The 72,089-nt window shown below is 40.8% G+C and overlaps 2 long non-coding RNA genes across 2 annotated transcripts; both read left to right on the forward strand.

Moving 5' to 3' along the window:
- Nucleotides 1-18,795: 18,795 nt before the first annotated feature.
- LOC107076112 (uncharacterized) lies at nt 18,796-29,483 on the forward strand. The gene is made up of 4 exons (XR_001477511.2): nt 18,796-18,906; nt 27,840-27,940; nt 28,614-28,748; nt 29,375-29,483. It is a non-coding gene; the product is annotated as an uncharacterized lncRNA (long non-coding RNA).
- A 2,237-nt stretch (nt 29,484-31,720) lies between these two features.
- Nucleotides 31,721-34,256, forward strand: LOC138223297 (uncharacterized). Its single transcript, XR_011181719.1, has 2 exons — nt 31,721-31,804; nt 31,993-34,256. It is a non-coding gene; the product is annotated as an uncharacterized lncRNA (long non-coding RNA).
- The last annotated feature ends 37,833 nt before the right edge of the window (nt 34,257-72,089 follow it).

Consider the following 72,089-nt stretch of genomic DNA (forward strand, 5'->3'; position numbering starts at 1 on the left):
ATCACTGGAGCTAACATAATGAAAATTGAGATTACACACCACTGTCAACAAGTATAACATGTTAGAGAGAAATGACAAAGAACACCTACAGTAGTAGAAGATTACATTCATAAGCTCTGAAAAAGAAGTAAATGTCCACACAGAGAAATATTTGAAATACAAATCCTACATTCTTTCTGAAATCTGTTTTCTCCCTTATAAGTTTTGAGATGGGGCGTGCATCACAGTGTGGTGTGATCACTTCAGCCATGCCCACGGCAGCTTGCTTGGGTGACACTTTCCTTTCTTCTTTGTGCTGCCATTCTTTACATTCTGTGGTTCCTGCTTTCCCCTGCTGTATTTGCATGCCGTTGCTGTCATCTGGTGATTTTTCACTTGTTTCAATATTTCTATTGCTAACTTTTTTTCCTGTTCTCTCATTTTTTTGGGGATTGGAATTTTCTGTGGTGCGCTGTAGAATTTATTTTTTGTTTCTTTGCCTACACCTGGTGCTCTCTTTGCCCATTGTTCCTGTGCATGTTCATGAAGTGTCTTAGTGGTGATCAATGGTGCCGTCAAAACTGTTATGGGGAGAGCATTTTGGATTATATGTTCTCTGTACCGGCCTTGGAGGGATTTTCTCATTATCGGAATAAACTCTGCTGGCCTCAGATTCCTCCTGTGCTGAAGTATTGAATGCTTGACAATGCCAAACCAGGTCTCAACATGACAGTGATCACTGTCATGTGGCTCTTGTTTGTGCTACCTCTGACATTGATATGTCTTTTTTGCTGTCTGAAGCATATCTTGCCAGGTCCCCCAACAAAATTCCACTCCACAGTAGAAATAATGCCATGTATCTTTGCAACAGAAATCTAATTATGTCTTCACAGAAATAGGGGTTCACATTGTGTTTTGTCCCATAGTCATCATGTCCTTGAGCTGATATGCTGTCTTCATAAATACCTTTGAACTCCACAGCGAAAAGAGAGCAGCCCAGGCTGCCTCTCATTTTTGGGTACAGTACCTCATCTGTGTCTTTGACTTCTGCTTGCTTTTCCATCTGGTCTGGTATTGTTGTTTGAGAAATGTAAGCATTAAGAAGGCAGACACTAGATTGGACTTCAGTTGTGAACCTCCTGCTTGAGAGTACAATGCACATGTGTTTGAAAACATTTCTGGCGACACTCAAAGTTGTGCTGTTTTGCTGGATGGCAAAGGAATATGTTGCAAAGTCTTGCAGTCCTTTATCTGTTGTTTTTTTACTAATTGCTTGAGAGACAGTCTTTATGACATGGGCAGAGCAAAGGTGCAGAACAGTGAACATCTGAAGTTCTGTGTACTTAAGTTTGCCTTGGCAGACTTTCATTGCACGATTTAAGTATGCATGGATGGTGAAGGTTAAAGGAGCACTGTGAATCAGGGCCCAGCTGTAGTCAGTTTTGACATGCTGCACTCTCTTGGTAGTGTTGAGATGTTGAGATGTCAAACACGAATTTCCGGAGCCAACGTTCTATATTGACAACGGTGTGGTCATTTGCCAACAGTTCAGACACTGGTAATGGAGGCTTTCTTTTTCCACCTCCAGGTAACGTAAGACTGTAGTACAGAATTATTTTGTTCTCCGATGGAATTTTCTGACTACCCCTCCTGTCGCATCCAGGTAAAGGCTGACTTTCTCCTTCATCTTTAGATGGGCAATAAGAATTTGCATACTCTGTTCTGTCTAAAGATAGGCAGAAAATGTGTCTAACTGCAAAATCTGTACATATCCTGGAAAATGGACAGTTTCAAAGTCGCATGCTTCATTACTGTTTGTGTCATATGTAATTCAATCACTGGATCATAGTGAAGGTGTTTACTGTTCCTGAACTCTGATGAGATGACTTTCAGGATATTCCGTGTTAGTGGCTTAGATAAATTGCCTGCTGCAATTTCAGCAGGCGGAGTTCTGCTCAGCTGCCTGTAGTACACATTGCTGATTCCTTTTGTGAGGGCACGGGCAATCTTTCGACGGTAAGGCTGACGTGCTTGTCGAAATTTAGTTTCCCTTTCACTTTGCTGTATTTTCCCTACTCGTACAACATAAATTGTGATGTCATCATTGCCCATCAGTTTGTTTCTTGTTGTCATAATGTATTTTACATTACAGGAACTGAAGGTACAGACTGCTTTTATCATCAGAAAGTTTTTTTTTCTGTTGTTCTCTTTCCTGATGTATTGGTATTTGAAGGCTATTTGGCAGCAAGGATTTAACTTCCTGAACTCACTATATAAGATCTGGGTCCATGGACATCTTAGTTTAGATGTACCTTTTAGAGGTCCTATTTTTCTCCATTGGCAGCAAGCCTTTAGACATACTTGGAACGTTTTAGGCACAGACATAATCTTTCTTAATCCCCTTTTATCTTGAGGTGATATCCCAGACAAGCTCTTAAGGCTTTTTTTCTGATTCTACACAGATTTTTTCTCCCTCAAACATGTCACCACTGTCTGTGCTGCCGTGTGCTACCCATGCATCTTCTGTATCTTCTGATGAACTTCTGAGCTCTGTGTTGCCTTCCAAACTATGTCCCTCCATTGACTTGAAATATTGACTATAGATTGTGTACTGTCATCTGGTTTGGAATCCTTACCAATACTCTCCTCCTTCTGCGCCCTAAGCACTTGTTCTTACTTTTTTTCTATCTTCATGCCAAATCACTGATAACCATTTCTTGTTGCTGGGGCAATCCTCTCCAAGGACTCTGTTTGACAGTGTTGACCACATATTGTCATGCCACCAAATTTTTTTTTCGAGCTTAGAAAACTTCAGAAATTCTTCGATCACATTCGCTACTCCACCAGCCCTTGACCACAGGTCTGGCCTCCTACTCCTCTGTCCTCCTTTAACATGTGGCATTGCCAACAATCTGAAAAATAGAAAACACATCTGAATGAATTGGAAACATAATTGAAATTCAACTCCCAATGGATGTTAATAGTGTAGGAGTGCAACAGATGTACAAGTCCATTAAATGTTTTTATTTCTGTGTTTAATTTTACAGGCCCTATATTTTGATATAGCATCAATCACAAAACAGCATTCTGTCACTGTCACGACCACCAGCTAGCGGGGATCAACTCACAAAATAACTAACCAGTACCAGCAGCGGGTTAATAATAACAAGCGCCACCGCACGTTTATCCATCAGCACACGCTCTACTGTGCGGCAAGCAGCACTATTTTAACCCTCCAAACCTGCTTCCCGCTACTCGGTATTGTGTCTTCTCTTTGAGAGCTCTACCTCACGTCTACTCTGAATCTCGCTTACTGGTTACTGAACTTTCTTTTGCCTCTCGACATTGGACCTCACCTGACATTATGGATTGTTAGTCTGTCTCAATAATTACTTGCACCTGCGTCTGCACAGGATCTGCATACCTTTTCACTGAGGATTCCTGAGAGTCACCACATAAAAAAACTAGAAAAAAGAAGTATGTGTTTCTTAAAAAAAATACCCCCAACTTGTTTTTTAAAAAGTCAACATATCTGGGTTGTGTTTGCAAGATTTTAAAAAATTGCAAAGTTTGTGTGGGTATGATTGTAAAAAATCAAATCATAACTGAAGAAGACTCCATGGTCAAAACATTGTGTTTTCTTTCTTCTCTTTTCAGCATGGAATAAACCTATTACTTGTTCCTGGGCGATTACCATGTGCCGATAAGATATGATTACTGTATTGACCATATACATTTTCTTGCATTACAAATTCATATTTTGCATACCCCAGCTTGCTCTCCATGAGACACACAGACAGGGAGAGAAGTTTGGGGTCAGAGCGCAGGGTCAGCTATTATAGAGCACCCCTGGAGCACTTGGGGTTAGGGGCCTTGCTCAGGGGCTCAACAGAGTAGGATTCCTCTGCCAACCATGGGATGTGAACCAGCAACCTTCCAGCCACCAGTGCAGATCCTGAGCCACAGAGCCACCCCTCCACCTACTGTGGCAATTCTTTAAAATTAGTCCAAAATCATGCATTTTTTTAAAATAACTGTTGTAAATAACATCAGTGGCTAATGAAAAGTACATAGAAAAACAGATACAAGTTAATAAACTTGGAATGACTACTTACAGCTCTGGAAAGACCGAAGATAGTGTTTCTGGTTGTTGTCCTTTAATTGATCCGCCACCAAAACATTAATCCTCAACAGTCAAACAAGTCCATGTGATGAAAACCCTTATGCTCTTTAATGGTTTTTTATGGATTGTGCATCTGTACTAAATTTTTTTCCACTCATCAGCTTTTGGATGAGAGATTCTGACCACTGTATAAGATCAGAAGCAGTAGAAGAAACAGGCTTCTTTTCTGCTTATTTAACACACTCATAATGCAAACAACACATTACCAATACAGTGGAAAGGTTGCACCCAATGGGACCAATCAACTTAAAACATATGTTCAGGGGACAGGAAAGTTGTTATAGAGATGAATGGTATGAAACAAATAATGTTGCAAAAAACTTTGCCAAAAGTCACAATCCGTTTAACATTTTTCAGACAGGTTGAATCAGTTGGATATCTCTTAGGCTTAAAATGCACTCCAACGGCTGTATGATGCAAGCTCAAGAGTCAAAAGAACAGTAGTGAACTACAGTTCTTACAATAATAACAAGCAGCTGTGTGCTCCTGTGAATGATCTACATAATACACACTTACAGACTTGGAAGTTTGCACAGCTTGTAGTCTTTCTAATCCAAAATTTGTTAAGTGTAAAATAGACAAAATGGTTTAAGTAACCAGACAAAACAAACATTCCTTACCTTGGTCTCACATGGCGCAGTTTGTTTATTTCAGGCTTTACTTTTTACTTTTAAATCCCTTCTAAACACAACATGTCCCATAACTCCCTATGTACCGGGTGAGGCCTATTTATCATTTAACTTAATCTTTAAGTTGTTAATTACATACAGGTGCAAGCAGCTTGGAGCATGTGCTCTCAGCACTCCACCTGCCACACAGAGAAAGGAAAACTTTTTAATGTTGTACATTACAGCTATATGAGTTTAGCTTTTGAAGGCTGATTTGTAGAATGGTAAAAATAAATTGAACTTGTTCATGACAGATTGAAAGTTCAAGAGAAAAATGTTGTATTAAACTGTCTCTCAGATATCAGAGTATGCCAGCTTTAGTGCTGTAAAGGTATTAAAAAAATAACAATACCTCTTGGTTATATTATATTGCGAAAACCCAGTGTAACTAATATTTAACGGGTAATAGTTTAATTCCATGCTGGAAAGAAAACACATCGTTTTGGCCGTGGAGCCTTCTTCAGCTGCAACCCTTGAAGAAGGCTCCACAGCCAAAATGTTTTCTTTCTTCTCTTTTCAGCATGGAATTAAACTATTACTTGATCCTTCACAGCCTATACATGTTGATGCAGCTACCCATCTGAACTAATATTCAACAGGTTCCACTCACATAGAGATTCAAAATGCTTTATTACCATGACTGTTAAATCACAGAGTTGCCAAGGCCTATACAACATCCCAAAACATTCACAAAGCAAATAGAACATAAGCAGATATTCTGCTACAGATTGTCTATGTGGCATTCTAGTTTGTGTTGTGTTTGTGTACCCCTGTGGTTTTAGAAGTGATTTTTCTTGTTTTTTTTTTTTTCTGTGATTTGGTACATTTAGAATTGTGTTCTTTTTATTGTGCTATACTTCCTCCTCTGTATGCAATTGCATTCGACCTCAAGTACAGGCAGAAAAGCTATTATCAATCTTTGGTTTTGATCTTAATGTCATCAGAGGGGTTTCTGATTTCCTAACAGACAGAGTGTGAGAGTCAACAATGTATTATCCAACAACAAGTATTTTTTTACTGGTTCCCCCAAGGATGCATATTGTCTCCCTTACTCTTTGTCCTATAAGCAAACACCCTCAAGAGCTCTCACTACTCCAGACACTTAATAAAAGTTGCAGATGACTGTTTGTCTGCTGCAAGTAAATAAGTGTAGCTATGGACATGTCAGATGAGTATGATAGGAGATGTGAAGAAAACTTCCCGAAGACAAGTGTGCACAACATCAAAGAAATGATAACAGGTTTCTGGAAAAACCCCATACCACCACCCTAACCTAAATGAGGGGAGATTCAGCTTAGGTGGTAGAAAAAAAAATAGTACTTGTGAAATGTTCTGAACCCTAAGTGAAAATTCAAAACAACTTAAAAAAACAAGTTTTTTTCTGGTCTATTTTTTATATACATGTTATTGGTCATTTATGTATGTTATTGTTATCGTAGACAGTAGTTAGTACACCACATTCAAAGACTTTAAAAAACAACCTTAGGCCTTCAAGGCTTGAATATATAGAGCTCTAAAATATTGGAATTATTTGAAGACAGTATCAGGAGTGCAAGTGGCAGGAAAGAGATGAGCACAACGTATTCTAATAGTATTTAGTATGTTGTTTAAGAATAAAATAAACTATGTGGGAAGAGTGCAATAACAGCAATAGTACAACAAAAAAGGAAAATAACAATGGAAAAAATAACAGGATTACTAAAAAATAAGGAACTTAAAATGCAATCCAACATCAGACAATGCTTATAACAGGGAAGAAAGTGCAAGAGACTCAACAGCTGAGGAGAAGGGCAAAATATCACATTGAGCTAAATAAAGCTAAAAAAAAACGGTGACAGGAAAAAATTAAATCAAAGAGCAAAAGCCAGCAGAAATTCTAGCACCAGCACAAAAACAAAGGTACAAAACAGAAAGAATACAAAACTGAACAAAGGAACAAGACATGGAAGAAAAAAAAGCCCATGCATTCCTGAACCTACACCAAAGAAAAGAAGATAAAAAAATCTTATCTCCACAAAGAGTTAAAACCCACCGTAACCGTAAATACTGTAGGAAAAAAAAAAGTCCCTTGAAAGGCTGTGTTCTGTTTTCTCTGGTTATCTCACCTTTTGGAAAGGGTGATTGTATGCAAAACATTAATGCTAAAACCTGTTAACATATACTGTATCTACCTTCCTGCCTGGGCAGACGGCAGATCCACCACCATTCACTTCTGTCAGACCTCCCCTTGTAATTCAGTACCATGAAGAACTCAAATCAGCCCAGGTCTGGAAACAATGCAAAAGGAGACATACTGTATGGAGAGAGGACCAAGAATCCCCCCTATAGTAGACTGTTACTGGGCAAGGGGACAAAACAACCTATTCCTTTTTTAAAAAAAAAAACCTAGTAGCAGGCACACAGGCGAGCTCAATTTCTAACATACATAAGCAAAAGAGGCATCTATAAGGGCAGGTGACTGGAGATCTCAATAAGAGTCAACACAAACCCAAATGATACAAAAACCAACACCGTCTTCCTAAAATGATTTATGTAAGTATTTTCAAACCATTTGTACTTTCCGAGTACACTAAAAAAATTCAGTTGTGGACTGTACCTCTTACCCCACTTTGAAAGTTTGTATATTTATCATTTGTTCAAAATAGAGCCTATTGATTTTTAGAAATCAAAGACACAGGTCACTATTTTTCTGTTTTTTAAAAGTGTGTGTTGAGTGCATATGTGGTCAGATATGTGCAGCATGAAGTCGATCTAACTTGGTAAGGTGCCAGTAATAGGGTATTGAAGATACTGGTGAATAGCTAGTCCAGGTTACTGTTCACACAAATGCCCTGGCAGTTGTTAGGGTCAGGTGTGTCTGTACCCTTATAGATGGATGTGATCAGTCCTGGATGCCAGGCCAAAGGGAAATATCCTTACTTTAGGATGGGGTTGAGTAATTTAAACTGGGCTTGTCACACCTCCGAGATGCTTTGTCACATGATACTAGTTCAGGTGGGTAGCTGCGTCAGCATGCGTAGGCTGCAAAGGAACAAGTAATAGGTTTATTCCATGCTGAAAAAAAGAAGAAAGAGAACACGTTTTGGCCTTGGATCCTTCTTCAGGTGTTGGACAGAAGGTCAGGAGGCCTGCCTTATCAGGTGTGTTATCAAGTGCACAACACTTGATAGTCAAACAATCATAAAAAAGTTCCACAACCCAAAGCAAGGTTGTATAAGGTTAGGGGGGCTGTCTGGTGTGTAAAACACCTGGTTGCAGCATTGTGGCTGTTGTACTTGAAAAGCTATTGAGTCAAGAAGAAGACCCCCTATCTCAGTGTATTACCTGTAATGTTATCTTCACAAAATCATAAAAAAATAAGGAAAAGTTCCACAACCACAAAACAAAGCTGGGGAAGGTCAGAGGCCCTGCTTAGTGTGTAAAACACTAAGCATTGTGGGTGCTGTGGTTTAAATGCTATTGGTTTGTGCACAACATACCCCTATCCCAGTGCATTGTGCCACATTAAATAAAAGCACGAATAAAAGAGATTCAGAACGCAAAGCCGTGTCAGTGTTCTGTGTAAAAAAATCGGTTTGAACATCATGGTAGCTGTTTTTAATAAGCTGCTGAGTAAAGAATATTTTAATCTTCCTGTTGTCAGTAGTATTGTGAATATAGTTGACCCTAGTTGACCTGAATGAAAACAGGACGTAAAGGAAAGGATTCAGAAATCAAACAAAGCTTTATTCCCGTGCTTACAGTCTTTGTGTCTGTACAGTCTTAAAGACTGCGCTGTTCTACTTCCTATGGTCAGTTACGGGTTTTTCGCACGAAGCCGTATACAATAGTATTTCTTGAGTTGTGAATATCTGTCCCCGGGTTCCAGTTAGTGTGTAATTATGCATTGATGAAAAACTGAAGGTTTAAAAAAAAATTAATGAACACACTGATAGTTGTAGAGGCTGTGGAAATTTCCACAAGTCGTGGTCTTTAAAATGCATTTGGTTTTATAGGCGTTCTGTGCTTCCATTGCGAAGATATGGACAAAAGAATATTAGTGCTTGGTCAAAAAAATGTGAAGGCTGAGAAAGCATTCATAATGTATTTTATACACAAAGGTACATAAGGTACATAAATTTCGTGTAAACGCTACAGGTGTGCCAAAATAGTTTTTGAACTTCAAGCTAACTTTACCCCGGTGGTGCAAAAGGTTGCCAAAACGTGTTTGTTTGAGCTGAAAACGACGTTTTGACAAAATCTCAACACTGCTGATAAGAGCTGACTCAAAATGCACTTCTGGTCACAAGAGTTACAGTAGGATGCCCAAAGTTGTCAAAACGCGTTTGTTTGAGCTGAAAACAACGTTTTGACAAAATCTCAACACTGCTGTTAAGAGCTGACTCTGTATGCACTTCTGGCAAAAGCAGTAACAGTGGGATGCCCAAATTTACCAAAATGTGTTTGTTTGAGCTGAAAACAACGTTTTGACAAAATCTCAACACTGCTGTTAAGAGCTGACTCAAAATGCACTTCTGGCCACAGCAATTAAAGTGGGATGCCAAAGGTAGCCAAACGCATTTGTAACCTGCTATTAACATCGACAAATTTAGCCAATTTCCGCCTGGAATTTCCTCTCCCTTAAACATTTGTTATATCTCTGCAGCAGAACATTGCAGGAGCCTAGTTCAGGTCTTAAATTGAAGCTAACTCCCTTGGCTTTGAGTGTGAACAGTCAAATTTCTTATATTTCTTAAAGTTTCTACTCAGCAGACAAACATATGAAAAAAACCCTAAAAAACAGCAGGCAAAAATGTTTTTTTGGTCTTCAGAGGTCAGTTTTTTCAACAATATGCATGTTAAGGGCCTGAGATGATTTGAAAACCTTGTTCTAGGTGACTACTATCTTGGATACAAATCTGGGACAAATTGATCAATTAGAAAAAATTCTACCTCATGTTTTGTGAAGACTGAACCTTTAATGAAATTTCACGCCTATAATAAAAAATCATACAAATATTGAAAATTAGAATAATAACCATTTCAATTGCTATACAAACCTTTAGACACTGCTAGAGATCCTTTATCTGCTGTTATGCAATTAAAAAAAAACCTCAGAGTTGCCTTCTGGTGTGAAAAAAAGAGCACTGATAAGAAACTGATAAAATTGATTTTTCTGATTGATTACTCCTTCTGAGTCAATTATTGACAGCTAAAAGGCAGGTGGAATGCAGCATGAGGCTTCTAGAGGAAGTCTTACCCCCTAAGGGCTCTGAATGGCTGAAAATACAATGAATGACAGCGGTTTTTACCAATCAGATCGCCTTATTTCTAGCGGTCGTTCTTCAAACATTTACTATGAAGTCAATAACGTTCAATTCACCAGGTCTGGAGATAATATTAGTCTGGTTTATTTTGGATATATATCATGCTTCAGAATAAGGTAAAAACATGGGATATATATATATATTTGCTGGTTTTTGCTTTTGCGGTTTTGTTGGTAAAAATGTATGATATTGACATGCTGTGCTGGCCGGGTGGCCGGGTGTTTTTATTGGGATTCGGCTAGTTCATTTATGTATTGGTTTATTGCATAATAGTGTCATATCTGTGGAAACAAACTTTATGGTTTTGTTGTGATGATATTGGAGAATACGTGCATGTGAGAAAATTTGTGCCGCGGTTTAAAAAAAATGTTGTTTATCTTGCGTTTATCTTAAAAATAAAAATTATCATCTGGGGTCACCCGTGACCACGATCCGGGCAAACAGGTGAAAACAACGTTTTGACAAAATCTCAACACTCCTGTTAAAAGCTGAATCAAAATTCACATTTATAGTCACCTGTATATAAATATATTTTTATACTTCTAAATATTGTAGTTTGTTTGAAAATGTTTTGTCACAGTTCAATGGATCAAATATCAGCCTTCTAAACAATGTCTGTGATGTTGTCATGTGTCATCCTATCGTGTTTCTAATCTAAAGTTCCATTTGAATGGGTTAGATAATCCACCATGAGTGTCTTCTGTGCATCACTTAGCATATCTGTGGTCCTGTCCAATGCCCTCCTGGCACTCTGGCTGGTGATGAATGGGAGATGGTATCTGTAAAACAATAATACAAGCATGTATACATATGATAGGTTTCATGCCACAAAGAATCAATGCACATATTAGCACAAATATAGAATTTGGCCTACTTCTCATGCAGTCTTCGCAAGTCATTGGAAGGGTTGTGAATTGGTTCTCCCATTGATGAAATGAAAAAGGTTTCTGTCTTCATTCCTGAAGTGTTGTCACTGGGCTCACTGCGTATCTTGGTGTGGTACAGATGAAACATCTAAAAGAGATAGTTTTATGTGGAGGCTGTGAACATTTTCACATGCCGTGGTCTTTAAAATGCATTTGGTTTGAAGGCTTTCTGTGTTTCCCTTCCAAAGTTATGGACAGAAGAATTTTCGAGCATGGTAAAAAAAAATGGTTTAAAAACAACATAGTGAATGCTGTGAAAACAGCCACATGTACTTTGTACACACAGCAGGTGTTTTCATAACTCTAGGAGGTTTCGTGAAAAAGCTACAGACGTGCCAATTGTAATCATTTTTATTTTTAAATACATTTTAGAAAAGTGTCATCTTAATATATTAATAGAGATAAGCTCTCTATTAAAGCTCAGATCAAAGATCAAGCACAGATCAAACAACAAGATCTCACACACTGGGACTGATCTGTGATCTGTGATGTGGTTAAGTGTGAATTGTGGTGCTCTAGCAGGGCTGGCTGTGCTGAAAAAATGGTTTAACAACTCTTAAGCATACTGTAGTTTTTGTTAACACAAGTTTATCAGTGAAAAGACCACAGACATTTTTCCTCCCCCCTACATTCTCAGAGTAGAATAGAATTTATTATTCGCACAATTTATTACAGTGTTAAATTTAATATTATTGATTACTAATAGTTTATGCTAACACTTAACTTTCTTAATTAGATTATTTAAAACAATGCACTAAGTGTAACATAGCATTCAGAAATACAATCAAGAATAGTTTTGTGGTGTACGTATAGATGAAACTTTGTTAAATTGTATAACAAAATTAAAGACGATTAAAATCTGTAATCTTTCCAAATGTAATGTCATTAGAAAGTACAATAAGTTCCTGCTTTGCCTAACAATGGTATAAAAAAATAGTCTGAGTGCTGAGAAACCTCTGCTTAATGATAATCAAGGGACTTAGGAGTCAAAGAAAATGTTCTTGTCACGGACGTCCAAAGGGACTAACCGTGGGGAGCAGGAGAGCAGTGACAGTACCCCCCCCTTCATGGGCGGCTCCCGAAGCCCATACAAATAAATAAGCTGCACAGCACTGGGGGGAGGAAAAACCTCATTTAACTGAAAGGAAACCTCCGGGAATCCACGGCTGAGAGCTACCCCTTCCTCCGGGGTATAAACCTTTATTGGGTGGAGGAAGGGGGGGTAGAGAAGAGCTCCGGAGACTAAAAACAAAAAAGTACACAAGCACAAACCCAACAGACAAAAACCTGGGAAAGACCAGGAAGACAAACCACACAAGACAGGTAGGAACCAAAGTTCCGAAACACAGAGAGCAGGGGGGACCAAAAAGGAGGGGAAACCAGGAAGAAAAAAATCAAAACAAAAGGCAAAAAACAAGAAAAATAAACACAAAACCCCGGGGAAAAATACCGCAGACTGGGCAAATGGCACGTTCACATTCTAACGCTGATATCGGAGTGGACAACCTGAGGAAAGCCAGACCGAAGTCCGCTCACAGACACAGATGCCCGGAGTGATATCCAGCGAAAAGAATGGAGGAACGGCAAATGGGCACGTTCACATTCTAACGCTGATATCGGAGTGGACAACCTGAGGAGAGCAAGTCCGCTCACAGACACAGATGCCCAGAGTGATATCCAGCGAAAAGAATGGAGGAACGGCAGAAAGCTTACCATTCTATCACTGATATCGGAGAGAGCAAGACCAGGAAGAGCCAGGCACGAGAACCTGCTCCAGACACAGAAGCTTGGAGTGATATCCAGTAATAAGAATAGGCAAGCCAGTTCAACATTCAATCACTGATATCGGAGTGATCTACCCGAGGAAAGCCAGGTACAGGACCCGCTCACAGGCACGGAAGATCGGAGTGATATTCAGTGATTAGAATAGAGGAACTGAAAAAAAAAACAGCCCAGAGAACAAGAAAAAAAAACTGCGGCAAGACAAAAAAAAAAGGCGCCGCTCGCGGGGTCAGTAGGTGGCTCAGCATTCTGTCACTGACGTCCAAAGGGACTAACCGTGGGGAGCAGGAGAGCAGAAAAAGACCCATATGCGTAGCGGCGAGACGGGAAAAAGGCCCGGGCTCATTAGTGCAAAGAGTTCAGGAATGCCGTATAGAAACCTATGCCCTCAGGGAGCGGACGTTGGGCGCCCTGGTGCTAGGTGGGTCTCAGGACATCCGAACCTCAATGCTGAGCGAGGACAGAGTGCAAGACCCGGAAATATATAGCCCAAGGGAAAGAGAGGGACAGGAAGGACAGCAGACCGGAAACTAGGGACAGGACAGAGAAGGAGCGCCCTCTGGCTGCAGAGGGCGTGACAGTTCTATGTTGTTTAATTTTAAACACTAAGATATGAATGCAGACGTAATTGGTGCTTTACGGCCACTGTGCAATACTGAGCTCAGTGCTCCCTCCCTCTCTCTGTGCCGCCTCCCCCTCTGATGCAGCGCAGTGGGCGGCACGCTGTTTTCAGAGCCTGTGATTGAGGAAAAAAACGGAATATGATTTTTTCTATTCAAAATTTGTATTTTAAACATTTAATTAAGAAGTAAAAGCTTTACAGCATACACAGAGATTCTAAGCTGATCAGGAGGAAGAAAAATGACCTGTTTTTCAAGCATAAAAGGTGGTTATTAACTATCGAAACCTGTTTTTAGAGCTTTTAAAGTTGTGCAATGTCTAAGCAGGAACACATCATTATATCTTGTTTTTGCTTTAATTTTTAAGAATTAAAAAAACAACCTTATTTTAAAGACCTCTACTTGAGAAAGCTTTCGCAGCCTGTACATAAAACTATATACACAATACTGCTGACAGCAGGAAAATTCCTATCCTTTACTCAGCAGCTTATTAAAAACAGCAGCCATGGTGTTCTTCACATCACGAAGAGTGACACAGCTTCGTGATGTGAATCTGTTTTTCGGTGATTACAAAGAAAGTGGAATACAGTAATACTACCTGCTATATAGATACATATATTTAGATATTTAAATCCGTAAATTAATACCATTATTAATTTCATTAGAAATTGAGGATTCTTGTGATATTTTGAGCTCTCGTTGAATGATAAATGTTGCATAGTGTAAATCATTTTCATTCTTAGAAATTATGAAATGCTCAGTTAAAAGCAAGGGAGATTATGTCTGTTATAGTGGACATAAAAAGGAGAGTTCGCTGTGGCGTTATAGGCAACCCAATTTTAACAACAAATCGCTGGCGTTATATCCTAGAAGGTACTGAGACCAGGACCAGTAGGAGCGCTCCCACAGCGAAAAAGAAAATGTCTGACAAACTACGGATTGGACAGTTTTTCAGTGCTTGTACGATCGATGGAAATGTTCAAATAAATGTGCTAAAGAAATAAACAAAAAACAAGTCATTTAGTCCTTTAGCATATTGGCTAGCTAATGTCCTGTCCTTGTTAGTTACTTGTGGCTGTGTTTCTGAGTTGCGTAGCAACGAGGGACTATATTCTCAGGTGGAGGAACGTAAACAGCTTAATTTTTGTGTTAAATACATTTTTTTAATTAAAATTCATTTTATACAGCTATCACATATTTGGGGACCATTTTATAGAAGCAATAAGGCACTCGAGGCCTGTGCTAAATCATCGATATAGTCACAGTTAAAAGGGTTTCCGGCCCTCTGCATAGTGTCGGGCCTAACAACACCTTTAACTGTAAATATATCCACGATATACAGCAGCACAGCCTCTCGTGCCATATTGCTTAAATAATTATGCTTTTAACATAATCTAATTTGCATATGGTGAATTGCGGTATACTGCGAAACGCCCACCGTGTTGTACCGCAGCATACTCCACTTGTTTTGAATGGCTGCATCTGTATACATATGATAGGTTTCATGTCACAAAGAATCAATGCATATATTGGCACAAATATAGAATTTGGCCAACTTCTCTTGCAGTCTTCGCAAGTCAATGAAGTGAAGATCACATAGCATTTTATTCCACTTCTGGTGTGCCTAAAAACAAATTTTCTCCATAAACATCATAAAGAGCCTTTCTAGATCTGCCCGTAGTCAATGCAATATTAAAAATAATAAATTAATGTTTTCATTACTGATGGAGCCTGCTAGCAGAATCTGTGTGTTACTCTTTACCCATATAGTGGTAGCAGCTGTGAACTCCTGCTGAATTCACATGCTGAACTCTGACCGTCACACCTGTTTAAGCACAGATGCTCCCCCCCCCCGTACTAAACCCCAAATGGTGAATGTTTACACTAAACACCTGATGAGAAAGGATGTTTAAGTGCTTTTGAGTCCCAGAGTGTCGTGAGAAAGCAACCTCAAATACAGGAGGGGGAGGGTGTAGAGAAATGTATATATAAGTTGTGTAGAGCCATATCCACTTTGAGCTACGATAGATACTAAAACTATTATGGTCCTTATTGTGGTCCCTTGTATGCATACAATAAAGCCTGGTTGGATGAACGAACACTTCAGGCTCGAATCCCTTGGTTTCTACAATTACTTTCATATTATTTATTTTACATTTTTGGAAGGCAAAGAACACCATTCCAGATCCTGGCTTTATATGCAGGTTTTTTAAAAATATATATAAATCAATCAATTTTATTCAATAAGTCAATAAAATCAATTTTATTCAAAAATAGACATATTAGAGAAGACCCGAAAAGAGAAATGTATGTCCTTGGTGTGCTACAACTTGAGAAATTATCTTTTGAACAAAGAATATAATGAACAATGAACATAAAATGCATGTGTTGTTTTTTTCCTGTTTTTTTTTCAGGTTATTTATTTCTTATGTGTGTACTGAATAATACATATAAACAATCAGAAGGTTCAGACTTGATGTCCAAGGACCTCCCAACATAATTCAGGTTTATTACAAGATTAGTAAAGGCTTCAACCATTCCAGGGGGACATTTACTTTGGGTTCCATGTGAGGGCTGGGTTAAAAAGGTTTGCCTCATCATCTGTTACAACAGTGTCCCCATACTTTAATATTTGTTTTGGAAACTGAGGTGCTGAGTGAATACTGCCATCTACTGGAAGACCAAACCTGGTTTACTTTAGACATTTCCTATTCCAAGGTTGACCAAACCCAGAATTGCTAACCTCTAAAATCTAACATGACCGGGTTACAATGTATCTGTACTGCTATCAATATTCTGCTGAATCTGAGGTTAGAGCCATTAGTAGAGTTGTTATTGTTTTTAGAAAATAACCATCTACCATCTGAATGAAGATTGATTTTATAATGTATACATTGAATATCTTTTATTAATTTATTTAACTAACAAATTTAATAAATGGCAGCTGTCAGCAGTTTGCATTAGGTTTCAGTAAAGTTGAACAACAGCTAGGAAGGATGCTGGGACTGCTTTCCTTACTGCCTGCATAGCCTGAAGGCTCACAGAATTAATAATCTTGTTATTACAGATGATGAAGAAGGTCTGTGTGTTTTAATCCATTTTGCTAACAGTTTAACAAGTTAAATATTCTCTATTACTATAAATAAGAATGATTAACCAAACTTGGTGAACACCTTATGATGAAGTCATTTCTCTCGCTAGAGCACAAGGTTCTTTTTTAAAAAATGAACAAATAAGAAGAGTTGTCAGATTATAAGATTCTGTAAGAGGAAATATCATCTTCAACTAATTTTCTAAAAAAAAGGGAAAGATCTTTGGCCAAAAAGAAAAATCTGGATATCCTCTATTGGCTATTTCTCAGTGTATTTTATGAACTGCAGCTCATAAGTGGAAAATAGACTTTCCTAAGTCATTGGCCCTTACTGCATTGTTGCCATTTCTGTTCTGTCTTGAAATGTTCTCTAGACCGACATTATTAATATACATTTTGGTTATTATCTATTAGATCTACTATATAATCCACTGTCAGTGGACTGAGTTTTGAAATTATTTGAGCCTTTAAAAAATGAATATAAAACATACTGCTGGAAATCTGAAATATTTAAATAAAAATTATCCTAGATTGAGGAAATCCATTCTTTTCATGGCATAGTTCTGGGATGTGATATAGAGAGATATTATGTGATCTTCAAAAAACATTGGTGCCAGCCACTGGATTTTTTTTTTGGCCATGTTACATCTATCCCATTAGAGGAAGCAGTGTGATTTCCTACAAACATGAAGCAAGACTCTGGGTTTCCCCATGTACCAGCCTGGCACATGTTGCAATTACAGTAGATATACCTGCACAGTTTTCACATTTTGATGCTTTAATGTTCAGCAGCCATAACACTTTGAAGTTGTGATTAATATTTGTTTAACCTCATCCACACATTTAAAACAAAAAAAAGAAAAGGAAGAAACAGATAATGTGAAAGAAAAAATGTAAATATTATGATTGCCGTGGAAGACCTACATTAAATTAGGTGTACAAAAATACCTTAATGAGCCACAAAGTTATCTGAGTGGCCTCCGCCTGTTTTGATTCATAGTGGTTCACATGATTTTAAAATAAATACACCAACCTCTATATGGTCCCTTAGACAGTTATTGAATTTCAAGGAAAGATGCAACCATGAAGAATAAGGATCTTTCAAAACAACTCAGATATTAAGTTATATAAAGGCACAAATAAGGAGAAAGGTAAAAAAAGCATTTCAAACGTCATTAGTATGTCTTTGAGCATGGTGAAGTTCATCATAAAGAAGCGGAGGGCACCCAGACAGTCCTTAGATCAGGCAGTCTCTCCAAACTGAGCAAGAAGCAAACTGGTTAGGGAAGCTATTGTCAATAGTGACTTTGTGTTCAGAATTAAATGGCCTAGATGGAGAAAATGTCCATGAGTCACCAAAATCCCAGTCACTTCACAAAGCTAGACTTTATGGCAGAGTGAAACTCATCTAAATTTCAACAAAGAGATTCCAGCAATGTATACAAGTGGTACTGCAAACCATGCTGTCAAGCATGGCATTGGCAGCATAATGCTATACAGCAGCAAGGACTGGACAGCTGTCATGATGGGAACACATCCATCCATTTTCTAACCGCTTCATCCAACTCAGGGTCATACAGGAGGCAGGGACTATTCACAGCAAGCAATGGACACATCCAACACAGGGCAGAGATATAGACACAAACACACACACACTCACACCAGGGCCAATCTGCCTTGAAGCCAATTAGTTTACCACTACGTCCTTGGACTGTGGGAGGAAACCAGAGCATCTGGAGGGAATACATGATCATGGGGAGAACATACAAACTCCACACCGAAAGCACCTTATGTCTGGAATTGAAACCAGGGCCAACAACTGCGGCATCATAGTTTCATGATGGGAAAACAGATGAAGAAAAATACTGGGAAATCTTTGAGGCAGGCCTGCTTCGAACCTTAAAGTAGGATAGGGATTGAAAATACATGAACAAAGCACAATGAAGTCCTAGCTTAAATTGTATTGAGAATGGCATCAAGGCAGTGTGAAAAAAAAGGTAGAGAATTATTCAAAAATACTTGCATTGTAATTGCTTCCAAAGGTACTTCAAGGATAGAGTGTTTTCATGAGTCTGAATACTTCAGAACAAATAAATTCAACATATTTGTGAAGTGTTTTTTTCAGGGCCTTCAATGACATTATGTGAATGCCCTGCACAGACTCTCCCTCAGTTACCTAACACTAGTAACATTCAGTCCCCTGCACACCAACATCATACTACACTTCCCCTCCATTCAGCCCTGTTCACACTAACCTCACACTCCACTCTTGTTCTTCTAGAAAACTGGCAACATGAAGTGTTTGTTATCTGCTCTGCTGTGCATTTTACTCACTCTCAGTGTGGTGACAGGTAAGGCACCTGTGGTGACACTCGTTCACTGATATTCCCACCTGAGTAAAAAAGTAATTTAGAACAAATTTCTTTCATCTAAGTTTCTTGCCCTTCACAATTATTGCTTTGTGAAATACAGATGCAGCCATTCAAAATTTTTGAAAACTTTGTATTTCGCGGTATACCCCAGTGGGCATGTCGCATCAAAACGCAGTATCACGCAGTGTATAGCATCATTTGACATCATGCTGGAAAGTATGCGGAATCACCTTGTAAAACCGCCAGGAGGAGCCAATAAAGCTTAACCTCTCATGTACAGCATTTGAGCTTTTAAATTTAAACTGTATTACAGCATGTTAATCATCAGTCATTAAAAAGTTGGTATATTTTATGAAAGCAAGATTGCTCAGTTGGACAAAAGTACACAACCTACCTTTATCAGAAATATTTATGCATCAAAGCCTTTACCGAAGATATTACTAATAGTATTAATACTGAATGACTTTGGACAAGCTGTAAACTCAAAGTATTACGCTGGTCCACATTCTTTCTAACCGTCATTTTAAACGAAAATACTTTTGGTTTTTTCTTTGACAAACACCACAGCATTTCGTGGATCTAACTAACGAGGACAGGACATTAGCTAGCCAATACGATAAAGCAATGACTTTTTTTGTTCATTTCTTTAGCACATTTGTACAAGCACTTGGAATCTGTCCAAGCCCTACTTTGTCAGGCATTTTCTTTTACTGCAAAGGACATAAAAACTCACTTGCTTTTAACAGAGCGTTTCATAATTTCTAACTACGAAAATTATTTAAACTTATCATTCAACCAGAGCTCAAAATATCACAAGGATCCTCAAGAGCACATCAAAGACTGTATTAAAAGACACTTGTATCACATACATGAGAATCCAGGCTTTTTTATCAATGCTTTCTTTTCCATATACCAGATGTTATGGAACCACTTCAGAAGGGTGTCAGCCAGTCAGATTCCAGGAATCGGTACTTCGGTAAAAAATACACACCGGTATTCCATTTCTCCCTAAACATTTTAAGCATCGAAGTCTTTAACTAACATGTGAAATAGCGTGTAAAAAAGTGATAGTTTTAAGCTTTTCTGCTAATATAATATGGAATCTAAAGAAATTAATAACGATATGATTATATTGGTGAACTGCGACAGGGCTGTGTAGGGCTGTTTCGTCTCACAATCAGACAAATGCAACATAAATTGGGCTGTGTAGTCTTCTAAGTATCTTAATAAACTTTCAGCATACAGATGCAGCCATTCAAAATGCGCGGGCGATACCGCATTATTTTGCGGTGCGCTTTACGTGGTCTACCGCGAGTTAACGTATATTCTCCTATAATACCGCAATTAAAATAATAGTATCCGGAATTTCCGCAAGGTGGAGCTAATAAAGCTCAACCTCTCATGTTTGAGCTGTCATCATCAAAGTCTTTAACAAAGATATTACTAGTAGCATTGTAGCGTTTACAGGTTCTTTTCAGAACAAAGGACGAGTGGAGACACGATTAACAAACAAGCATTAGCTTTATTTGTTAACAACCACACAAAAACCAAACACAGGATCTACACGCACATGAGGAGACTGACGGAACACGTACACATCTTTAGGGTGGTAATTACCTAACAACACGCTATACTTTTACAAGACACACAGGGCAATCGAACTACTAGGACATTATTTACACAGGTAGGGTCAGCCGCTGGTCATCGTGTTGACCCTCAGACTCTCCCCGGCTACCACTCCCAGCATGCCCAGTGGTACTACGAGCACCTAGGGGCGCTTCCTCCTTACCACCAGGCGAGGGTGTTACAGTATTAATAATGAATGACCTTGGACAAGCTGTTAACAAAGTATTGCCTTTGTCCACGTTCTTTTTTTCATTGACCGTCTTTGTAAAAGTAACACCACAGCATTTTGCAATCACTCATTTGTTTCCAATCATGCAAAGTACAGTAATTTTTTAGAATTGATTCACCATGCCTTTCACATGCTCATAAAAGACATTGATTTAGGAACATAAACATATTACCGTATGCAAACTGTACTGTATACAGTATGTATATGTATATTTAATGTCTTAACTGTGCCCATTTATAAGTATTGAATATTTATATGGAATTTTACCACTGAAGGGAAATCTTAGTACCTGAGCATAAAAAGAATAGGAGCATACTGTAACGCGTGTGAAGGCCATAAACGATATTAATTTTGAAACTTAAACATACAGTATATGGCTGGTCTCGGTACTTTAAAGAAAACATACACACCAGTATTCCAATTCTTCCTAAACATTAAGCATCGAAGTCTTTAACTAACGTGATACTTGAGTCAACAAGCATACTTTTAGAATTTGATTAAAAGGGAATATAATATGGAATCGTGTATCTAAAGAAATTAATAATGATATAATTATATTCATGTACTGCAACACAAGAATAGTACACGCTGTACATTGTCTGTTGATAATGTTTCTGTAGTGCTTTTTCAGCACTCTGCGTATGGCCTTGCTGGTGGGGCTATGGGTTAGGTTCCTGACTCCCACCTCACATGGTCTGTGATCAAATCCCACTGGATTTTTTTTTAACAAACATTTCTTTGAAAAAATGAAATGTTTCCTGAGTCAGAGATTAATTAAAACCTCACTCGCACCAAACAAATTTATATTTCTAAATATCACAACATGATCGAATTTAAGTCATTTTAATAACAATGAATAGTCACCTAGGCGTTACAATATAAACATTTATATTGATTTAAATCGCGTTTAAATCGCCTTTATTTAAAACCCATAAATAAAGCTGATACTGTTTAGACTTTTAATTATTTAAAACTGTATTACAGCAGCACAATGCACAATGCAACGTAAATCGCTATCTTTGTCTTCTGTGTAATAATGTTCACCTCTCTGTCCAGCAAATTAACAATAGTAATAATAATTAACTTTATTGTATATGGCGCCTTTAAAGGTGGCTCCTCAAAGCGCTTTACAGGTTAAAAACAATAACAACAATACCGTTAGGCTGGGCAAACGATTTTTTTTTAAGAAATACAAAATGAGATATAATGATGTGTTCCAGCTTAGACATTAACGAAGAGCATAACACGTGGGCGGCGTAGAGGTCGGCTCTGGCTTTCCCATCTACTGTATACACTGCAAGTACAACCCCCCTCTCTGCAGGAGTGCTGGCTGTGACGAATTAAACCGGTTTCACAGGTATTTTCAAAGTAGAAGGAGGCGAGATTTCTAGCGAAAGACACCTCCCCCCCCTCAAAAACCCAGTAGGTACAGTACTTACTAGTTAAGAAAGGCTAGGCTCCTCAATGAAATTGCTTTAACATGCTAATGTGTTGGTGTAACAGTCCGGGCGTGGCAAACTTCTAATGTCAACCCGACTACGGCGAAAGGAACCCTTCTTTCATTAGAAGACAATGAACACATTTTAGCCCTGAATGAATTAATAGCAAACATGGTTTACATAAAAGACATTTTTCCAAGAAAGTTTAGCCTTTGTCACTAATGAAACCACTAAATAAAGACAAAAATTTAAAAATCTTTAGATTTTTAAAATACATGACTTTGCTAAAATTTATTTGAAAATAAAAACGATTACAAACGCCAGGGGAGAGAGAGAACAGGGGAGGGGTGTTGGTTTTGCATAAGGGGCGGGGCTATGGAAATAAGGTCTGTTTGGGAATGTTCTGGCTATTTGTGAATTATCTTTGTTAAGTATAGAGTGTTGAGGTATTGATTTTGTGTAATGCTTTATGTTGAAAATTGAGGTGGATTTTGTTTATGATAAAGAGGATAAACTGGGATGGGAGGAGGGTTTGGTTTTGCATAAGGGGTGGGATTATGATAATTGGAGGAATTTGCGAGAGTATAATGGTTTGATATATTTGATTTTGTATTGTGGATGTTATCTATGTTTTTGGTTGGTATTATATTTATATGGTTGTTTTTGTTGGTTGTTATTATGGTTATTAATAATACGATCTATAGTTGAAATCTGAGCCTAAATAAAAAGAAAAAGCAAGTGATTAGGTTTATGAGCAATCTAATTACTTATTCGTTTAAAACGCTATATAAAATAAAGTTTATTATTAATTTGCTGGACAGAGCGGTGAACATTATTATGCATAAGACAAAGATAACGATCCTGATCAGTTTAGAAATCTGTGTACGCTGTAAGGTTTTTACTTCTTAAACTTTTAAAATACACATTTCGAATAGAAAGAAATCCTCTTCCTGGTACAGTACTGTATGTATAGCAAACCAGCACGTCTTTTTTCTCCAATCAGAGGGGTGTCAGATGGTGTCAGCCAATCACCATTCTGAAGCCCTACCATAATCTCTGGTATGGGGAGACCCCAGAATTCTGTCCCATAGTTTAGACAGATGATAGATACTTTTATTGATCCTGTGAGGGAAATAAAGTAAATCATTTTCATTTTAGGAAATTATTAAACACTCGGGTAAAAGCAAAGGAGATTGTCTGTTATAGTGGACATAAAAACAAGAGTTTGCTGGCATTATATCCTAGAAGACAGAGACTGGTGCCAGACCGGGAAAATGCCTGATGAACTAGGGATTGGACAGTTTCCAAGTGCTTGTACAATCGATGGAAATGTTCAAATAAATGTGCAAAAGAAATAAACAAAATAATCATTTATTTCTTTATCATATTGGCTAACTAATGTCCTCTCTTTGCTAGGTAGTGGCTGTGTTTCTGCGTTGGGTAGCAACGGGTGACTGTTCTCAGGCGGAAGATGTAAACAGCTTAATTTTCGTGTTAAATAATTTTTTTAAATTAAAATTCATTCTATACAGCAATCGCATATTTGGGTACCATTTCATAAAACTTTCATGCTTAAAATGTTTAGGGAGAAATGGAAGACTGGTGTGTATTTTTTCTTTAAACTATCAAGACCAGCCATACACAGTACAGTTTATGTACATACAGTAATGTTTATGTTCCTAAATTAATATCGTTTATGACCTTCAGATGCGTTATGCTCCTCTTCTTTTTATGCTCAGCTACTAAAATTTCCCTTTAGTGGTAAAATTCCATAAAAATATTCAAAACTAAGCGGATTAAAATGTGCACAGTAAAGACATTAAATGATTCAATCTTTTCACTACCAACCAATACGAGTGCCCCTGTCGGTCATTTTGGCCAGCCAATCACCGGTGCCCTGCGGTGGCTTGAGGGTAGGTTACTGTACCGCGGGTTTTTACCACAAATTTTGAATGGCTGCATCTGTAGCTTTCTCACCGTTTAGATTTATTTTTCTTGGGATTTTGGGATCAAACATGGAAAGATTAGATTTTAATCGTTTTTTATTTTTTAAATACACTTTAGAAAAGTTTAATCTATACTAAAAAGCTGTACACCACCTGCTATAAAGATACATATTGTAATACTTTCGGGCTCGGATAGGATGGACTCAAGAACTCAGACTTGCGGAGTTAAAGCAAGTTAAAGCCTTGATTTTATATATCACCTTTAGAAGTGGCATCTCAAAGCAATACAGATTACAAAGTAAATACCCAACACTGATTGTACCCATCTACCATGCTAATAAAGCACCTTGAATTGAATTGAATTGGGAGGAGAGGGTATCCAGTCTCTCGAAATCAAATTATTTTTCAAGCAATGCAACTAACGTCGGGCAACGTGTTTTTTTTAATCCAACATTGACAGCCACATCTTAAATCTTGTCAGTCAGCTCTTTTTTCTCTATTGAAAAAAAATCAAACAACTTGGGATAACAAGTGGTCTCAAAGTCACCGAGCTCACAGAGCTTCAACATCAGATGACAATTTCCTTAGTCCTTCCTTAGTCTTCCTGAAATTGTCAGATTATGAGTGAATAAAAGCATTTTATTAAAAACACGTTTGCGTTTGTTTGGGAGAAGCTTGAAGCTAGAATCTTGCCACGCCCGGACTCTTACACCAACACATTAGCATGTTAAAGCGATTTCATTGAGGAGCCTAGCTTTCTTATCTAGTAAGTACTGTACTTACTGGGTTTTGGAGGGGGGGAGGTGTCTTTCGCTGGAAATCTCGCCCCCTTCTACTTTGAAAATACCTGTGAAACTGGTTTAATTCGTCACAGCCAGCACTCCCGCAGAGAGGGGGGTTGTACTTGCAGTGCATCGGTATAGATGGGAAAGCCAGAGCCGAGTCAAGTCTAGCCATGTGTGAGTCTAGTCTCACAGAGCTTCAACAGCAGATGACAACTTGTGAATTCGATTAAGAATGAATAAAAGCATTTCATTAACGCGTTTGCGTTTGTCTGGGTGCTGACAAAGTAAAAAACAATTACTTTTTGACGATGAAGAACTGTGTGTGTATCTCTCTCTCTGCTGGCGTTTGTAATCGTTTTTATTTTTAAATACATTTTAGCAAAGTAATGTACCATAAAAGTATTGTGAGACATATTTGGGTTAACATGTTCAGTGTTCAGTGTGGTAATTTGTTTGGTGCGAGTGAAGTTTTATTTAAAATCTGACCCAGGGAAAAGTGTGGTGTGGACGGCTGAGGAGAGAATGCAGGCTCGCGCTGTGTCCGTTATTCTTTTTATCTTTTTGTCTTTTTGAGCCAGTGAAAGCTCTGTTGTCCTTCACATGAATGCCTGAATCATTGTACCGAACCCAGGATTTTACAGTATTTTTTCTTTAAAATACCAATAACAGCAACATACAGTTTACATAATATGTTGATGTTCCAAAATTAATATCGTTTATGACCTTTATGACCTTCGTTATGCTCTTCATTAATGTCTAAGCCGGAACACATCATTATATCTCATTTTGTATTTATTTATTTAAAAAAAAATGTGTTTGCCCAGCCTAACAGTATTGTTGTTATTGTTTTTATCCTGTAAAGCGCTTTGAGGAGCCATCTTTAAAAGCGCCATAAACAATAAAGTTCATTATTATTACTATTGTTAATTTGCTGGACAGAGAGGTGAACATTATTACGCAGAAGACAAAGATAGTGATTTACGTTTCATTGTGCATTGTGCTGCTGTAATACAGTTTTAAATAATTAAAAGTCTAAACAGTATCAGCTTTATTTTTGGGTTTTAAATAAAGGCGATTTAAACGTGATTTAAATCAATATAAATGTTTATATTGTAACGCATAGGTGACTATTCATTGTTATTAAAATGACTTTAATTCGATCATGTTGTGATATTTAGAAATATAAATTTGTTTGGTACGAGTGAGGTTTTATTTAATCTCTGACTCAGGAAACCTTTCATTTTTTCAAAGAAATGTTTGTTAAAAAAAAGTCATAGCTTCAATTGGATTCGAACACACAACATGTGATGTAGGAATCAGGAACCTAACCCACAATGCCACCAGCAAGGTCGCAGGAGGAGTGTTGAAAAAGCCCTACAAACATTATCAACAGACATCGTACAGCGTGTACTATTCTTTTGTTGCGGTACATGAATATAATTATATCGTTATTAATTTCTTTAGATACGCGATTCCATATTATATTCCCTTTTAATCAAATTCTAAAAGTATGCTTGTTGACTCTGGTATCACGTTAGTTAAAGACTTCGATGCTTAAAATGTTTAGGGAGAAATGGAATACTGGTGTGTATGTTTTCTTTAAAGTACAGAGTTAATGACCTTCACATGTGTTACAGTATGCTCCTATTCTTTTTATGCTCAGCTACTAAGATTTCCCTTCAGTGGTAAAATTCCATATAAATATTCAATACTAAAACGGGCACAGAAAAGACATTTAAATCTTTCTATGACCAAGCAACGGACCACGAGTGCCCCTGTCGGTCAACCAATCACGTACCGCGGTATTTTGCGCGAGGCCGTAGCCAATTACCTCCGCGTCTGTACCACGTGTCTGTACCGCGCACTTTGAATGGCTCCATCTGTATGTGTCTCAGTCTCTCTTCAATTTTATTGGGTAATGAAAAGTTGTTTTACAGTGTGAGGTCACATCTACTATGGCCTTTTATTCTAATGTATTTAAAAATGTATCCAATAGCAAAGTTAAAGCAAAAGTAAACTTATTTTTAATTCAAGTAATAGGTTTATTCCAAGGCTCCACAGCTGAAACGCTGTGTTTTCTTTCTTCTCTTTTCAGCGTGGAATAAACCAATTACTTGTTCCTTTGCAGCTTACGCATGCTGACGCAGCTACCCAGCTGAACTACTTATTTTTCATTCAGTTTGATTGGTAGGATAGGTACTTTACTCCAGTTTCTGTATGGCATGGCTGTCTCGTACATTTTTACAAGCAATAAATGGACTGCTGTTGGACTTCTGTACCTGTTTGTGTCACGATTGTAGTCCCTCCTCCTTAAGGGCGCTCCGGCTCTTCCTTGTTTGTCTTATTCCCCACACCTGCCCCTTGTTCCAGTCTCCTTCGTGTCCCTTTAAAAGCCAGACACAGTTGCTAATCGTGGCTCTGCATCTGATTTCCACATCGTGCGAGCCTGGGACCTGGTTGTGCCTGGCTCCGTTATGGTTTTAGCTTCCTGCTCCTGTTCCTGTTCCCCCCACCGGTCCCAACCCGGCACCTGTTTTTAGTCCCTTGTTTTTGATGGATTACCGGGCCATGGACTCTTGCTTGTTTTTTGGATTCTCCCCTGGACTTAATTGTTGGATTGTTAGCTTCGGCCACACCTTCACCAGCACTGCATGGACACGCCCCCCTTCTTTTCATCCTCGTATTCCTGCATTACTTTTTCCCCAGTGTTTCCTCACTATTTCGGATTGTGTCATCCGCATAGGGTCCGGAAAGAACTGTTTGTTACAGTTTGTACATAAGAAACTGATATTTAAATGCAAAATGATTACATCCACACAGAAAGTGGTCTTGTTGGTTGGATGCTTCACCTGAAAGATGATATCAGCTGACAAGTCTACCGTTTCAGGAACCTATGACTGCCAGTGCACGTGTCCAACAGGCTGGATGAAGTTTAATGGCTTCTGCTACAAGTTCTTTACAGAAAGAATGACATGGGCTGATGCAAGAGTAAATATTGTCCAAGTTCCAGGCATTTTCAGATTTTGTTTTTGTTTACTGTGATTATTCATGTAGACTACTGATAGGTGTCTAGAGCTGATTTGTAATGGAGTCAATCACAGTGATCTGCGAAAAGACTATAAGGCTACAGATTACCTGCTGGGGCTGAAACGTTATGGGTGCATTATAGGTTATTAGAACTGAGTTGTGAATTAAAGAAACATATAAAATAAAGGATTATCTGAGATGTCTTATTTTAGAAAAATTTCTTAATTTACATTCCCTAAACAAATGTGTTGTTAAAAATGTTTAGACTTATTTGAAGAAGATATTCAGTAGGTATACAGTCAGTTCATAGGCCTAGCTCTATTCACAGGCACTGATGCGCAGATGACATTAGCAAGTTAAAGATCAGAGTTCGGTTTAGTAATAACCACCAACAGCAGTTATGGTCAGGCGGCCATTATTAAACATATGCCATCCAGACAACTCATTGTCTCACAGCAGTCCTTGCAAAAACAGTAAATATAAGTCTGGCCATATAATTTGTAATACTGTGTGTGGATATACTAGTGTGTCATAATAAACTACAAGCTATACTAAACACAAAATAAGTGTCTTATGTTTATCCACTCTCAGTACTTCTGATGGTATAACTGTGTCTTTGTTTCTGTCCTCTAAGCACCACTGCCATCAGCTGAGGTCACTTCTGCCCTCAGTGCCTGATGAGCATGTTAACACCTTCCTGTTGAACCTGATCAGAAGTGAGGACAACAGGGAGCACTCAGTCTGGCTGGGAGGCACGGACTGCAGAAAGGTTCAGAAGTACTCAAGGTTATCTCTTAGGCCCAGTGTTTTTCCTGCTTTAAGTACATTGTCTGGATTCTGTTATAGGAAATATAATAGATCCATCCAATATACACATGATACAAAAATGCAAACACAATGTGGATTTGGCAGGCATGAAAAATAAAATGTAACGTTGTCAAGTATAAAGTGATATCTATGGGTGATAGGAACATATACTGCTCACATTTCATTGGGTGATATCGAGCTGCAGACAGCTACACAAGAAAGGGATTTTGGTTTAGGTTCAATTCAGGACACTCTTTCTCACTGTGTAGAAAAAGCAGGACACAGGGTCATAGTTTGGACAGAAAAAAGGAAACATTCTTTAATGCAAATAGCTGTAGTTATCTGAAACAGAGAAGTGGATGAGGTTCAAACTCACTAATATGAAAAGACTGGATGAAATTTAAGTTTTACTTTGATACCTTTAAATGAGCAAGATCTATCAATCCATCCATCCATTCACTGAACTTTGAAAAAGTATTCACCTTTATTTTATAGTGTATCTATATATTGTTAACGTTAATATTTTTAATTGAAACTTGAATGTTAAAAGTCATCAGTTTTAATTGTGTCTCACATCTTGTTCAATAGGAAGGGATGTGGACCTGGGCTGATGGGACCCCATGGAACTATACACTCTGGGCCACTGGAGAGCCCAAGAACTACCAACAGGAACACTGCCTGCAACTCAACTGGAAAGGTAACAAACCAGCATGTAATATTTTACATTGTTTTTGTTAGATACATATTTAGCTTGTTTCTGCTTCAATTACAAATAAATATTCCAAACTATAATCAAAGATTCCTGCAGGGTGTCTGTAGCTACAAAGCACAATTTTTTATGGGCAACTTACTTTTGTCCTGCAGTTAAGATATAGGATTCCTGAAGGATATCCATAGACAGAAAACCAGAACCCTAACCCTCAATTTTCAGGACAGATATTTCAGACAATGAAGAGAAGCATTAATTTCACATTATTGTGTGTGTAATACAGAGAACAGTTGATACCTGATAGAATCTGCTGAAACAATATTAATAATACACCTTCAAGTAATGGTGATCAAATTGCCTTTTCATTTAGTCTGTATATGATTTTTGAACTATCATGCTGGTAAAAACTCTGTGATGCTGTAACCAGAAAACCATTGATCATTGATTTTTGTGAATACTTTCTCAAATGCTTCAGTGAGCAAAACTTTATTTAACTCTGTCCCCCTGTTTCACGTATTGCCAGTGAGAGCGTCTCTCTACCACACTTAACATTCTGGTACACTGTTTCATACTCTTACACATTACCACACTGCTACTCACAATCTCACACAAACACACAGAGCGGATGGCCTGGAGAGCCCTGATCACTCACAAATAGGACACCATTCCTTTAAATCTTTCTTTCCTTCCACAATTCCCTGTGGAACTGTCATTCTCACCCTTCCCTTCGGAGACATCTAATGTTATGCTATTCCTTTCCAATCTCCTCCAAGACTGTCATTCTTATTTTATTCCCTTATCTGGATATTCATAGCTGCATCTCTAGTTTCATCTCTCTATCTGTCTCTCATAACGCAGCTGTCCTCTTTACACGCTCACACGAGCAGCATCTCACACCCACTGCTAATGTGCAGATAAGTAGTGATGTGTTTTCTCATTCTGTGCTTTGACTCCGCATAAATCAAGCTGATTTGTTAGTCTATAAACTCCACATGACTGTGCCAGATCTTCCTTTCTTTGACAGGAGACCTAATCTTTTGTCCACAGTGTTCTGTTACTAGAAAAAGATACAGTATGGGAATTGGATGAACCAGTTAGAAAATGGATGAATGGATAAACACATACAGTACACTCTGATCTTTGACTGGAGTAAAAACAGAAACAGGCATTACAATTCACCTAACACTATCATGGATCTAATCTCATATAATTGTCTGTGACAGGATTTGTGTACAGGAAAACGTGCCTCACTGCTCCAAACAATATCAATAAGAGCTGCTCTGCTTTATCAAGATCTGCAGAGAGACACAGAGTACAAAGTGTCACGGGGGTCTGTATGTATCCAGACCTTTAACATACAAGATAATGTAATATCTTGCAAATGATAATGTTGCTGATATCTTTTCTTATCACTTAAATTTGTGAGATTTAACCCAGAAAAAACATAAAGTGTTAAAAAGGATGATGCATCAAAATTGCAATGATTAATATTTTCATCCAAATTTCTGTAAAACATGTGTATTAATGAGACCCCAATCACCTGCTGTAAAACACAGAACTAAGAGCTCAGAGCCTTTCTTTCATTGAAGGAGTCTGCAGTGCTCACAGGAGGCCCTCAGCTCATGTGAAAAGAGAGATGAGACTTACAGAATCACTGCAGTTCTGCGATCATACATCTATGTCTCATCTTTGGCTGAGGGTGTCCCAGCCTTCCTCCCCCCTACCCACATTTCTATCAGTATAATTTCCCCATATACCCCCTCTCACAAGATGGGGCCCTGAGAAGACACCTCATCACATCACCGATGTACACTGTGTCCCCACTCTTAACACTGAGGGGCCTCATCACCTGGATACTATAGTATGTCATATTTGAAACAAAATAAGCATTTATGGAAAATTGACCTTTAGTTCCATGCACATCTAAAAACTGTGGTGTTAAAAGTGTACAGTGTAATTACATGCAGTTCATGAACTTATATTGTCAATATATATTTTTTTCAACATAAAAGTATTCAAATTTATAAGTACAAAGTTGTTATTTTTAGCAGATTAAACAGCACTAATACACAGTGTGATAAAAACAGAATAAATTCTAACTGATGCAGCCCATAGTGTTTAAAGCTCATCATCTGTGACATGTTTTGTATACAGGAAAGTGCTTTGCATACCTGTGCCACCTCACTGCCCCGAATTCTTTAAGACTCAGTGTTGATCAGTCATGAGTAGGACGTTCAGAGCCACTGACACACACAGCACAATGATGCCCCTGATTCTACTGCTGGGAACACTGGTGCTCTTTGCTCAAGGTAAGAGGATTTTTATTATTGTTTCTAAGGTCATATTTTAATTTTACAAATGTGAAAGAAGATACATTTACAGTCCAAATATCTTAGTACATTATGGAAAATTGTACACTATTCTACAGCATATTAATATAAACATAACTTCAAACCAAGTCTTACATCAAATATTCTTTTTTATACTTGTTTTTCAGACTCCATTGGGCAGATCAATGTGACTCAGTCTCCTAAAGCTGTGTCTGCTCTCCCAGGACAGACTGCCACTATCAACTGTAAAACTAGTGAATCTGTTACTGATAGTGATGGAGATGACCTAATTTACTGGTTTCAACAGAAACCTGGAGAAGCTCCTAAACACCTCATCTACTGGGCAAATCGTCGTCAGTCTGGAATCCCCGAACGTTTCAGTGGCAGTGGATCTGGGACTGACTTTACTTTGACTGTCAGTGGAGTCCTGGCTGAAGATGCAGGAGACTATTATTGTCTCGGTTATAAAAGCAATCAGTTCACACAGTGATACAGATCTGTACAAAAACCCCCCTCAGCTCTATAGGTGTCCCTCTGGTTTATAAACAGGAACCACTGGGGACTGAAGCTGAGAACATTTGTTTTGACAGTGGAACAGAGAACTGATGAACATGAAAATGTAAATTTGCTCAAATAGTGCTGTTTTCCCAGTGAATTTTTTTGGAACATGGTGTGATAGGCTGGGTACATAATTGTCTAAAAAACATTCAAGGCATTATGGAATGCACAGAAAACTGACTAAGTGTGGCCTTTTTCTTGCAGTCACATAAGCTTTGAATTAAGGCCTTTTTAAACGTGACCTGATCAGGATTTGTTCCACCTGGACCTCGTTGGGTAAAAGTGCAACAAACAAACTTTAGTGTAATAGGCAAGTTGCAATGCCTCACTGCACAAGTTGTATTGCTGGTTAGAGGGCTTAAAACAAATTGACAACTTTTTGTGAAAGTATATAAGCTATAACTATAGTATTCTCATTCCAGAAAATGTTGTATTTCTTTTTTCCATCAGTATATATATATACTATGACATTCTTGCTTGTAAGGCATGTTTTAGTTATATCAATAAATTGTATATTTTGTATTAAGAATCCATTTATGCTACTGTAAATTATGATGTTGAATCGTTCCTAAAAGTTGTCAAACATTCTCACAATTTACTGTTAAACTTCCTGATTAATACAGCAAATTAAAACCCCAAACCTCCTACACCTGATAATGGATTGAATATATACTTTTTGCAATTTTAACATAATTTGTAACAATTGTAGCGGCAATGCTTGTTAATAAGACAGAATTAAGTGTTGTGGTGCTTTCCCAAATGAGGCCCCATCTCTCTCTTCATCTCTGTGGTGCAGCCACAGAGAAGCTATTCATGCAGGCTGATTTAAAGATGTTTAAAAGGGACAGCTCCCAAATTGGGATGCACTTAGCTAAGCCTGGCTATCATGATCAATGGTCATCCATTGGCGCCTATCTGTCTAGGGAGTGCCAGATGGACATCTGGACTGCATTCCTAAGTGTCAGGAGTAAGTGACTCATATCTCACCTTGATCAACCAATCAGGGACTGGTAGGGCTGAGTAACCCACGTGGGACTCTGATGCCCATGGAACTTTCAGCCAACGAACGAGCTAAAAACAGGCAACACAGAGGGCCTGGGAGACTATTCTGTGGACTTTTCTAAAGGGAATTCAAAGGAGAATTCCAGGGCAGGACAGCCCAGGAGCAGAAGGCAGGACATTCTCGCAGAGTGCCTCCTGACCATCCTGAGACTCAGCCCGGACAACCACGGAACGGCCAGTGTGTCCAAGTGCCAGAACTTTCCTTTGTTCTAAGAGTGTAGAGCGGAGGTTGCCAGAGAGTAACCAGAGGATCCACCCGAGGTTAGCATCAGCAGCAAGCCTCGTGAACAGGTCAGAACTGTGGACAGCTGAATCACTATTCAGAACTAGCTCTTCATCAGGAACGAACCGGTCTTCTTCCTGACTTGCTGGGACCCACAGTCATCTTTTCTCCTGTGCACAAACTTTGCTAGTTAAAGCCAACACTAACTAGCCGGCCAGTGAGCATCAGCAGCGCACCGTCGCAAGCCGCACAGCCTGGCACGGAGCCAGAGAGCCTGCAGGAGATCTGAATCCCCAAAGATTGGATGAGTATTCAACTTCACTGCATTACTGCTTGAGAATTCAATTGTTATCCCAACCAGTTGATATCAATTTAATTCCTAAGAGTTATGTACTTGTTTTGAGTATGTAATGTAGAAGTTCTAACCAAGTTCATTTACGAAACGGTCTAAATGAATGATATACTGAACGTATGTCCTCGTAACTGACTGAATATATACGTTTTGTATTCTGATAACCCTCTCGATAAGATCTGTTAGGTTTATATGCATATTTTATGTATTAATAAATGTATCCTCGTGTATTAGTACCTGTGTGTGTGTGTTGTTTGAGTTATATCGCATGGTTGGATTCTAAGGCCATCAAAAGAATCATTTTGTGATTTACTGCTACAATTAATAATTGTCCAAGTAAATGCCCAAACTCTACAGAACTGGTGCCTTCAAAGAGCACACTACACAATTATAACAACAATGTTTAGTAATAAACTACTGAATCTTGTGATTAGCTAGTAAACCATCATTCCACTTGATCACCAGAGTAAAAACAGAATTTATTGTTACATTTTCCATTTGTCACCTAAATGAACCCATCACTACACATTATATTCAAGCAAACACTGCATTCTTGTTAGTCTTAAACACATAAACAAACTATATCCGTGCTGAATTGAAGACAACACCCAGGACACTGTGAGACAGAAAATAATCAGATTTTAATCTGACATCTAATTCACACAGCAGAATCAGTAACTCACTGATTGTATTCTTCACTCATATTGGCTTTGTCATTTACTATGAAAATATGTGAATATATTGACATAAATAATCATTAAGTAATATCACAGTTCTTAATCAAGTTCTTAAACCAGACTTTGCTACCTTTAAGTTTGTGTTTTTATTTTTTAGCAAACTTTACTAACATTCTGCAATTTGGGGTTGCACTGTTTCAGAAGGAAACTTCCTTTCAGAGTAACTAACACACACAGCACAATGATGCCACTGATTCTACCTTTGTGGACACTGGGGCTCTTTGTTGAAGGTGTTGAAGGTCTGTATCATCTGTACAACCAGCCAGTCAGTTGGGAATTTCCTAGTTGGTGCATCCAAAAACCTCGCCAGGCTCTACGGTTTCTGATTTATTGGACAGCAAACTATCAGTCTGGGGCTGCTTTACAGTGACAATTATTGATGTCCAGACTGAAAATATAGGAGAGTATTTCTCTCAGCACAGTAACATCTTTCTTCAAATGCAGTTATACACATCTGTACTTCCTTTTGCTCTACAGAAGCTGTTCTGGTTTGTAAACAGTGAACTCAGGGGACTGGGGCTGAGAACAGCTGCACAGCTGCTATAGATGAACTGAATACTTTTTGGTTAGGAAACATGAGTCAATACCAGGGCTTCATAGCTATGTTCTGTTAAAGTAATGTGTTTATTCTTTAGGACTCTATCTCATATATTTAGAAATTCTATTTAAATAAATTGTTAATATTCTCACAGTTACTCTGATGGAGTAAAATGAGTAAATCAAAAACTTTACATGTTTGTTACTTTTGAATTTTAGTTATATTTAGAATTGTATATCTTTCTAAGAACAGACCTAAAGCTCTCAATGACTTGAGACCAATAGCTCTGTCCCCATTAAGTTCATATTCTGGCTGCTGTAGAGTCAGATCTTAACTCCCTCCAGTTTGACTACCATCCTGCTAAAATGTTTCTACTAGATGATCTTTATAAACATTTAGAGTGGAAAACTTCTTCGGGCAGACTTCTCATAGCTGACTTTTCAGCAGCCTTTAATAAAATACAGCCTCATGCCTCACACTTGAAAAACTTATCACATATTTCAAATTAGATCATCAATTTATCAAGTGGATCATTAGTTTTCTTATAGAACACAAAAAGTTCTTATTAATGGGTTGTCATCTGTTTGTTCTTCTACTGCTTCACCCCAAGTCTGAATTCTTTCTCCCTCCTTTACATTAAACATACTGATGACTGTTGGAGCAAATGTGTAAATCAATATCAGTGTATTAGTCTCTCTCCTCTCAGAGCCTGGACAAACACACACACCCATTCTGGATGAATTTGTCAACTTGTGGTGAATGTGTAAAAAACAAAAGAAATGATTGTTGATTAAAAAAAAACAAAGCAATATCATTCCCACAACAATCAATGATAAATCTGTTGGTATAGTTCAAAGTTACAAATATCTGGACACTGTGCTTGTAGATAAAATTAAGTTCACTGAGAACAATAATGTCACTGTGAATAAATCCCAGAGCCACTTATATGGTTTAAGAAAAATTAATTTTTTTTGGTGTCCAAATTTTTTTTTCTTCTCTAGTTAACTTTTTATTTTATCTGTTGGTTCACTTCACTCAGTCAAAAATAGAAAAGCCACCTTCAAAATGTGTAAACCTCAGCTATTTTAGGATAGAAGGATCTGACCCAAGCTCAGTCTGTTTACCTAGGACACTCTATCTTTATGAAGTGTACGGCCAGTCAGTGGGTTAGCAAAGAGATTAGCTAGTACCTGCATAAACCAAGTCAGATTCCACAGACACAGAGCTCAAGAGACTCTAAAGATAATGAGAGCTGCAGTAAGGGTGTTAGCTGCAGCTGACCTAAAGGTAAACACATAGTTAAAAAGTGAGGGATGTTTTTAAGGCAAGACTTAAGTATGAATGGATTTGTTTACTTAATAAAGTCTCCCTGCGGTCTATGTATGTCCTAATGCCCCAGTATAGTGATGGGGACACAGTATTCTGTAAAAAGGCCCGTCCTTTGGATGAGACGTAAAACCGAGATCCTGACTCTCTGTGGTCATTAAAAATCCCAGGGCGTTTCTCTAAAAGAGTAGGGGTGTAACCCCAGCATCCTGGCCAAATTTCCCATTGGCCCTTACCAATCATGGCCTCCTAATAATCCCCATCTATGAATTGGCTTCATTACTCTATTCTTATCCCCACTAATAGCTTATGTGTGGTGAGCGCTCTGGCGCACTATGGCTTCCATCGCATCATCCAGGTGTGGCTACACATTGGTGATGGTGGAGGAGAGTCCAACAATCAATTCTTTGAATGGAGTTTCCAGAAAAGCACTATATAAGTGCAATCAATAATAATAATAATAATAATAATAATAATAATAATAATAATAATAATAATAATAATAATTTAGTATGGATCCACATTCAAAGTTGAGTACTTGCTAATAGAGTTCTATCTCTGGACCATTGTGTGTGCTCATTTGCAGTGAAAAAACCTGATAAAGTTGGAGACCAATGATATCATTCCAAGTATGATACTAAGGATTAAGCTATTTTTCTATGAAGCAGAAACTGAGGGGGGATGTGATTGAGAATATTTGAATAACATTACTAGGACAAGTAAACTAATCTGATGGACAATATTAATATATTGTTGTTATTTTGTTTCTGGCATACATATACAGCTAAATGCTAAAATACTCTGGATTAAAGCATGTAACTACCTGTGAGACATTCTATTTCAATGTCCCAGCTAACAAGTGTACAGTAGGTGCTGTGGGTTTGAATTTGATAATGTGGTTTATCACAGCAGTTGATATTTTCATTGATACAGATGCAGCCATTCAAAATGAGCAGGCGATACCACATTATTTTGTGGTGCGCTTTACGCAGTCTACCGCGAGTTACTGTAAATTCTCCTATAGTACGTCAAGTAAAATAATAGTATCCGGAATTTCCGCAAGGTGGGGCTAATAAAGCTAAACCTCTCATGTTTGAGCTGTCGCCATCAAAGTCTTTAATGAAGATATTACTAATAGTATTAATAATGAATGACCTTGGACAAGCTGTAAACTCAAAGTATTGCCCTGGTCCACATTCTTTTTTTCAGTGACCGTCTTTGTAAAAGTAACACCACAGCATTTTGCAATTACGCATTTGTTTCCAATCATGCAAAGTACAGTAATTTTTGAGAATCTCCGATTCACCATGCCTTTCACATGCTCATAAAAGAGATTGATTTATTAACACTATGAATATCAGGTCATGCCCTTTGGTCTTTTTAATGCTCCGGCTGTCTTCCAGTCCATTATGAATGATATTTTTAGGGATATTATTGGTAACTTTGTTCTGATATATCTCGACGAAATTCAGATTTTTCCACTGAACCTCAGGATCACGTCTGCCATGTCCAGGAGGTCATGTCCAGACTGATTGACAATAGGCTCTACGCGAAGCTGGTGAACTGCGTGTTTCACGTCTCCAAGATCCACTTCCTTGGTTACATTATCTCTCCTCTGGGGGTGGCAATGGACTCATCTAAGGTAGCAGCCATTAACGACTGGCCAGTCCCGCGCAATCTAAAGCAGATCCAACGTTTTCTGGGTTTTACTAATTTTTATAGGCAGTTCATTAGGAACTTTAGCCCGGTTGTTGCGCCCATCTCTGCTCTGACTCGCAACCGACCTGGCCGAGGTAAGTGGAACCCAGAGGCAGACAAGGCATTCCTACGCTTAAAGTACCTCTTCAGCACTGCTCCTCTTCTTCGTCACCCGGATCCCTCCCGGCCCTTTGTGGTGGAAGTTGATGCCTCTGCCTATGGGGTTGGTGCAGTCCTCTCCCAGCGTCAGGAAGAAGGACAGGTTCTGCATCCATGTGCCTTCTTCTCCAAGAAGCTCTCTCTTGCCGAGGTGAATTATGACGTGGGTAATCGCGAGGTCCTCGCAATCAAGCTGGCCCTTGAGGAATGGAGGCATTGGCTGGAGGGGGCTCAACATCCCTTTGTTATAATCACGGACCACAAGAACTTGGCTTACATCCAATCGGCTAAACGCCTCAACTCACGTCAAGCTCGCTGGTCTCTGTTCTTCTCACGCTTCAACTTCGTGATCACCTATACCCCTGGATCTAAAAATGGCAGGGCGGACGCACTTTCCCGACTTCACGAGCCCCCGGATCTGGATTATGCACCCGAACCGATAATTATGACTAACCGTGTCGTAGCAGCAGTTCATTGCTCGAATGAAGATCAAGTCAGGCGGGACCTGGACAAAACTGCCATCCCGCTCCGTTGTCCCATGGACAAATTATTTGTGGTGGATAATTTACGTTCGGCGGTTTTACAGTGGGGTCACGACTCACGGTTCGCAGGCCATCCTGGGGTCAAACGTACTTTGGATCTCCTGAGTAGGGACTTCTGGTGGCCTACCATGAGAGCGGATGTTGCCGACTATATTCGAGCATTTCCTACCTGTGCCAGAACCAAGACCCCGCGTGCCAGGAAAATGGGTCTCCTTCACCCCCTCCCAGTCCCCTACCGCCCTTGGTCTCACATAACGGTGGATTTCATCACGGATCTCCCCAGCAGTCAAGGCAATACGGTTATCATGGTGGTCTCCGATCGCTTTTCCAAGTCAGCCCACTTTGTTCTACTCCCAGCCTTACCCACAGCCCAGGAGATGGCAATGCTGTTCATCCAGCAGGTGTTTTGCCCAGGGATGTAGTCTCGGACAGAGGTCCCCAGTTTGTCTCAGCCTTTTGGAAAGCATTCTGTCAAGCCCTGGGCACTCATGTGTCCTTAACTTTGGGATATCACCCTGAAACCAACGGGCAGGTGGAGAGGACTAATAAAACCCTCCTTTCATTTCTTAGAGCCTTCACTTCATCTTCTCAAGATGACTGGTCATCTTTACTTCCCTGGGCAGAGTATGCACATAACTCCCTTACATCCTCCTCCACAGGACTCTCTCCCTTCCTTTGCTCCTTAGGTTACCAACCCTCCCTCATTCCTGACACCCTTCTGGTTACGACAATTCCTTCTCTGAGGCAATACATCTTGAAATTATGGAGGATCTGGAAGGTGGCTAGAACATCTCTTATCAAGTCAAGCCAGCGCCTGGCCGCTTTCGCCAACAGACGTCGTAGACCTGCCCATCGTTTCCGGAAAGGTCAGTTCGTCTGGCTGGCCACCAAGAATTCTTGGCTGGCCTATCCTCCAAGAAGCTAGGCCCTAAGTATTGTTATAACAGAATGAATAAGGTTTTTGATCCCGAGATGAATTAAAACAGATGAGTTTATTGCATGCAAGGAACAATAAAGCCGAAGTCTTGTTTCCCGCAAGAAACAACAAAACCGAAGTATTGTTCCCCGTACTGTTACAAACTTTTGGGTTATATAGTGTCTTCTTCTTCGTTTCTGACGTCACTCGGTCTGATGATAAAGAGAGGGGTTCATGGTATTTGGCCAGTTTACGATGTTCTGGACAAATGGTCAGTTTAAGATTACACCCAGGGGGGTTCCTAGCTTGCATCTGCAATCCTTATCAGTTAACCCCCTTTCCTGCCATAAACCCCAGCTTGTGACTTAGAAGTCTAAACCCCCTACAGAAAGGATTAAATTCAAACCCCCGTCTTCACATCTTTCTTCATTCCCCCCTTATAAAATATGGCATACGTCAGTGTAGCCTATTTTTATACATACAATGTCAGGGCAGATCTTTCCTTTCTTGGCGATCAGGTATGTATTGCCATGACATTGTACGTTCCACGGTTATAGCAAGATGTGATACATGTTTTTGTGCACGTGATGATTACAATTATACATATAAACAATACTATTCCTACAAATAAACACTGTAAAAAGGTTCCAACGAGGCCCCAAACACAGACTTTACCCAAGACCCAATTCCCCAATTTTCAGTATAATAGTCCTGATATTTCTGTCCCTCATTGTAAATGTGTTGGGCCAGATCTGAGATGTGCTCAGAATTATCAGGAATATATGTTCAGCATTCAGTGCCAATTACTGCACAAGTTCGCCCTTGGGCCGCCAGTACATAATCTAAAGCTAGTCGGTTCTGCATGGCCACTGTTCTGAGGGCTACCATCTCATCATTAACAGCCTTCAGACTAGATGAGGTAGAATTTGCTAATTCTTCTAAAGTCGAGGCCATTTGAATTAACTTCTCGACTCAGAAAGTTCATGCCGGCTTGTGGAGATATTATACCTAAATAATATTCCCAATCAGCCAATTTTCTTTGTGGTCTGTGGTTAGGTCCGAAGGGGCTGTGGGTTTGAACATGGATATGAGGAACCACATATCCTAAATAACATGAGCCAGACCACTGGGCTGGCAACCATGGGTAGGCTCGTTTTCCACAAATGAAATATGTTCTGTTTGGCGCTCCCCATGCCTCTGAAAATAAGAAGTGTGCCGATCCCATCCTGGAATTTGGAAGGTAGAGGTGGATATATTTGCAGCGATGGTAAGGTTGCAACGACTCCATCCAACCAAGTGCAGACCATTAGCGTGCTGAAAACATATGTTTCCCTCACATTCCTTATTTAGAGTCAGGTATGGTGGTGTATGGCTTCTGTTATATTTAGGAGCGTAAGAGCCTGTGAAACTCGTGGGCTCTAAGCCTCGCTCCTGTAGATATTGTAATGTTGTGCAGGTTAAAGTCGTGTTATGGCATCCCCCATAGTTTGTCATATTAAAATCTCCTAAATTATCCCTCCAAATGATCATGCCTATGACTTCCTCGAGACGCCAAGGAATGGCCCCCATAGGAAGTCCTCCCTGTACATATTTGGGTAATGCGGCACACACCCAGCAGGCACTTTGGTTGGTTTTCTTAGCTGTCAGATAGGAGAGGCCTAAAAAGGAATTAATTCCATGTTCTCCTTTGTGGGAGAGATGATCATTAATCCCTGCGGAAAATAGTCCTACAGCAACAATTATCGTTATTAACAGAAATGATTTCATTCTGAGTCTGCAACTGGGGATGAGGCTCGTCGGTAGTGTGACGCGTGGATCCAGCGATCTTTTCCTTCCACTCGAACCACAGACTCGGTTGTCAACAGGATCTGGTAGGGTCCGTCCCACCTGGGCTGGAGAACCTGTGAAGGAAATTTCCTGATCCACACCCACTCTCCTGGGATGAGGTTGTGCCCGCCTTCAGGTGGTGGTCCCCACGCCTCCAGGACCTGCTCGCGGGCTCCTTGGGTGGCCTCTGTCAGCAACTTGCAATAATACAAAGGAATGGTTGATCCATCTGAGGAAACCCCAGTCTCAGCACCTGTAAGAGAGCTTGTTTCAAATTATTACAGGCGGCTTTTGCTGCGGGAACCAAGGCAATCTTGTCCTTTTACTGCACTCCCCCCTTAAGCAGATCTGTTAAGAGTTGTGCTCACCCTGTAAAAACATTGCACCCAGGCCCTGTTAAAATTTCACAATGCTAGACACAAAAGGGCCTTATCATAACTGCTTCTATTAGACACTCTAAAGCTGAAGCAACTCAGACTTGTGGGTTTCCTCATCAGGGGAAGCACTCAGAATACCATCAACATACTGAGTGATCACAGTCAGTTGAAGCCACGTGATACCCTGTTCTGGATAGTCATTCTTTGTAATGCATAATATTCCAACCCAATAGATCTGGGATAAAACCACCCATTAAAATCTGGTACTCGGCAAGTAAAACTTGCTGTCCCAATACTCCTGTGGCCTCCTGCCGTCTTCCCATATACATTAATCTATAGCACACTGTTGAACAGAGGAGTGAAACGAGCATGACAGTAGTGCTCCAGTATCCCCTAACAGAGAAACCAACACTCCATTAACAGTACATTTTTAACCACTGGACTGGGACAGACTTAGGGAGGCTACAAGGGATTTACAGGATCTAATCGTTAGGTAAACAGATCTTCTCACAAGACGTTATTCTCCCCAGTCTTGATTCTAAACCTACAGCGTTTCAGCATGTCTGGTTTCGAGACATTCGAATAAAACCAAATTGTTTCCACTATTGCAACTAATTGTATAAAAATACAAAAACTGTTTAACTTCTTTTACGTCCACCTGTACTGTACTTATACGTTTCAGACGCTATTATATTTTCCAATCTCCTTAAGTTGATTTTCGTCAAGTCTCTTTAGTTACGTCTCTAGCCAGTCCCGCTGGCTAAACACACTCACACCGTCATTTAGTATACCAAAACTCACAGTTACACACATACATGCCGGCACACAAATTCATAAAACACACATACTGTATTCTTGTTTTACTTCTACATTAATCCTTTTAATTCCTGAAGCACACTCCAGGTTTGCTGCATTTCTAATTTCGGGTGTGGTACTTTAGCCCACCGGTCAATATCTCCCGGTTTTGGATTTGATCGTATGGGGGAATCAGGGAAGGTAGGTGCGAGTGCGGACCCCCCTCAACGGGGTGCTAGACACTTAGAGTGACGCTGTCATCACCAGCGCCAGCCCCGCTACATCAGGCCCTCTCCCACTTAGGGTGAGAGTACAGGTCTGCGGGCGCCCTCTGTTTAAGGGAGTTCCTGTTCCATCTCTATCACACTCGTACCACTCAGACCCCCCGTCTCCATATGGTCACTGTGGGAATTGATCCCAATTATTTTCATTTCCTGCCTGTCTGTTCCCCTATGGGAGAGCAGGATATAACACATTAACTAGTGCAGTGTGACCAGGAACTAATTCTTCTTTTAGTTTCTGATTCTCCTGCACTGCCTCTTTTCGCTTTTGTTTATACTCTTTCGTAGTGAGTAAAGTATCTTTTCTTCCGGGTTTTTGTTTTCCCCGTGAACACACTTTTAAGTCACATCCCAATTTCTTTTTTTTTTCTCATGTATCTGCCACCACTGGTGCCGGCCGTGCACCAGGGTGGGAGCTACATGCTTGTGCTTTTGCCAATCAATACTCATATGCTTTCTTTACAGGCGTCATCGCCCCAAATTCCCTCTGACAAACTCAACTTTTCCCATATTTTTCTCCTTCTTTTCCGTCAACTTACACTTTTCTGATATATAAACAGACCCTTCCACCACTTTCTCAAACCATCAGTTAGCACACATGTTCGGTCTCTTTTACTTTTGTCGTGTGTGAGGTAACAGCTCATACAGTAAGGGGATGCTTTCACTTGAAAAACCTGTGCATTCCTGCACTCATTCAGCCAAGGGCGTCTGTTACCTCCAGATCTAAATGCCTCTCCGAGACTTTAGAGAGGACTTACACCGCACTGTTCACAGGTAAGGAACGAGACCTCGAAAACCCCCTTTCTTGATCAGTAATTCACCATCCCCAGAACGCCAGCATCGCTGCTTTTGCCCCGGGGTGGACTTACGCACTGAGCTCAATCAGGGCGATTCTCGGGTCTCAACGTCCTTTAAATCCTGCTACTTAATGCTTTGCTCTTTTATTATGAGGTGTGTTTATGTTAGTGTCGTGCGTGTGTATATGTATTTCACAAACAAGGAAAACACCAAAAACATACATACATATATATCTCTTCTACTCCTGTTTCCTTTAAAACAAAAAAACCACGCCACGCCAATCCGTGCACGATCAAGGCGTAGCTAATCTCAGGACCCCGGGCGCAATTAAGGCCCACACCAATCCTGGATTATATGTGCATTTAATGCACCACTCAGCTCCAGAACCCCGGGCGCAATTAAGGCCCACACCGATCCCGAGCCTCAGAACTCCGGGAGCAATTAAGGCCCACACCAGTCCTGAATTACATGCATTTAATGCACCACTTGCTCTAGAACCCCGGGCGCAATTAAGGCCCACACCGATCCTGAGCCTCAGAACTCCGTGCGCAATTAAGGCCCAAACCAGTTCTGACCTTCAGAACTCCGGGCGCAATTAAGGCCCACACCAGTCCTGAACTTCACGGTAAGGGTCCAAAACCCGTTCAAAAACTCCACGCGCAATTAAGGCATACACCAGCTTCGAACGCCTGTACACAATACCGCGGACCACCTGCCAGACCAAATTCTGGGCTTACAGCAAACAACCCCTTACATACACCGGTGTCTTCCCCGGGCCAGAGGAATACAGGAACTCACATTTACTCTGTCATCTCGGGTGATTCTCGCAGGGAGCCGAGACTTCCCAATCAGTCAGAGAGAGTCGGGACTTTTTTTAAAAAAAGAGGAGTCCTTACCTCTTAGTAATGTGAGCGCTGACCATCTCTCCTGCCGATGGGAAGTTCTGCGCCTTCTGGAGCATCCGCCGACTACGCCAAATTTGTTGTAACAGAACGAATAAGGTTCTTGATCCCGAGATGAAGTAAAACAGATGAGTTTATTGCATGCAAGGAACAATAAAGCCGAAGTCTTGTTTCCCGCAAGAAACAACAAAACCGAAGTATTGTTCCCTGTACTGTTACAAACTTTTGGGTTATATAGTGTCTTCTCCGTTTCTGACGTCACTCGGTCTGATGATAAAGAGGGGGGTTCATGGTATTTGGCCAGTTTACGATGTTCTGGACAAATGGTCAGTTTAAGATTACACCCAGGGGGGTTCCTAGCTTGCATCTGCAATCCTTATCAGTTAACCCCCTTTCCTGCCATAAACCCCAGCTTGTGACTTAGAAGTCTAAACCCCCTACAGAAAGGATTAAATTCAAACCCCTGTCTTCACATCTTTCTTCAGTATATAGGTCCTTTCCAGATCCTCACACGGATTACACCAGTCACCTACCGACTAGCACTCCCCTCCACTTTCAGAATCCATTCTTCCTTCCACGTCCGGAAGAAAGATCTTGGGTTCCAGAGAGAGATATTTTTGACCTAGCTCTCATCAACAATTTTCATCGTGATTTCCCCCAGCGGCCGTCTCGGGCATCAGGAGCCGCCCATAGGGGGGTGGGGGGTGGGTTACTGTCACGACCACTAACCTGCCCAGACCAGCCCCCAAGAGGACTAATCAGTTCCAGCAGCAGGGTGATAATTAAAAACGCCGCCGCACATGTTAATTTCACATCAGACGCCTTACCATGCAGCAGGCTGCATTATTTAAGCCTCCGTTACCTGCATATAGCTGCTTGGTATTGAGTTCACTTCTCGTAGCTCTACCTAGCGTTTCTTTACCTTTTGCCTTCCTGAAATTCTGATTACACCTTTTGCCTTCGGACTTCGGATCTCGTCTCGCCCCTTGGATCGTTTGCTATCTGTGTCTATTTCGGATTTGACCCTGCCACTCTCTTTTCGACCACGATTGTTCGCCAACAGTGTCTTTACCGGATCTCGACCTACCTTACGCTTTCGGACTACGATTCAGTTCCTGGTTTCGGTCTGTTCGCTTACTTACCTTCCAATGACTCCTGCATCTGCATCAGATCCTTTTCACCTCTTCCGGGCCTCATTACAATATCAATGTATGGGTGTGAAAGCTGAACCCTGAAAAAAACTGACCAAAAGAGGATGGATGCTTTCGAGCTATGGTGCTGGAGAAGACTGTTATGGATACCATGGACAGCAAGGGTCACCAATAAAGAGGTTCTGGAGCGCATCAAGCCAGAAATTGCGCTTGAGGGAAAGATCACCAGACTCCGGCTCACTTATTTTGGTCACGTGATGCGATCAGATTAATTGGAGAAAGCAATGATGCTTGGAATGGTCAGTGGAACAAGAAGACGAGGCCGCCAAAGAACGCGGTGGCTCGACGCCATTAAAACAGACACTGGCTTAGTCCAAGACCACGGAAAGCGTGGCAAGAGATGGCCTATAGAATCTACGAGAGTCGGATCCGACTGACCGGATAACATCATCATCATCAATTACATTTTTAGAAAGTTTAGTCTTTTTTTTGCACAGTCATCAGTTCATACTGCGCAAATTACTATTCAGCAGGTAATTATTCAAAATACCTACATACTACCATATAAAACAGATTGCCAGAAATTCAATATACAGGTAGGTTATAAATAAAGTACTGTATGCATTGTATGGATTCAGCCTTTTCTTGAGTAAAGAAAAACCCTAAGGAAATCATAAATGATAAGTAATTAACTGATTATTATTGGAATTGTGCTGTAAAGGAACAACTAAAGGTTTATTCCATGCTGAAGAGAAAATAGATACAATGTTTCAGGGCTAAATAAGTATGAACTGAAATCATCAAAATATAAGAAAGGTTACAAACATGTTTGACAGTTAGTAGCTAATTGATTCTAGAATGCCACCCACTTGTTTCTTGAAAGAAACCATGGTATTGATAAAATAATATCTGGATGACACTTTAATCTGAACAAACTCGATTTTGCACACATTTTATGTATACAGCTGGGTACTTTACTGACACCGTTTGGGTGAAGTACCTAAACAGCAGTGTCTCCTTTAGGATTTAAACCCACAACCTTCCAGTCACAAGTCCTATAATTACTGTTCCACACTAAGCAATGTGTAATTTAAATAGAACTACAAAAACAGAATGCAGAGTAAACGTTTGGGAGTGAATATTGTTTATCATGAGTAGAAAAGGGGATTTTATATATAAACATTGAACATCCAAAAGGTTATTGAGAAAGAAATATAAATCTTATACATTTAACAGTGAAGATCACAGGACATAAACTGAAATTCACATTAATAAACCATATGGGAGAAAGAAATTTTTTTTCAGTCATGCTGTGGAATCTGATGCTACAGTACATCATATAACAAAAGTTATTGGTTCACTACAAAAAACAGTCATATACTGAGCTGCAGTTTCACCTGACTTACCCTACAAACTAGAACAATCAATAAAAAATAAAATACAAGGTCCCATGAAACACAAATTCTTTTTCTCTTCAAATTTGTTTAGTCAATTCAAACTATCTATGTGTATAGAAGAAATCTGTCCACACTCTGGCCTTGTCCAGAAATTGGTATAACTCCTATTTCAAACAATTGTTCTTAATGGTAAAGCTTTCATATACTAGACATGGCTGGCAAGACAAACACAGTTTGTGTGATTTTTTAATGAAAAACATTTAGGCACATTCCATCATATTGATATCTAATAGCTGAGTGACACTGTTTTGCCATATAACTACTGCCTAGATTTGTAATTGAATATGCAAATACTTTATCAGATACCCCTTACGAAACCACCAGAAACAAGCAGTAATTAGACCGGAAATAGAAAAATCAAGGTCAGTGAAGTTGCCCCCCTCTGCAAACAGCACAAATGATGAAACCCACCATATTTGATGACAGATCCATGACAACAGGATTCCAGCCCATGACAGTTTAGAGACATGACATGTTATAGTTATTGTAAAACAAACTCATTGCTTGGAGAGAGTAACTGCTAGAGATTTCTTTTTATCCCACTGTGGGTTTTATTTTCCACTCCCTGTGCTACAGTATATACAGTACAGATGCAGCCATTCAAAGTGCGCGCGTAGTATAAAGCGACACCTTTCGTCAAACTTTTGACAGGTACCACGCCCCCCTTTTCCAGCCAATGGTCGTCAGCATTGTTTTGTTGTCCCGCCCCCTTGCCATCCAATGGCGTGTTGTTATTTGTGCATGTCCCGCCCCCTCAGGAGCCAATGGTGTGGGTCGGAACTCCCGCCTCCCCCTGGCCGGTCGGTCCGGCGCCTCAGGGTCCCAAAGCCCCAAGGCGGCGCATCCCTCGCTTTAGATGTGTGAAAGTGTGTATTGGTTTGGAAGGGGACCATGTCTGCCGCGGGGTTGAGTGCGCTCTATTATAACCCTAGGAAATCGGGTAGTTACGGCGGCGCGGGGAGTCTGTTGCGGGCCTCGAGATCCCGGGGTGTGAGTGGCGCCAGCCGCGGCCGGGTGGCCAAGTGGTTGTCCGGCCAGGCTGCTTATACGCTGCACAAGCCGAGTCTCAAAAGCAGCAGGGGTGCAAGCACACACACACACATACACTGACTGCGTAAAATCTCACGGAAAGAATTCGCAGGACAAATGCCATGTGAAACGTGAACCGCTTTATTTCAACAGTGGGTTTTCAAACACCGAAACAGCGCAGCAGCACTTTTTACACAAGTTACAGACTCCAGTTTGCAAGTATGTGAAATGTGAACCGCTTTATTTCAACAGGGGGTTTTCAAACACTGAAACAACGCAGCACACATGCATTACCGGCTCCTGTTTGCATTCAACAATTAAATGTTGGTGCGGAAAATTAGTTCGGTACACGTAACCACCACCCCAACATTGCTGAGAAACTTTGCAGCATCTGAAAAAGCATTCATAACCCCCTTCCACTCCCCGTGTCTAAAGCCATGCGAACCACACTGGGCGATCCGATCTAGCAGGGCAAAAAAATTTGCCTGCGTAATCAGCGGGATGGTGTTACCACAGGTTCTGTGCAAAACACACTGTATTTTGGAATACACACTGTAGAACCCCCCAGGCTTCCTTTTCTGATCTGAAAACATCAGATCCGCAATAATTTCACTCAAGTTCTTGACATACACATCTATCTCTTTAACAAATTTAAGGACATTAGCATTCGACTCTTTGTTTTGCATATCAAGCTTTGTAGAGAGAAGTGTGTAAAGCACTCTTTGTAAGAATTCAGACATATACATTCGAAATTCTTCATTCTTCGGACGATGGCACACCCGGGTCTGTAAAACAGAGTGAAATCTGTATGCACATCTGTATTGCGTCTGTAAAAATAAGAATAGTGTTTCTTTTGCAACTCATCAAAAGTCACGTCTACTAATTTTTCATCCAGCTGTTCAAGTGTGATGTGTACATGCTCGTATGGGGAGCGGTCCTCAATTATATTTTTTGGCAACTGTTTTATGCGCCTTTCAGTGTCATTTGTAATGGTGTACGAACCCAGACACCGGGCGGTGTACAGAACAGCCGATAAAATTCAGGCTAAACTGAGAGACTTATAAATTTCTAAAGCGGCAAACGTCACGTCTTCAGACCCATCTGTGTAGCCGCCAGACAGGCTTGTGTGACCCCGCTGCCCGGGATGGTCAATCAAACAGGCCGGGCAGTCATCAACCAGGACCCCCTTTAAACAGTGTTTGAAGATGCAATAAACTACTGCTTTCACAATCTGGGGCATAACATCGGGCTCATTAGGGACATAGGCATCAGCTTTATTAACATTTGGGCAAACACACAAGCATAGACACGAAACATTCACTTGTGCCGGTAGGCTGAAGATTGACCCGTCCACATCCTCTTTATTCTATTAAAGGAAAAAGAAAAGGAAGGCTTAACAAAATAGACATGCTTTGTACCTAAAATATCGAGCATTTAACGCGCTTTTGAGCTAAGGTTTTTCGTTAATATTTACCATTAGTAGCGTGGTATCATCGCTAGCACCCGGCAGTTCTTCAACATCTGGTACTCCAGCTGAACTCACACCCCCGCAGCTGTTACAGGGTGCAGAGGGTGGGGTCGGGTTTTGCTAAAAAGAAGACCAAGTATTAAAATGACATACGCTAAGCACCCATACAAGCACGATCAGAAAAAATATTTTAGCCGCCTTCCTCTTCACTTTGTAGAGTAGCGGACCCCGTTGTTTCTTCACACAAAGAAGCCATTTCAGCACCTCTGCGGTGTCTGACAGCTCCAAGCACGCACTGCGACCCTGTCGGGCCGGAGCGTTTAAGAATATGCGCCAATGGTGTAACACGCCTACATAACACAAGACATTTTTCAATTGGTTGTGATGCTTTAAAACGCATCACAACAATGGTTGTGATGACCCCCCCCGATTTATCGAGAGCGAAAAGTATTCACAGATCAGTTTATAAGTTTTAAAGTTTTAACACGCAACACAAACACAAATGATGTGTTTCCCCAGAAAATAAATTTTAAACACACGGGGTTGGTCTTAAAGTTTTTAAAATAATGTAATAAGACACAGTTTATTTTTAATATCACATTTGCGACAGCTTTTTCGAAAGTTTGAGATAAATTTCCACACGTCGCAAGCGTAAAAGTCTTTAAGGTATTAACAGGCAACAAATGATGGGTTGTTGTTTTTCATACTTTAACGGATTGGTCCTAATGTTCTAAAATTGTTTCCCAGTAGAGATAATTTGTGATGTTGTTGGAGACGGGCGGTGTGTGGGGGTTAGTTAAAGGCTCTGGAATGCAGAGTGGTGGGAGAAACCCCCAGGGAAAGTTTACAAACATTTTAAATTCATGTAAAGTTTTCTAATTTACAAGCACACCATGTATTTCACGCAAAAATGTTCTTAACATTATTAAAAATAAAACCTCAAAACGTCAAGCTTGGTTTGTGAACATGTCCCTATAAAGAACAGATGCATTTTCTTATAGCATTAATAAAAAACATTTTGTTTGATAATATTCTTAGCGGCCTGTTGGTGAATCAAACACAGACACCGCGGCACATTTTCACCACGTTTAACAGCTATGAAATTTAGACACCGTTGTATGCCTTAAAATAATATAGATTTTAACATTATAACGGTCTAAAACGTTTTCTAAAATGTTTCTTAAAATAATTTCTACAGCCCAGTACGTGCACCCCCAACGATACCGAAGATTAATGGTTTTATGTGGGGGGTTTCTTAGAAGAGTTTATCGGTTTGTGTATAAGAACCAGTGGTTTAACAGGCGAAGTTTTGGCTGAATTCCATTTCTTACAGTCTCACGTTATCGCCTAACTCGTCAGAATGGATCACGCCGATCAATTTCAACAGTCTGAAGATATTCTATTTACAGGCTTAACACTGCTCGACTTGATAGACGAAGACCAGGACTCCACGAATTCCAGCGGTATGTATATCCGGCTTTTTGTGAGACAATTACAACGTCACGGTGCATGTCTCATGTTTGCTATAGTTACAAAACGTTGTATAATATTTGTATACTAGACAATATTGAATTATTATAATGGAATTACCAGGGAGTTGTTCCATAATGTGGTCGTGACTATGTGTATCCATTCATTTCCATTAGCCCCGAAAACCACAGCTGTAAAAAAAACAGTTACCGCGCACCCCAACACTGGTGAGTAATTACGACAATGTTTTGAATAACGCTTTACGGCCATGTGAGTCTTAAAGACACCGGGGTATATACTCCACACCAAAACTCGTATGTGTCTATTCCGCAGACGCGGGCGAAGGGACAAGTCGCTACACATTTAAAAAACCTCGTTTGGGGTTTACAATCCCACCGCAAAACCTTGTGGAGACACATGCAGATGTTCACGTCATACCAGAGGGTGCGGGACATATTATCAGATCGCCTGAGAGAAGAGGTCGGTATTATATAAAACATTCTTTTAGCATGGCCATTTAAACCACCTTGGTAATTTGCGGTGATGAGTTCTTTCACTAATGGTATTTTCCCACTCCGTGCAGACCCCGGACCTTCAAAAAATAAACTGCAACGAGCCAACACGTTAACTGGGCCAACGAGCTCAAAATGTCTGAAATCAACAAGCAAAGGTTAATATAATTTAAGCGTGGTCAAGATGTGTTATGATCCACTTACGGCAAACGTTACTTCTTTTGTTAGGATGTTAATTCGCTGAAAGATCCTACTTCGCGTAGTTTTCTGTTTGGGAGTGTTAAAAAACCTTATTTTAAAACTGCTTAGCTTTTAAAGTTAAAAGTGACTGGTCTGTGCGAGGGTCTATAGGCCGTTAACCACGCCGCTTGACCCAGTAGCGCCACCACAGCCGTAAAGGAAACAGGTGTAACAACATGTCCGGGTAACTTGTTCCATTCACCCGCAGCCCTGTGTGTAAGGATGCGCCACATGTGTGGCGTTTTTATCATAGTTATCGTAGTTTTCTGATTTTGACAGTTTAGATTTCATTGATTGTTGTGTTGAAAAGTCTTTTATTTTTATCACCGTGTAGTTTTCTGATTTTGAAATGTGGAGCATTGGCGTGGTAATAAAAAGTCTTTTATTTTTTCACACAGCAGCTGTATCGACGAGCGGCGAAACAAATGTGGCGGAAACGTCGGACCCTAAGGTGGTGACTGCATCGGAGACGGCTGTTAAGACGCTGACCAAAACCAGACGTGTCAAGCCTGCGGAGAGAATGCGCCTAAAGACTTGGTGCTTGGTGATGTGGGAGACTCAGTGCGGTATATTGTAGACTTAGTATCAAAGGTGGGCACTAATGAGGTGGATAAAAAGCGGTATTTAGAGAATCTAAGAGAGGCTTTAGCAAGTGCACATGCAGTGTTTCCAAAAACGATCCAGGTTTACACCGCTAGCCTCTTAGACGTTTTTTCTAAAGAGGATGTCGATCTAACCTTTGGATTTCGCTACCTCGTAATGCTATTTCATGGAGCAATGGTGAAGACCCACTGGGATAAATGACTAAACATGCGGTCTAAAAAGTGTTTAAAAGACCGACCGCTTGCCAACAGCAAGCGTTTGTACATAAATAAAAGAATTGAACTGGCAAAAGCATGTTTGTTGCGTCGTCAAAGATTCAGAGAGAGGCATCAGATTTCCCAAGGGCCGCCCGAACCACGCAATGAGAATGCAGTGGTAGAAAATAACTTAAGGCCCGAGGGTGTTGTAGCAGAACAGGATGTCAGTAACCGAGAACCGAGTGTACTGAACGATCTGAATCAGGTTGGTGGCGGTGCAGTGGCGAATAGAGACCCCTTAGTTTTCCTGGAGCGTATACGTAGTTATAACAGGTCTTATAATAATTTTAGAGCAACAGAGCACCACGAAGAATTTCGTTTTGTTAATCTCGACAGAATAACCTCGTATGTATAGGCTATAGATGCTGTGCATGGTGCAGTCCAGAGAATATTGGATGAACGTTCTCCAAACATCGGGGGGAATGATTTTGTACAGCTGCGTTTGACTGCGGGTGGTTTTAACAAACCCTTGTTCTCACGCAGGAGACACCCCGGAGAATTAAATGCTGCCGATTTTTTAAGCCACATCTCAGATCTCTTACAGAGCCACACAGAGGTTCTCACCGATGACAGTGGTGACGATTAGTGGTGACGATAGTTAGGAATATGCAGGGGGGTGCCTGCCGAAGATTTAAATCCGTTCTGTACAGCCGGGTAATTGCTCAGAAAAAAGCGCACCTTATCGACTTACATTACACGGGCGGTAATCTGTGTTTCGCCGGGTGTGTGTACGGTTTGTTGAATGAAGGTTGTACCAATGGGGAAATGTTACAGGGCGCTAAAGGAATGCACAAAGAGTTCGGTTTTCCAGAGAATCGGAAAATTAGTTTGTCAGACATTACCGCTTTTGAAAAACATTTAAAGGTGATCATTAAAATTTTGTACCACGACCAGGGTGATTGGAAATACTTTACAACGGGGCCCACACCACCAAATTCTAAAATACTTTTTGTTCTACTGCATGAAGAGCATTTTTATGGGGTTTTAAATATTAAAGCTTTTGTGGGGGCGGCGTATTTTTGCACTAACTGCCATGCGGCATATAGCCACAAGAACGCACACGCCTGTGTTAAAGCTTGTAAAACCTGTTTAGATCCCCAGTGTTGCGAAATTGATGCAGAAATTCAGAATTGCCCGGCTTGTAAGGTCTTTTGTCGTAGCTCTCAGTGTTTGGCGAGACACTTGCGGAATGCGGCGATGGGTGTGAGTAAGTGTGAGCGCAGGGTCTTTTGAGAGAAATGTGGGGTTTATAACCTCGCAAGTCCCAAATGTAAAGAGAAACTGTGCTCGCGTTGTAACAACGTGATTGACACCCCAGACACACATTTGTGCTACATACCGCCTTTGGACAACCCCAAAATTTCAAACAAGTACATTTTTTTTTACTTTGAATGCATGCAAGAAACGGGGACACACATACCAAATTACGTCCACGCCCTTCATATTGACAATAAACGAAGCTGGGAATTTTATGGTGAAACTTGTCTAAAGGATTTTGTGTAAATTTATCGATAGACGTTTCAAAAACCATACGTTCATATCGCACAATGGCAAGGGATATGACAATTACCTAGTGATCAGACAGTTGTTAGCTGAAAAGATGGACGTTGAACTAATTAATCAGGGTGGTAAGATAATATGCATGACCGTAAAAGCTCTGAACATCAGATTTATCGATTCTTTAAACTTTCTGCCTATGAAATTAAGCAAACTGCCGGCCGCCATTCGGTTCCCCGGGGGTAAGGGTCATTTTCCACACTTGATGAACACTTCAGAAAACCAAAATTATGTCGGACCGATGCCGCCGCCAGAACTTTACGGCGTTAACTACATGCTGCCGAGTGAAAAAGCCGAGTTTTTGGTTTGGTATGAAGAATGCAGGGGAAGTGTGTTTAACTTACAGAGAGAGTTAAGAGACCTTAAAGAAAACCCAGAAGGTGGTGTACGACAAGCGGGTGCTGCAAGAAAATTTGACATTGTTGCCCTACGGATATTAACACGATGGATGTCAGGTTAAAACACCCTTTTTCATGCATTTTGTCTGGACCCTCGAATTGCGGTAAAAGTTATTTTATAAAACAGCTCTTGGAGAGCGGTGATACCGTTATGACTCGTAAACCCGAAAACATAGTCTGGTGTTACAGCTGCTGGCAACCTCTATACGCTGAGTTGCTTGTGAAATTTCCATACATTCAGTTTATAGAAGGACTACCGATGTCGTTTTTCGACGACCAGCTACTGCTGCCGGGTAGAGTAAATTTGATTATAGTTGATGATTTGATGGAGTCTGCGTGTGAAAATAATGAGATAGAAAAAGTTTTTACCAAATACGTACACCACCGAAACCTTAGCATCATGTATATCGTCCAAAATGTGTTTTGTCAAGGTCGGAAAAGTAGAACCATCGTGTTAAATACAAAGTACATGGTGCTGTTTAAAAACCCTAGAGATAAACTACAGATTACAACCCTGTCCCGGCAGATGTACCCCGGTAAAGCCAAATTTTTTATGGAAGTGTTCGATGACGCTACTAAAAAACCTTTCGGTTACTTGTTGGTGGATTTAAATGCTGACACCCCAGATGACTATCGCTTGCGAACTGGTCTTTTCCCCCCAGATGTACCCACGGCTTATGTATTTAAAAAATCTAAAAGTCGGTGATCTCGCAACCACAGACTCAGTCGAAAAAACACGTTCGGGGCGTCTTCATGTCTTCACACGTTCGGAGAAACCTGACTCCCAAGCAGCGGAAAGCTATTCTCTGCGGGGCTACAAATGATCTTGTACAGGCCATAGCTGAAATCGCCTTGAATACCTTGAAAGGGAACATACCGTTATCTGCTAAGCAGTTTCGGACCCTGAAGAGAAAGCGTAAGCTTATAAAGACTTTGAGTCGAAAGGGTTTTTCTCTTAAAAGAAAGAGGCTCTTGGTGAACCAGTCCGGTGGTTTTATCGGGACCCTGTTGAGTATTGCAGTACCGCTGATTACGGGGCTTCTACAACGTCAATAATGGAGCACGCTGAAAAAATGTACCTGGTACCTCAGAAACAGCTCGATCGACTCCGAGAGCGGTCTGGGTTCGAAAGCAATGTAAGAAAAATAACAACCCATCGGCTGGATGATGAAATGCGTGACATTCTTCAGAACTCGCATCTGGCCGAATATGAAAAAGTGAAATTGTACAGCCAGGTGTTACAACGGTATTTGACATTAGTACGCCAGGAGACTTCCGAAAAGGGGACTTTAACCGTTGTACTTCCGGAAAATGCACCCACCAAACTATCACCCACATTAGCACAACCGCCGTCATCAAGCGACGCTGACTTAGGGTATATTTTGGACAGGGTGTCTCAGCGGTTCCGGAGAAATTGTCACGGACGTCCAAAGGGACTAACCGTGGGAAGCAGGAGAGCAGAAAAAGACCCATATGCGTAGCGGCGAGACGGGAAAAAGGCCCGGGCTCATTAGTGCAAAGAGTTCAGGAATGCCGTATAGAAACCTATGCCCTCAGGGAGCGGACGTGGGGCGCCCTGGTGCTAGGCGGGTCTCAGGACATCCGAACGTCAATGCTGAGCGAGGACAGAGTGCAAGACCCGGAAATATATAGCCCAAGGGAAAGAGAGGGACAGGAAGGACAGCAGACCGGAAACTAGGGACAGGACAGAGAAGGAGCGCCCTCTGGCTGCAGAGGGCGTGACAGTACCCCCCCCCTTCATGGGCGGCTCCCGACGCCCATACAAATAAATGAGCTGCACAGCACTGGGGGGAGGAAAAACCTCATTTAACTGAAAGGAAACCTCTGGGAATCCACGGCTGAGAGCTACCCCTTCCTCCGGGGTATAAACCTTTATTGGGTGGAGGAAGGGGGGGTAGAGTAGAGCTCCGGAGACTTAAAACAAAAAAAGTACACAAGCACAAACCCAACAGACAAAAACCTGGGAAAGACCAGGGAGACAAACAAGACAGATAGGAACCAAAAACAGGTAGGAACCACAGTTCCGAGACACAGAGAGCAGGGGGGACCAAAAAGGAGGGGAAACCAGGAAGAAAAAAAAATCAAAACAAACGGCAAAAAACAAGAAAAAAAAACACAAAAACCCCGGGGAAAAATACCGCAGACTGGGCAAATGGCACGTTCACATTCTAACGCTGATATCGGAGTGGACAACCTGAGGAAAGCCAGACCGAAGTCCGCTCACAGACACAGATGCCCGGAGTGATATCCAGCGAAAAGAATGGAGGAACGGCGAATGGGCACGTTCACATACTAACGCTGATATCGGAGTGGACAACCTGAGGAAAGCCAGACCGAAGCCCGCTCACAGACACAGATGCCCGGAGTGATATCCAGCGAAAGGCATGGAGGAACGGCAGAAAGCTTACCATTCTATCACTGATATCGGAGAGAGCCAGACCAGGAAGAGCCAGGCACGAGAACCCGCTCCAGACACAGAAGCTCGGAGTGATATCCAGTAATAAGAATAGGCAAGCCAGCTCAACATTCAATCACTGATATCGGAGTGATCTACCCGAGGAAAGCCAGGTACAGGACCCGCTCACAGGCACGGAAGATCGGAGTGATATTCAGTGATTAGAATAGAGGAACTGAAAAAAAAAAAACAGCCCAGAGAACAAGAAAAAAAAAACTGCGGCAAGACAAAAAAAAAACGCCGCTTGCGGGGTCAGTAGGTGGCTCAGCATTCTGTCACGGACGTCCAAAGGGACTAACCGTGGGGAGCAGGAGAGCAGAAAAAGACCTATATGCGTAGCGGCGAGACGGGAAAAAGGCCCGGGCTCATTAGTGCAAAGAGTTCAGGAATGCCGTATAGAAACCTATGCCCTCAGGGAGCGGACGTGGGGCGCCCTGGTGCTAGGCGGGTCTCAGGACATCCGAACGTCAATGCTGAGCGAGGACAGAGTGCAAGACCCGGAAATATATAGCCCAAGGGAAAGAGAGGGACAGGAAGGACAGCAGACCGGAAACTAGGGACAGGACAGAGAAGGAGCGCCCTCTGGCTGCAGAGGGCGTGACAGAAATGCCGAGATATTGTTAAAGACCATGGCCCGCAATGAACCATTAATAGCCTGGAATGAAAAGGGGGAATTTGTGTACAAGGGGGTACCCGTTGAGGGCTCTCACATGATTGATCTTGTCAGGGCTCTCACGCAGCAGCAAGCAGTTGCTGTCGGTAAGAAGCCAAAAGGTTGGGATGTGTTCATGGAGGCTATGGCAGAAATCAACGTGCCGGGCACCTTGGTAGCCAACGCTGGTAACTGAGAGCTACTTGAAAAACTCAAGGCTGCCCCTCTGGGGTGTGCCGTGTCAGTCAAAACTTTAAAACAACCGGTAGAGTTGTCGCCGGTCGACCCAGTCTCTAAGATAACCGCTGAAAGGAGACGATCATTAATACCTAGACCCCCATGGTTGTCTTTGTAACATTTTTTCTCTGGGTATGTGTGTTTGTGTTAAATGACTTGAAATGTATATTAAAAAGTGTGCGCAATATGGTTAAAAATGGCTTGGCTGTAACATGTATTAAAAAAAGCTTCAGCGCTATAACAGCGAATGTATAATAAAAATATTGTGTTGATTTTAGTTCATGTTTTGTGTTCTTTTTAAATAATAACCACACAGAAGTCGAAATGGTTCGATTTCATTTTTATTTTAGACGGTCGATTAACATTTATGATGTTTTAAATTGTCGTAAACACCCGCATAATTGAACATTCGGATTTTCAAAGGGCTTGAAAGGGTACAGGGGTCTCCGTCTCACACGACGTCGGTTTTTCAGAAACATTTCCACCAGGCGGTCATTCTGGATTGCATTCGTAGAATAAAGTCCTAAACTGTTTCTAAAAGATAAACCTTTACATCTGTGGTATAGGAAAAAGACGCAATGTAGACCGCAGGTCACTGCAAAAGAATCTTGCAATTGTCTGTTGTTGTAAAATATGGAGTTAGCATTTCTGTTTAAGAAATCAATAATGTTCTTGGGAAAGAAAGGCTTCAGGTGAAAATCCGTAGGAGTCGAAACATTCTGCGCCCTCGTCGTCGGGTAAGTAAATAGCCAGCCAGTGTTCACCGGGGCGGTCGTGTGGGTGAGTATTAACTATTAAACACAACGGGCGCCTCGCCAGTCTCTCGCGTGGTAGGGCATCACTGGGGAACACGCCTAGAAAACTGTCTCGGGTGTAGCGGTCTCGGGTTAGAATGTCTTCCAGCTGTTTGGTGTTCATCTTTATGTACAGGTTGTGTGGCCTCCCGTGCTTTTTAGTAGGCTTGGCAAACGATTTTTAATTTTTTTAAAAAATACATAAAAAATGAGATATAATGATGTGTTCCTGCTTAACTTAGACATTGCACGACTTTAAAACAAATAAAAACAGGTTTCGAGAGTTAAAAACCACTTTTTATGCGCGAAAAATGAGTGATTTTTCTTCCTCGTGATCAGCTCAGAATCTTTGTACGCTGTAAGGTTTTTACTTCTTAATTAAACGTTTAAAATACAGGTTTCGAAGAGAAAAAATCCCATTCTTTTCTCTTCCTGGTGTGTGAAACTGATCAGCAGGTCTTTTTTACCCAATCAGAGGCTCTGAAAATAGCGTACCACCCACTGCACTCCGTCAGAGAGGGGCGCGGCACCGAGAGAGGGAGGAGGCGCGGAGTGCAGCAGTGCACCTGGAGTGCTTATGGCAGCGATCGCGTCTGCATTTATAACTTAGTTTTTAAATTTAATCAAGCAATATGAACCATCTCTTTTTACTTTTGAGTCACTTAATTATCATTAAGCACAGCTTTCTCACCACTTAGACTACTTTTTGATACCATCCTTAGACAAAGCAGAAACTTCTTGTTCTGTCTAATGACATTACAAGTGGAAAGATTACAGATTTTAATCGTCTTTAATTTTGTTACGTTATACATTTTAGAAACGTACAAACATACAAACAGCACAAAACTATTCTCGATTGTATTTCTGAATGGTATGTTACACTTAGTTCACTGTTTTAAATACATCTAATTAAGAACGTTAGGTGTTAGCATAAACTATTAGCAATCAATATTAAATTTAGCACTGTAATAAGTTGTTGCACTTTCCCCCGCATCTTGTAAAAATATATTTTCATTGTTCAAATATACATTAAATCTGACTATCATATAATAAGTTAAATACAAAACTAAAGAAAAAATAGGGTTAAATATAATTCATAATATTTTGCTAACAATTTTAACTGTTTATAAATAATAAATTGTAAACTAAAGAGTAGGATGGCACAGTTGTTAGTATGCTTTTTGTTTTGTTTTCTTTTTCATAAATACAACAGTAGTACCTGATGTCTCAGTGGCTTTCAAAATTAAATTATGCATGCAAACCTGTGAACTAGAAAGATAACTAAGATACCCATCCATTTATAATGGTGGCAAAGTGGTTAGCATTGCTATCTTGGAGCACTGGGGTCCTAGGTTCAATTCCTGCCATCCTGTGTGTGTGGGGTTTGCATGTTCTCTCTGGGTTACATGGTTTTTCTCCATATGTGTGATATGACTCCCTCTCGCACTCCAAAACAAACTGGTAAGTTAATTGGTTTTATGAGAAAACTGGCCCTGGTGTGTGTGTGTGTTTGTGTCTGTCTGTCCTGTGATGGACTGGCGCTATGTCCAGGGTGTATTCTGCCTTGTGTCCGTTGCTTACTGAGATAGGCTCCAAATCCTCTGTACTGGATAAAGAGATTAGAAATGGATGGAAGTAAAGGCACTGTGTGGATGGAACTATACACAGTGTTAGAAACCCACTATGAAATGGCAGCATCTCACTGAGAATAAAATATTTTATAGTGCTGGCTTAAGGAAACAGCCTTTCCACCTCTCTTGCACATCAGTATCCATACCTAGTTATTTAAACAAATTGCCTCTAATTATAAACATCTTAATATGCTGGCTCTGTGGATCCGCATCAGCTATGTTTGCCCATTCCTTCAATTCATGTGCATCCAACAAACAGTTCAATGCTAGCAACTACACAAAATCTAAAATACAATCCTCATTTCAGTATCTATGTAAACATACAGTCTGTTAACTTCATCATCTTCATCAAAAGTATGCCTAACCCCATTAGGAAGTGTTCTTGTTATCAGTGTATTCCTCAGCTATCCCAAAATTATCTTCTTCTTACCAACATCTCTAGTCTTTTATCCTGCAATAACTCAGCCAACACTTAAATCCCCAAAAGCTGCTTGTGTTAATTTCTTTAAATCACAAATATCATGTGTAAATACTGGCCATGTAATACTCTGCATTGTGGAATAATAGTTTATTTTAAAGGGAACTAGAGAAACTAAGAACTAGAGAAATCAAGAAAGGCTTTTTTTTCTAGAATTAATACATGCACATCCTGTTTTCTGGGGAAATTAAATCCACACGGAGCAATCTTCAATATGTTCAGAATATGACAGCGAGAATCCTATCAGGGATGCATTACACCTGTTTTCAAGTCCTTGCATTGGTTACCTATCAGGTTTCGAGTCAACTTCAAAATCCTCATCCTCATTCAGTACCTACAATATATGGCTTATTATGTGTCTACTCCCCACCTTTGTCCGTCTGACTCTGGTCTTCTAGCTGTCCTCAAGAACGAGAAAGAGGTTTTCTTGGTTACACACACGGCTCCCTGCAGGCAGGCTGAAGACTTTCATCTGTACGCGGTCTATGGGGTATTTAGCGTTGGCCGTCAGGAGTGCTTCGGCGTCTCCCAGTCTGACCCCGGTTGACACTCTGACTCTTTTCACAAACAAAGATGCAGAGAGTATGCTCAGTTTGTGTTCTCTGGCGTTGTTCATTAAGCAGAAAGTATCTCTGTTGCGCGTGAGTTTTATTTTCAGGTCTACGCCATTCAGTAGTAGTTTGTCCTGAAAAAACAGGTCGGCGTGAATGTGACCCAGGAGCTCCAGTTTTCAGCTTTGCGTCGTGTATGATGCTCTTTTTCGGAACCCCTGATTGGGACCATCCAAAATTGTGGACTCGTGTTCCCCGGCTGTGTCTTTGTAAAAGAGCCCTGTTGAATACTGCGTCTTCAGCGTCTCTTCACTGTAGTTCAGGACAGACTCTATAAAGGCTCTGTAAGGATAGCAGTTGTTGCTCTGGCTAATCAATCGGTCTCCTACGGTGATGTCAACCTGGCTGAAGATGGCAGCGATGGGGTAATTCACCAGGCTCACACGGGCTGCCGCATCAATGTCCCGACCGTCTGCTTCCGTTATTTTACAGGTCAAATAGAGCAGGGTGTTGTTTAAATCTAAATAATCTTCTCCGTTGCCTGCGACGTAGAACTCCAGAGGTGCGTTTTCCGTTAGGGCCGTGAGGGGTGGAACTTTGATGTAAAAGCTTTTCTCGACGCTTGTTTGGGTAGGCACTAATTGAAATATGTCCAGCTCCGACTTGGCGCATTCTGCAGACCCGCTGTGAACAAAAGCCATGTTTAAAATATGTCTCGTTGATTGCGGTGTGTCACGCCCTTCTTGGTCGTCCTGAAGCTTTTATGAGTTGCCTGTCTGCGCTTAGCCGTTCTTTTATCAGGTTTCAGCGGCCCCCGACAGTGAGATGATGATGTCTGTCTTTTTCTCTTGACACCCCTGCAGATGTATGCTAGACCCGAACATTCCTGCTGATGTGCAGCCACCTTAGGCATGACCGCGCTTGTAACGTTGCCGACCACATCTTTGGCGATGTTTTTAGCTGCTGATGCCATGTGCGGCTTAGCTATTTCAAACCCGCGTTTCAGAAAAGGCACGGCTTTTCTAAATAGCGCTCTGAAAATACCCCCGATACCAGCGCCGTACTGAACCGGTAGCCCTGAAAATCCTGGTAATCCATAACCAGCCTGTTGTTTGTAGTAGTGCGTATACAGAGAAGGATCCCCGTAGCTCTTGATGACCGTCATCCTTTTAGATGTTTGTCGCTTTCACAGGTCTAAAATGCAGCTTGACGATGACCTTTCCAAATGCAAATGACACATGTTCGTTTTGATCCGTCTTTATTTCAATAGTGATGTTGTTAAAATGGTCGATGCTCACCGGCACATAATGGGGTTTGTCGTACAGTACTGTGACGAAATCACCATCCACGCCTCTGAAGGGAACACAACGCAAAAGCAGTGTGTAGACGTCACCTATTAACTGGTGTTCTATGATATCGGTGTATATATACATGGTGTTAAATCCGCCAGTCATATCGACGGGGTGCGGAGATTTTACACCCGCAACACCCGAATTGAAACCCAACATCCTCTCCAGGCGGTTACGCACCTGCATAACAAACCGTTTATCACTAACAACCCTTACCGACCGGCTAATGGGCTAATTAAGACTTACAGCCGTTAACTTGGATTTTTCCGCAGCCCGTTTCATTTCATGCATGAGCTGCTCGATGTTGCTGTAGTACCCTCTCGGTAAGGTACAGCTCCATATAGTCTTGAGCTCCTCGCTGACGAACAGAAAAACTTCGTCTTCATCAAAAGTGTTTAGTGTATGCGGATAGTGCAGCTCGACCAGGCCCACTTCCCAGCCCCCGTCCAGGTCAATCGCCTTTGCCAGATGCTCTGTGAAGCACGCGTTAGTGTTCTTTGGAAACATCTTTGAGGATGAATTACTGGCCAGCATCACATAGAAACCATTGGGGTTCATTTTTCACCACCTCTATATGTCTCTGACCTCTGAAGCCTTTACCCAGCTATTGAATTTATCGCTCCAGCCGCGCCACTTTACCAAAAGCTGTTTGTTTTTGCCACGACCCCTGGCTGCTAAAATCGTTTGGATGCGGTAGACGTTCTCAACATCTGGGTTTATCTTCTGTAGCTCTTCGGCATAGAAGGAGCCCTTAATGACGTCGCCTGCGTAGTCCTGCAGTTTGTAATAGGGTCTCAGAGCCGCGGTCCGCTCTTTGACAATGAAAATTTCATCTGTGAAGGTCTGTTCATATCCCTTCTCAAACACTCCCTTTATTTTGGACACCCGCACGCGATCACCCACATTAAATGAAAACTTTGACGGTTTTCTCTTAAAGTGCTCGTCATAGACCATTCTCCACACCTCAAGGGAGTTGTCGGACGTAACAGAAGCCGGGGTTCGTTTAATAGTCGTGTGGTAACTATGGTTATAAGCGTAAATAAGATCTGAAAGGACGTCGATATATTGAAAGGTGTTTTTGTGTGTCAGGTACCTCCACATTTTTGTTTTAATAGTTCTGTTAAACCTCTCGACCACACTAGCCTTCACATCGCTGGCCGTAATGAAATGTTCAATATTCTCACGTTTGAGAAAATTTTGGAAGGTCCTGTTAAGAAATTCTTTACCCTCGTCCGTTTGTAGCTTTTTAGGAGCACGCCCCTCTTGCAGTATATTTCGGAAGGCGCCTGTCACGGCCCCTCCAGTCTTGGTTTTCAGCGGCACAGCCCAAGCGTATTTAGACAGCATGTCTATACACATTAAGATGTAACAGAAACCGTTGTTGAACTCATGGTGTTCTCTCATGTCTACCAAGTCGGCCTGCCACTGCCAGTCCATTTCGGACACCAGCGTCCTGTTTCTCTTAAAACGTAAGCTCGCCCAACCACTCGACCACCCGGCCGCGGCTGGCGCCGCTCACACCCCGGGATCTCGCGGCCCGCAACAGACTCCTCGCGCCCCCGTAACTACCCGATTTCCTAGGGTTATAATAGAGCGCACTCAACCCCGCGGCAGACGTGGTCCCCTTCCAAACCAATACACACTTTCACACACCTAAAGCGAGGGATGCGCCGCCTTGGGGCTTTGGGACCCTGAGGCGCCGGACCGACCGGCCGGGGGGAGGCGGGAGTTCCGACCCACACCATTGGCTCCTGAGGGGGCGGGACATGCACAAATAACAACACGCCATTGGATGGCAAGGGAGTGGGACAACCAAACAACGCGGACGACCATTGGCTGGAAAAGGGGGACGTGGTACCTGTCAAAAGTTTGACGAAAGGTGTCGCTTTATACTACTTGCGTGGTACACACACGTACCGGAGGTAATTGGCTACGGCATCGCGCATTGTGACGCACAATGACGCGCGGTACCGTGGTACGTGATTGGTTGACTGACAGGGGCACTAGTGGTCCGTTGGTCTGTCTTAGAAAGATTTACAGTAAATGTCTTTACTGTGCCCGTTGTAGTATTGAATATTTATATGGAATTTTACCACTGAAGGGAAATCTTAGTACCTGAGCATAAAAAGAATAGGAGCATACTGTAACGCGTGTGAAGGCCATACACGATATTAATTTTGGAACTTAAACATACAGTATATGGCTGGTCTCGGTACTTTAAAGAAAACATACACACCAGTATTCCATTTCTCCCTAAACATTTTAAGCATCGAAGTCTTTAACTAACGTGACACCGGAGTCAACAAACATACTTTTAGAATTTGATTAAAAGGGAATATAATATGGAATCGTGTATCTAAAGAAATTAATAACGATATAATTATATTCATGTTGCAAAAAAACTGCAACGGACATAAAAACTCCCTTGCTTTTAACAGAGCGTTCCATAATTTCTAACTACGAAAATTATTTAAACTGCAACACTTATCATTCAACCAGAGCTCGAAATATCACAAGGATCCTCTAGAGCACAGCAAAGACTGTATTAAACGAATCGCGTATCTAAAGAAATTAATAAGATATAATTATATTCGTGTACTGCGACAGGGCTGTGTAGGGCTGTTTTACCTCTCTCTTCATGTGACTCTATTCAAAAGCCATTTAGCAAAGAGGGGATGAGAAGAGTGACAAACTAGTATACAGTACAGTACTTTAGATCTTTTTTTCTGAACCGGGGAAAATCTGATCATGTTTCTCTATAACAATAATAAAAAGCATTGCCACACCCGGACTGTTAAACCAACGCATTAGCACGTCAAAGCCCATTGAGGAGCCGGGCGCAATAACTGTTTTGTCCCTAGATTTACTGATCTGCATTAATTACAGAAATCGAGTTCCTGCTCTTTGCAGATGACCTGGTCCTGCTGTCGCCCACAGAACAGAGGCTGCCGCAGAACCTGGCGCTGCTGGAGCAACACATGCTTAATAAGCATAAAGATATGCTTAAAATGTTTAGGGAGAAATGGAATACTGGTGTGTATGTTTTCTTTAAAGTACCGAGACCAGCCATATACTGTATGTTTAAGTTCCAAAATTAATATCCTTTATGGCCTTCACACGTAGTATGCTCCTATTCTTTTTATGCTTAGGCACTAAGATTTCCCTTCAGTGGTAAAATTCCATATGAATATTCAATACTTAAATGGGCACAGTTAAGACATTTAATATACATATACATACTGTATACAGTACAGTTTGCATACGGTAATATGTTTATGTTCCTAAATCAATCTCTTTTATGAGCATGTGAAAGGCATGGTGAATCGATTCTCAAAAATTACTGTACTTTTCATGATTGGAAACAAATGCGTGATTGCGAAATGCTGTGGTGTTACTTTTACAAAGACGGTCAATGAAAAAAAGAATGTGGACCAGGGCAATACTTTGAGTTTACACTTACAGCTTGTCCAAGGTCATTCATTATTAATACTATTAGTAATATCTTCGTTAAAGACTTTGATGGCGACAGCCCAAACATGAGAGGTTGAGCTTAATTAGCTCCACCTTGCGGAAATTCCGGATACTATTATTTTGCTTGCGGTATTATAGGAGAATTTACGGTAACTAGCGGTATTTACCGGTAACTCGCGGTAGACTGCGTACAGCGCACCGGAAAATAATGCGATATCGCCCGCGCATTTTGAATGGCTGCATCTGTATATGACACAAACACGAAAGGTGGGGCATTGTGGATGTAATAAGTGTTTTATAAAGTAGGAAAATTTAAAATTGTGTCAATTTCAATACAGAACCAGTGTCTTTGTTAAAGCAGTAATACTTGCAGATGTGTTGATGGTAGAGAGCGTGGACTGTTTAATGCCAGGAGTCCAGTTTCTGATATGACTCTGTTGAGCACACTCTTGCCTGAGCTTTACTCAGGCAGTGCTCACTTCAATGTAGCCCATTTCTGCTGAGAGGAATAACACAAAGCATCCGTGGTCACAGCTCCCCTTGGCTGGGAGTGCTACTCTAACAAAGAAGGCAATTTGCATGCAAGAGACACTTTACATTGGCAGCACATGCTTCAGTGCTCTGGGAGTGTTTATAGCCCTGTGAGTTTAACACTTCATGACTGAGAGCTGCCCTTCATGGCAACAGAATCTACAGTAGAACAGCTTTAATCACCTTCTGCATTTGGACACTGCTCCTCTGTGTTCAGGGTAAGAAAGTCATACATATAAATTGATTTTTGTTTTTATTTTAATCCATGTACATGGAATACATGTTAATCTGTAGACTTCACTCTGACCATCACTGGAGTCCAGGCTGAAGATGGAGGTTATGTTAGGCTATGACAGGTTAACAATAGTACAGTGATTATAATGGTCAGGCAGAGACAGAGAACACCTGGTGGGATAGGGGGTTATTTTGAATAGCACCTTCACTTCCTTTCTGAATCTCAACCCCCCTCTCCAATGTCCTGTCATTTGGTAGGAATGAACTTCTGGAGTGGGAGTTGTTCCAGTATAGCCAGGTCACATCCCAGAACAAGTGGGTCCCACTGGATTGTAGGGTGCGGCAGTACATAGTGTCATTCTGGAAGCGAAGCAGAAAAGGAAGAACAGGCAATAATACAGAGTGTAGAAAGACAGTGTGGGGAGATGCAGTAGAAACAGAGAAGTTGGTGTTAGGTGGTGTTAGGTAGCTCTGCTGCCTGCTGAGGAGCAGAAAGTTCAGATGTGCTGGAGTGTCATTGCTGCCACAGCTGGTTCCCCAGGTTCCATGTCCAGAAAGACTCCAGAAAATCGGAAATCTTCTCCAGAAGACTAAGGGGAATGGGGATTGTCTGTTAAACAGCTCATGAATGTGTTTGTTAAACACCTCTTTGTTACAAGGTTTCAGTAACCAAGAAAGATGGTGCCATAAAAATGTCCTCTGTAAGATTAAGACAGGGCTGCAGAACACATCTAAAACTAGCAAGTCCCGTCTTTCTCTTTCTATCTGTACTTATGTGGTGCCGTTATAGTTAGCTGTAGTTCCAGTGGTCACAGGGTTGGGAGTTTATGTGCTATCAGGTGTTGAGACACCTCCAGAAGAGCTGGTGTGTTGGAGATTATCAAAGACAAAAACCTGCCAGTAACTTTCCTGCAGGACACCCACACCAACAGCGAAAATATTATTGCTTGGCAATAATAATTTTTCATTTCATGCTCCTTTGAGTGCAGCAGTAGCAGAGCTTTTTTCAGTAGGGCTCAGGACTCTCTCTCTTGCTGTTGATTAGGTCAGGAAGGGTAACATCTTGCTCATGTGAGCAGCTCTGGATACAAACTCTTTTGTTTTTATGAACATCTATAGGCCCACCAATAGTGTGGAATGAAGGTTAGAGTTTGTACTAGAAAACCTAGGAAATGTGCTGGTGACTTGCCAGCCAGGTAAATGTTTTTGTTAGACATTACTTTAACTGCATGGAGTGTGGCACTCATTTGGAATCATTCAAGAAGGTAGCTGCGTCAGAAACAAGTAAAGGTTTATTCCATTCTGAAAAGAGAAGAAAAGAAACACAACAAGAGAGAAAAATCAGCAGCTGTTCTCCCATGTTTTATCAGCTGTTTATTTTCCTCTCTCTCACACCCAAAGAAGGCTCCACAGCTGAAACATTGTGTTTCTTTTCTTCTCTTTTCAATATGGAATAAATGTTTACTTGTTCCTTTGCTAGTTTGGAATCGTATGGACCCATATGGACAGTTGGCAAGGGAGCTGTGAGGATGCTTGTGTCACCTCTCTGACATAAAGAGATGCTTTCAAGAGAATGAGAGATGCTGTACGTAGGAACTCTCTTTCTGGCCAGGTTAAGTTGCTCTTACCAAAGCCATAACTTGAGCTCACTTAAGCAGTGCTCCATCTGTCCAGTAGGCCTGTTGCACTGGTGGGATATAGGCAAGATGCAGATTCGTCAGTTGTGCCAACCTTACTCTCAGAGTGTTACACTATGCTTTACAGTTGGGATTGTGTTCTTCGAGTGATGAGCTTTATTGGGTATTTGGTGCAGGTGGATTCCATTGTCATGACCGTAAGTCCCTCTTCTTAAGAGTGCTCCAACTCTTTCTCTGCAACTTATCCCGCAATCTGAATTTACCCACATGTAACTGCAAGCAGCCACGGAAGTACAGAATTCTGCCGAAGATAATCTTTCTGAAACAGAAGAAATCTTGTGTTCGCAAACCTACTGTTATCTTTACCCGATCAAGTCATGAAGCCATTTGGACTTTTTTTTCAACAGTCTGAGTATCCAACTACAGTAAATTCAATAAAAGCTACAGCCGGGACAAACCTATTCTCCCATCACTGTCTTGCATGTCATGCCTTATGTTTACGGACAATTATTTCAAACATGTTTGATTGTTTAGTCCATGAAAGTAAATGTATATAATTACTTGTATGTGAGAATATGGATGTGATATAATTCTATGAGACAAAACCTATGGGGTACATTGTAACACTTTATAGTTGATGTATGTTAATGTCAAATTATTAACTCAGATCTTTGAAATCCTTGGTGAATTATCAACTTTTCAAGTTCACAGCAGACCATTCTATTGCATTTGATGTTTCTTAAGCATGTTTTCATGTTATATCAATAAATTGTATTTCATACATTTATAATCCATGTGTGAAATTATTATGTTTTATTAATTCCTTTCACGGGAGCCTGGTCAGTGTTGTGGAATGTTATCGAAGAAGAGCCAGGAGAGGTATTCTCATTCACTCAGTAAGGTCTTTATTCATATTGCAATATGGGAAAAAGCCATCACCCCGTCTGTGCAGAGAAGTGAAAGCTGATTCAAAAACAAGCAGTGAGAGCCCTTGTTTTATATCTTTTTTAAGCTGATGCAACACTTCAAGGACAGGCAAAGCAGTAATGTTCCATTCCTTATAGGTTTCTGCTTTAAGCAAAGAAGAGCAGTTATTCAAATAGTTTCTCATACTCTCTTCTTCAAGCAGCAGAGATAAAGATTATTAAAACATCCCGTGCCCTTGACGAGTTGGGTGCAATCACACTTTGTTCTAAGTATCCAGCTGCTTCTCCTTTCCTTAGGACAAAACAGATGACATCATAAAAACGAAAGAAGAAGCACCAATATACTTTTTGCAAAGCTTATCAGTTACCTTCGGCTAATCTAATAACCCAGACAGTACATACTGTGTTGATAAACTGTCTTCTAAAAGTAACCTAGACAGTGCGTAATTTGTTGACACACTGTCTTCTAAAAATCTGCACATAGCACAGCAGTTACATCCTTGTTATATATTTTCCTAAAGCTATCTACATTTTAAGAATCAATTTACTTATTAGATTTCCATTTCAACAGTCTCCCGTGGAGTGTGCAATTAAGACCCTATGCGTGACGGTATAATCCGGAAGTGTCTGGAGGATGTCAGGGGATGACACAGCAGGGTTGGGTCGGGTTGACAAATAGGGGGCGGTGACTGGGGGGTCGAGTGCAGGCAACCAAATCCAGAAAAGTCCAAAATGGAGAGTCAGGGAGCAGTCCGAAATCCAAAAGCCGGGAGATCCATCTGAGATGAAGACATAACGGGACTAGGTGCTCGGAGGTCGGGACGTCTGGGAATAAGGCCTTGCCCTCAGACTGCTCCTGAGCCCGGTGGTAGGTGGGCCTTCAGACGTCCGTCTTCCAATGCTGAGTCCAGAACTACGGAGACGTAGGGCTTATATAACAAAAAAAGCGAGGAAACACAGCTGACAGTACTAAAACTAAAATCGTTACAAAAAAGGTAGGAGCGCCCTCTAGCAGAGAAATGACAACCATGACAATTCCTAACAGTTATCAAAGTACTCTCGCAATTTACTGTTCCAATTTCTAATTCTTACAGTAAATTAAAGCTCTCAAATCACTGCACTGTTGTTATTCAACATTTCATACTCAATTCAATATTTAAGCATTTGTCTTGTCAAAAATAGAGCTGACATACCAATCCCAAATTTAAAGGTGAGCTCCTGCACAAACCAGTGATTGAGAGAAATGAGTGAAGGGAGGAGTAATGAGATTACAAAATATGTATGATGCTGTTTGGAAAGTCTTGAAATTACCCAAGGGGTCATGTACATGCATGATACTGGAGTACCACTGCTTCACAGTATCACTCCAGTTTCACACATATACTGTACATGGCCCATATCAAGGTAATTTGCTGTGAGGAAACTCTTCAGGAAAGTACCATGGATGTGAAATCACATGCTTTAGATACATTAGATAAGCTAGCTATCATGTCTTTGAAAATGTAGGAGGAAACAAGAACACAACCATCAACATTCCACATACACTGCCACCCAGTACAGATTCAAACCCAGGACCTATCACATCAGGACAGATGTGAGAGAGCAGTGCTAACTGCCTTGAGGACTACCTGCCGGTTCCTTGCATGGAAATGCTCCTTTATTTCCAGGTGCACAGCTCCTCAAGCAGATGCATAAGAGGAAAGCTCCCTCTCTCACACACCAGGGTGTACAGGGGACCACACACAAATATGTCACAACACCAAGCACAACACAATTAGACAGCTTTTTGGAATGGTTTGTTTGGGATTGTTTATTGTTGTCCATAATGGACTTCAGTATTTTACACACCCACTGTGTTGGAACCACCCCCTTTGCAGGTTGTGCTCAAGCAATAAACAGTGAGTAAAACTCGCTCTCTCAGAAGCAGGTTCTTTTAGCTATACATAAAAGAAAATGACAATAATAATTGCAATAGGAAATACAAAAATAGAGAGTAAAGACAAGGAATGAAAATAAAAAGTGTAATGATGCAAAATGAAAAGGTAAAAATGTGATTAAATTGAA

The sequence above is a fragment of the Lepisosteus oculatus genome, chromosome 16 (assembly GCF_040954835.1).
Source record: "Lepisosteus oculatus isolate fLepOcu1 chromosome 16, fLepOcu1.hap2, whole genome shotgun sequence".
Classification (NCBI taxonomy): Eukaryota; Metazoa; Chordata; class Actinopteri; order Semionotiformes; family Lepisosteidae; genus Lepisosteus; species Lepisosteus oculatus.